This window comes from Mustela putorius, unplaced genomic scaffold (genome assembly GCF_011764305.1).
Source record: "Mustela putorius furo isolate JIRA1106 unplaced genomic scaffold, ASM1176430v1.1 tig00000421_pilon_pilon_pilon, whole genome shotgun sequence".
Classification (NCBI taxonomy): Eukaryota; Metazoa; Chordata; class Mammalia; order Carnivora; family Mustelidae; genus Mustela; species Mustela putorius.
In genome coordinates, this window is record NW_025421375.1 from 1,080,884 (window position 1) to 1,152,972 (window position 72,089).

The 72,089-nt window shown below is 36.9% G+C and overlaps 1 protein-coding gene across 1 annotated transcript; it reads left to right on the forward strand.

Moving 5' to 3' along the window:
• The first annotated feature begins 8,368 nt into the window (after positions 1–8,368).
• LURAP1L (leucine rich adaptor protein 1 like) lies at positions 8,369–58,282 on the forward strand. The gene is made up of 2 exons (XM_004765757.3): positions 8,369–9,394; positions 57,534–58,282. Exons 1-2 carry the CDS (start codon positions 9,098–9,100, stop codon positions 57,906–57,908), a joined length of 672 nt encoding a protein of 223 aa, XP_004765814.1. The 5' UTR covers positions 8,369–9,097; the 3' UTR covers positions 57,909–58,282.
• The last annotated feature ends 13,807 nt before the right edge of the window (positions 58,283–72,089 follow it).

The window sequence follows — 72,089 nt, forward strand, 5'->3', positions numbered from 1 at the left end:
TCCCGGGAAGCGGCGGAGCAACCGCGCACAAAATCAGGACTTTTAAAAGTCTGTTCCGCTGAGGGACATCGCTCCAGAGGCTAAACCGGGGCGAAGCCCACGCGGGGTCAGCGTGGCCTCAGGTCCCGCAGGGTCACAGAAGGATCGGGGGTGTCTGAGTGTCGCAGAGCTTGCGGGTATTGGAACGGGAAAGCCGGCTACAGAGACAGAGCTGACAGTAAGCTCGCAGCTCCGTGTTACCTTGAACCGGTCGCAGGTTCGGTGAGCTCGGAGCGCGGCCGGAGGTCAGGCAGATGGGAGTAACTGGGCGCTGTTCTCTGAGGGCGCACTGAGGAGTGGGGCCCTGGGCTCTCGGCTCCTCCGGGCCGGAGACCAGGAGGCCGCCATTTGTATTCCCGTCCTCTGGAACTCTACGGAAAGCGCTCAGGGAACAAAAGCCCCTGAAAGCAAACCCGAGCGGATTACTCACCCCGGCCCCGGGTAAGGGCGGTGTAATTCCGCCTGGGGCAAAGACACTTGAGAATCACTACAACAGGCCCCTCCCCCAGAAGATCAACAAGAAATCCAGCCTAGACCAAGTTCACCTACCAAGGAGTGCGGTTTCAATACCAAGGAGAGCAGCAGAATTCCAGAGGAGGAGAAAGCCAAGCACGGAACTCATGGCTTTTTTCCTGTGATTTTTTTTAGTCTTGCAGTTAATTTAATTTTTTCTTTTTCATTTTTTTTTTTTTCTCGCCTTCGGGTAAAATTTTTTTTTTAACTGTTACCTTTTTCTTTTTTAACGATTTTTTACTAGTTTATCTAATATATATATATTTTTTTTTTACATTTTTCTTAGGTGTTTTCTTTTTTTAAAAATTTTTTTTTTTTTTTTTTTTTTTTTTTTTTTTTTTTCTTTTTTTTTTCTTTTTTTTTTTTTTTTTTCTTTCTTTCTTTTGAACCTCTTTTTATCCCCTTTCTCCCCACTCACGATTTTTGGATCTCTTCTAATTTGGTTAAAGCATATTTTCCTGGGGTTGTTGCCACCCTTTTAGTATTTTACTTGCCCCTTCATTTACTCTTATCTGGACAAAATGACAAGACGTAAAAATTCAACACAAAAAAAAGAACAAGAGGCAGTACCGAAGGCTAGGGACCTAATCAATACAGACATCGGTAATATGTCAGATCTAGAGTTCAGAATGACAATTCTCAAGGTTCTAGCCGGGCTCGAAAAAGGCATGGAAGATATTAGAGAAACCCTCTCGAGAGATATAAAAGCCCTTTCTGGAGAAATAAAAGAACTAAAATCTAACCAAGGTGAAATCAAAAAAGCTATTAATGAGGTGCAATCAAAAATGGAGGCTCTAACTGCTAGGATAAATGAGGCAGAAGAAAGAATTAGTGATATAGAAGACCAAATGACAGAGAATAAAGAAGCTGAGCAAAAGAGGGACAAACAGCTACTGGACCACGAGGGGAGAATTTGAGAGATAAGTGACACCATAAGACGAAACAACATTAGAATAATTGGGATTCCAGAAGAAGAAGAAAGTGAGAGGGGAGCAGAAGGTATACTGGAGAGAATTATTGGGGAGAATTTCCCCAATATGGCAAAGGGAACGAGCATCAAAATTCAGGAGGTTCAGAGAACGCCCCTCAAAATCAATAAGAATAGGCCCACACCCCGTCACCTAATAGTAAAATTTACAAGTCTCAATGACAAAGAGAAAATCCTGAAAGCAGCCCGGGAAAAGAAGTCTGTAACATACAATGGTAAAAATATTAGATTGGCAGCTGACTTATCCACAGAGACCTGGCAGGCCAGAAAGAGCTGGCATGATATTTTCAGAGCACTAAACGAGAAAAACATGCAGCCAAGAATACTATATCCAGCTAGGCTATCATTGAAAATAGAAGGAGAGATTAAAAGCTTCCAGGACAAACAACAACTGAAAGAATTTGCAAATACCAAACCAGCTCTACAGGAAATATTGAAAGGGGTCCTCTAAGCAAAGAGAGAGCCTACAAGTGGTAGATCAGAAAGGAACAGAGACCATATACAGTAACAGTCACCTTACAGGCAATACAATGGCACTAAATTCATATCTCTCAATACTTACCCTGAATGTGAATGGGCTAAATGCCCCTGTCAAAAGACACAGGGTATCAGAATGGATAAAAAAACAAAAACCCATCTATATGTTGCCTCCAAGAAACACATTTTAAGCCCGAAGACACCTCCAGATTTAAAGTGAGGGGGTGGAAAAGAATTTACCATGCTAATGGACATCAGAAGAAAGCAGGAGTGGCAATCCTTATATCAGATCAATTAGATTTTAAGCCAAAGACTATAATAAGAGATGAGGAAGGACACTATATCATACTCAAAGGGTCTGTCCAACAAGAAGATTTAACAATTTTAAATATCTATGCCCCCAATGTGGGAGCAGCCAACTATATAAACCAATTAATAACAAAATCAAAGAAACACATCAACAATAATACAATAATAGTAGGGGACTTTAACACTCCCCTCACTGAAATGGATAGGTCATCCAAGCAAAAGATCAGCAAGGAAATAAAGGCCTTAAACGACACACTGGACCAGATGGACATCACAGATATATTCAGAACATTTCATCCCAAAGCAACAGAATACACATTCTTCTCTAGTGCACATGGAACATTCTCCAGAATAGATCACATCCTCGGTCCTAAATCAGGACTCAACCGGTATCAAAAGATTGGGATCATTCCCTGCATATTTTCAGACCACAATGCTCTAAAGCTAGAACTCAACCACAAAAGGAAGTTTGGAAAGAACCCAAATACATGGAGACTAAACAGTATCCTTCTAAAGAATGAATGGGTCAACCGGGAAATTAAAGAAGAATTGCAAAAAATCATGGAAACAAATGATAATGAAAATACAACGGTTCAAAATCTGTGGGACACAACAAAGGCAGTCCTGAGAGGAAAAGATATAGCGGTACAAGCCTTTCTCAAGAAACAAGAAAGGTCTCAGGTACACAACCTAACCCTACACCTAAAGGAGCTGGAGAAAGAACAAGAAAGAAACCCTAAGCCCAGCAGGAGAAGAGAAATCATAAAGATCAGAGCAGAAATCAATGAAATAGAAACCAAAAAAACAATAGAACAAATCAACGAAACTAGGAGCTGGTTCTTTGAAAGAATTAATAAAATTGATAAACCCCTGGCTCGACTTATCAAAAAGAAAAGAGAAAGGACCCAAATAAATAAAATCATGAATGAAAGAGGAGAGATCACAACTAACACCAAAGAAATACAAACTATTATAAGAACATACTATGAGCAACTCTACGCCAATAAATTTGACAATCTGGAAGAAATGGATGCATTCCTAGAAACATATAAACTACCACAACTGAACCAGGAAGAAATAGAAAGCCTGAACAGACCCATAACCAGTAAGGAGATTGAAACAGTCATTAAAAATCTCCAAACAAACAAAAGCCCAGGGCCAGACGGCTTCCCGGGGGAATTCTACCAAACATTTAAAGAAGAACTAATTCCTATTCTCCTGAAACTGTTCCAAAAAATAGAAATGGAAGGAAAACTTCCAAACTCATTTTATGAAGCCAGCATCACCTTGATCCCAAAACCAGACAAGGATCCCACCAAAAAAGAGAGCTATAGACCGATATCCTTGATGAACACAGATGCGAAAATACTCAACAAAATACTAGCCAATAGGATTCAACAGTACATTAAAAAGATTATTCACCACGACCAAGTGGGATTTATTCCAGGGCTGCAAGGTTGGTTCAACATCCGCAAATCAGTCAATGTGATACAACACATCAATAAAAGAAAGAACAAGAACCATATGATACTCTCAATAGATGCTGAAAAAGCATTTGACAAAGTACAACATCCCTTCCTGATCAAAACTCTTCAAAGTGTAGGGATAGAGGGCACATACCTCAATATCATCAAAGCCATCTATGAAAAACCCACCGCAAATATCATTCTCAATGGAGAAAAACTGAAAGCTTTTCCGCTAAGGTCAGGAACACGGCAGGGATGTCCATTATCGCCACTGCTATTCAACATCGTACTAGAGGTCCTAGCCTCAGCAATCAGACAACAAAAGGAAATTAAAGGCATCCAAATCGGCAAAGAAGAAGTCAAATTATCACTCTTCGCAGATGATATGATACTATATGTGGAAAACCCAAAAGACTCCACTCCAAAACTGCTAGAACTTATACAGGAATTCAGTAAAGTGTCAGGATATAAAATCAATGCACAGAAATCAGTTGCATTTCTCTACACCAACAGCAAGACAGAAGAAAGAGATATTAAGGAGTCAATCCCATTTACAATTGCATCCAAAACCATAAGATACCTAGGAATAAACCTAACCAAAGAGACACAGAATCTATACTCAGAAAACTATAAAGTACTCATGAAAGAAATTGAGGAAGACACAAAGAAATGGAAAAATGTTCCATGCTCCTGGATTGGAAGAATAAATATTGTGAAAATGTCTATGCTACCTAAAGCAATCTACACATTTAATGCAATTCCTATCAAAGTACCATCCATCTTTTTCAAAGAAATGGAACAAATAATGCTAAAATTTATATGGAACCAGAAAAGACCTCGAATAGCCAAAGGGATATTGAAAAAGAAAGCCAACGTTGGTGGCATCACAATTCCGGACTTCAAGCTCTATTACAAAGCTGTCATCATCAAGACAGCATGGTACTGGCACAAAAACAGACACATAGATCAATGGAACAGAATAGAGAGCCCAGAAATAGACCCTCAAATCTATGGTCAACTAATCTTCGACAAAGCAGGAAAGAATGTCCAATGGAAAAAAGACAGCCTTTTCAATAAATGGTGCTGGGAAAATTGGACAGCCACATGCAGAAAAATGAAATTGGACCATTTCCTTACACCACACACAAAAATAGACTCAAAATGGATGAAGGACCTCAATGTACGAAAGGAATCCATCAAAAATCCTTGAGGAGAACACGGGCAGCAACCTCTTCGACCTCTGCCGCAGCAACATCTTCCTAGGAACAACGCAAAAGGCAAGGGAAGCAAGGGAAAAAAAAAATGAACTACTGGGATTTCATCAAGATCAAAAGCTTTTGCACAGCAAAGGAAACAGTTAACAAAATCAAAAGACAACTGACAGAATGGGAGAAGATATTTGCAAACGACATATCAGATAAAGGACTAGTGTCCAGAATCTATAAAGAACTTAGCAAACTCAACACCCAAAGAACAAATAATCCAATCAAGAAATGGGCAGAGGACATGAACAGACATTTCTGCAAAGAAGACATCCAGATGGCCAACAGACACATGAAAAAGTGCTCCATATCACTCGGCATCAGGGAAATACAAATCAAAACCACAATGAGATATCACCTCACACCAGTCAGAATGGCTAAAATCAACAAGTCAGGAAATGACAGATGCTGGCGAGGATGCGGAGAAAGGGGAACCCTCCTACACTGTTGGTGGGAATGCAAGCTGGTGCAGCCACTCTGGAAAACAGCATGGAGGTTCCTCAAAATGTTGAAAATAGAACTGCCCTATGACCCAGCAATTGCACTATTGGGTATTTACCCTAAAGATACAAATGTAGTGATCCAAAGGGGCACATGCACCCGAATGTTTATAGCAGCAATGTCCACAATAGCCAAACTATGGAAAGAACCTAGATGTCCATCAACAGATGAATGGATCAAGAAGATGTGGTATATATACACAATGGAATACTATGCAGCCATCAAAAGAAATGAAATCTTGCCATTTGCAACAACATGGATGGAACTAGAGCGTATCATGCTTAGCGAAATAAGTCAAGCAGAGAAAGACAACTATCATATGATCTCCCTGATATGAGGAAGTGGTGATGCAACATGGAGGCTTAAGTGGGTAGAAGAAGAATAAATGAAACAAGATGGGATTGGGAGGGAGACAAACCATAAGTGACTCTTAATCTCACAAAACAAACTGAGGGTTGCCGGGGGGAGGGGGTTTGGGAGAAGGGGTTGGGATTATGGACATTGGGGAGGGCATGTGATTTGGTGAGTGCTGTGAAGTGTGTAAACCTGGTGATTCACATACCTGTACCCCTGGGGATAAAAATATATGTTTATAAAAAATTAAAAAATTAAAAAAAAAAAAAAAAGAAAAGAAAAAAAAATAATTAATTAATTTATTTATTTGAGGGAGAGGGAGAAATACCATGAGAAGGTGGGGGGTGGGGGTGGGGAGGTGGGCAGGCTCAATCCCAAGACCCTGAGCTCATGACCTGAGTCAAAGGCAGAAGCTTAACCTACAGAGCCACACAGGTGTCCTCAAATGTCTCTACTTTAAAATGACATAACCATTGAAGAATTTTGAAAGGCTCAGCATAACAGCTTTTCTTAAAATTTTTGCATTTGTTTTATATTGCACTGGCACAAAGTGTTAACTTCACATACAGGTCTTTTTCTTATTGAAACCAGATTTATTTTGTAAGCAAGAATCAAAAAACAGGGCGACTATGGAAAGAAATTTCATGTTTCTTAAACTATTTATGTTTCATAAATCATGAGAAAACTCTAGCATACCTTTGTGAGTTATCAGATTCTGGCCCTGTTCTTCATCCTTGAGGGTTTTTATCTATTTGTGAACTGGATCTTGCTGACTGTCATAGTTTGTCAGTCCTTACCAAAGTCTCAGTTCTTCTAGTTTCTCCAGTATCTGGCTCTAACTCTCCAAATTAATGTCTTCAATTTTCCTCCCACCCTCCTGTCTTGGAGCTACTGAGAACAAAAAGCTGACCACCCAGATCCTTAAGGGCATGCTAGGTTATCTTGAATCTAACAAAGCCATGTAAGCTGACTCTAATGCCTTCGGGCCGTATTTTTATCTTATGAGGAGTTTTCTCTGTAGACATTCAAAATGAAAAACAAAACAAAACAAAACAAAAAGCAAACAAAAAACTTCTATTTTTGATTCATCATCTTCTGTATCAAGTACTAATTTTACTGTCTGTGACTCACAGTAAAATAGGTATTCCCTTTTTGGACATTGATACTACCAATTTGACAATACACTCTTGTGTTTGTGAGCTCACCTTCTCAGCCAGCCCTGTGCTGAACTTCATAAGGGTTAAACACACACACACACACACACACACACACACACAACCTGCTCTTGACTGAAACGCAAGACTTTCATGATTTTATGCCACAGTGCAATTCTTATCCAATGAGTTTGTGGTTTTCCAAATTTAAGACAAAACATGTTTTATCAGTGAGTGGAGATTTAACATTATTCTCCTTTGATTCTATAAATGGTTCTTCCAACTTTAAAATGACCCACTTCATTTACAACTGTTTTCTTCATTGAGTTCTAAGAATGAGAAATAACACACAAATTTCTGGCATGTTGATAATGAAACTTTAACAATTTTCTCCCGGACATGAACTATTTCATTCTGAAGGCCTATGTTCCCTATTCTTGTAATTCCTAAATGAGGCTATACTACGAATAGGCTCTGAGATGCATCTGTCTATGTGCTGAGTATAAAAGCTGAGTGATGTATGGGAAAGGAGTCCAGGAAGATCAACAAAAATATTTATTTGTTCCTAAAATAGAGGAGCCCATATTTTCAAACATTCCAATGGAACCCCAAAATTAGAGTTCACTGAATTGAAAACAATATCCTCTACTTGAAGGTTATTAACCCAAACTCAGTGTTGAGTTAAATCTATAATCCATGTAGGGCCTAGTAACTTACTTGGTAGAAGTATCTCAGAAATAGATTTTACGCCTTAACTATCTTCTAAATAGTTAACAATATATTGATAAATCATCAAAGACAACTTTTTTACTAGCTGGCTCTGTTCAATATTTTTTTCCCATTATTGAAAGTAGCTTAGCAATTTTCCCCCTTTATAATCCACTCCTACCTCAGTCATATAAATTATTCTGGCCATATAATTCTTCACTTCTTGCAGTGAACTACTGAAACATTTGGTAAGAATTCATTCTGTAGATTCCTACTGAACTTCCTGTGAAATAGTTTCATTTTTCACTAGTGTAGAAGTAGGAAAAGCTTCTAAGGCTAGACTTCTGCTGTATAGGAAGATAGGCGGTGGGGTATGAGACTACCTTTAAAGTCAATCTTCTTCCAACTTTTGTTAACTGTTTTAAAGGTTGTGGCTATCACCGGGCAATTTCGCCAGCAAAACTGAAACTCCTAACACCAGTATTAGGTACCTCCAACTAAAACAGTTCCTGAAACAGCTGCTGGCAACAGGGTGGGGAAATTGCTGCTGCTCTTATTTCCTGTGAAATACGGTACAAGGGTTGGCCCTGGTTTGGTCCACCTGCCAGCGGAGTTTAAAGTTTCCAGGGCTCGGAGGAACACAATGACTTGGATCAAACTGCCTAAATGAAAAGAAGGGCATTTCTGCTACAACAAGGAAGCCGTTAAACTCCTGCTAAGCTAACCATCTCTTTTATGCGTCCATGCACACGACCGACCTCCTCTATCACTGACCAGGGATTATTTCTGACAATCCAGGATATTCCGAAAGCTTGGAGACATATGGCTGGAAAATGAAACGACCCTGGAGTGTGGCCACATCATTACTTTGTGTCGCGTGGTACCAGATGGGCAATCAGTGAATGATGCAGAGATGTGAACGGACAGTTTTATAATGTGAATTTTCCCCCCATAAAGCCAAAACAGACTTCATTTCCCCCTCTTTTGGCTTATAACACTTGGATTTTCTCCTCTCTGCAATATCAATTAACTCAGTTTGGCGGAGGGGTAGCCAAAAAGGAAGAGGATGAAGCGATCTCTAAAATCTTAGTAAGTGTCGGAGGAGCCATTGCCCCCAGGAAACTGCGGCTGCGACCCGCTTCGTCCTGCGCGGATTTCAGGGTTGAGAACACGCACAGCGGTTATGGAGCGGCCGGCGCACTCCATCCGCCGAGGATAGAGACCCAGGCGCCGGGAGGGGTCCGCTCATTTCGCCGCAGCCTTGGAGGCCGCTGCTGCCTCTCGTCGGCTGCGTTTCATTACCATTATCCTCGTTCTTGAAAAGTCATGGAAGACGGCCCGCTGCCAGACCTCAGAGACATAGAGCTGAAGCTGGGGCGCAAAGTACCCGAGAGCCTAGTGCGCTCGCTCCGTGGGGAGGAGCCGGTTCCCCTGGAAAGGGACGGGGACCCCTGCGGGGGGAGCGGCGGCGGCGGCTGCAGTAGTAGCAACAGCAGCTGCAGCTTCCCTCCCTCCTTGTCGTCCTCCTCTTCGTCCTCTCCAACCTCTGGCTCCCCCCGCCGTAGCCACTGCAGCGCCCTGGAGAGGCTGGAAACCAAGATGCACTTCCTCAGGCAAGAGATGGTGAGTGTGGTGCGCCAGCTGTGGGAATGAGGGCCCGGCCGAAAGGTGGGGCGATGGGCAGATGGGCCCGCAGAGAGAGGGCGGCTGAGGCTGCAGAGCTGAGTGCAGGGCGCGTGGGAAATGCGGAGTAGGGAAGCGCGCAGGGGGCGCGCGTCTGGAGGCTTGTTTACCCGGGACTTTGCTCGGTCAGGGTTTGCCAAGATAGCAGAGCCTGTTTTGCTCTGTGTACTTTCGATAGCGCCGACTCGGTGCTTCAGACTCTGACCATTTAGCTGCCAGTCCGCAGCCTTCCGGGCAGCCTGCCCACCGAGGGTTTGCAGTTACCAAGCCTGTCTGGGGCCTGCTGTGTGCCGTTCTCACTTTCGGTTCAAAAGGTGGCTCGGTCCTTTGCGCTTAAGCAGAAATACTTCCTGGTTTGCCCAGGGGTGGCGAGGCGGGGTCTCTGCCAAGGATCCTTCCTAGCTCACTCTTCCACCACTACCGCCCCCGCCCCTTGGTGCCGCAGCCGCAGCTGTTCCAAGGCCACTGTTAAGCTGATTCTCCACAGCTGGTTCTGAAAACAATGGCCCACTGGTCCTTAGGAATAGCTTGTTTCACTCTTGATCCCAGCGAGCAGGTGATCCCAGGGCCCAGAGATTTGCTAATGACCACTTCCTACCCTTCCCCCTCTCAGTCCTCAATCTGCAATTGTTTTCTGTGTCGCTGGTAAACATTACCTTAAGAGTGGGACAATGAGACTAATACAAGGTCTGAGACTCCTTCTTATTCCGGATGTACTTAAACGGAAAAACTTATTTACTGGCCATGAGTTCTGGGGCAAGTCACTTGGCCTCTGTGAACCTCAGTTTATTTGTACAATGAACTGGTGGGAGGAAATAATTCCTTCCTAAATCCTTTGAAGAAACTAACCACAAAGCAACAGCATTTTCCACTGGCCTGGAGTGGAGGAAAGTTGCAACAGTGGTCTCAGTCAACCCAGAGGACGGCAAGGATTTTCTACATGAAAGATTCTGCCTACTAGGGAAGAATTTCTTTTCTAAAAAGAAATAACGAGAGGTGTTTCCCTAGTTCCTCTGCATTTGGAACACTCAGGAGGTAGTAAATTCCACAGCATAAAGTAATCTTTTACACTTATATAAAAAGCCAGTCTTCAGAGATCACGCCCTGTGTTCAGAATTTTTAGTTATTATCTACATAAAGGTCCCAGAATATCACTCTAAGAAACATATCTCAAGATCTTTAAAGTTGGTCTACCTAAGGACTTTGGTTTTCTATTTCAAGGATCTATTTTCTTCCTACTTGGAATGTTCAGACGTTGAAAGCAAATTACACACACACATATACACATCTCTATTCGTGTAAGTCTGTATATGTGTACGCACATGTGCATTTGTATGTGTATTCATGCACCATGTATAATGCAAATTATTTTATTATTGTATTCATGTTTCACTGTCTAAATGCACACAGGTTATATATTATTCAAAAATGTACTTATTAAGCATTTACTACGGGTGCTGAAAATACAAAATTAAAAAGGCAAGGAGTTTGTTTAAGGCTCTCAAATCTCTTGCACTCATTTGCCTTTTATTATTGGTAGTACATGAAGCCAAGTGTGTTGAAGAACTCCATGGGGGAGGGGGGAATCTGGTTATTTTCAACTAAGGACACTTTCCAGACTTATCTGTTTTTCTTAATGAAAATATCATAGTCTCCCTCAGTCCATTCTTGCTGTTTGTGATTAAGGTATATTAATAAAGGTATATTAAGGTGTGTGATTAAGGTATATTAATAAATACATTTTTAAACAGCAAACAGAAACCCCAACAACAGCAGCAGCAAACTGCTAAATTGACTGTTTGTTATATCTTCTACGTGAAGCATCAGTAGCTACAGGAGAGTTTATGCCAGGACAGATGTTTTGTGTTACAACTTTGTGCTTCACTGAAGGTCTCCAGGAAGAAAGTAAGAACATTAGCCATGGGACTTTAGAGAAGAGATTGAGACAGGTATATTCCAACTCTTACCCAACTCTTTTGGGTGCTAAAACCCCCAGCTTCAGGGTAACTGGGAAGCAACAGATTTGTTTTTATGTAGACTTGGCAGTTTTCTTATAAACACTGAACAGAGGCAGTTCTGCAGTTCTTCCTGTCTCCTTCTTAGTTCCCCATGTAGAGAAGTTAGAGAACCAGAGTGGAATATGACTTCATTGTGATTTTTGTATTCTTTTCTGCCCTGTACTGTGGGCACTGAGTTAACCTCCTCTGTATTATGCATGACCCCACATTTCATGTTTATTACTCTTAGTTGTTCACAGATTATTCTTCTAGATTGTCTGGAATTCCCAAGCTTTGGGCCTGCCCTAGGAACTCCTTCCCAAGAAACACCTGAGCCAGGCACAAACCTTTCTAGAGACTTGCAGGAATTAAGCCTCCCTTCTTTTCCTGTGAGATGGATGTTGCATAGACCTGCTGGGAGACAGTCTTAACACTGACTTCTTTACATACACATGATTTCATCATTGTCTCTCATCTCCATTTATATATTCATGAAGAATTCCCTTCACTCTTATTTGTGATATTACAATCACTGCTCTTAGAAGATTACAATCGCTGCTCTTAGAGGTCTGAGAGATGCAGTTGTAAAAACAACTTGAAAGAGATTGAAGAGGGGGGAGAAACGGTTTCTGTTGCCAGACCCCCTAATTAACAGCATAAATAGCACCATAGTCAGTAAAGTTTGTGGGAGAGAAAATATTAGAAAAGAAAATTTGCAGGCATGCATTTGGTACAGGAGGTCAATTTAAGGTAATGATCAGAATGTTTGGAGGAGGAGGCAGATTTTCCCAATATGTAAGCAATTTTGTTTTGAATTTAGAGATAAGGAAATTTGATGATACGATAAACAAACACAGAGATATACATAGGAAGTTTATAATGAAATTGGAAAGAGATGTCAGGCCTCTTGTGCAAAGTCTGTCCAATATGTGTTCACTACTTTTCTGTTCAGAGTGTTTTAATAATTGTCATCATTCGAGTCTAAAGTCATACTGGGAAAGAGGAAATATTTTCATACACGTTTTGCAAACGAGATCATTGTGGCTTAGAAGGCCAAGCTCACACAGCTAATTAGTGAACAGAATCACAACTTGAACTCTTATCTAACTCCATGTACTGTACTTTCCCCCTCATTCCAGTCTGCATATAGATCTGTGATAGCTCAGAACCCCCTCGAGTACTAACGGATGAAGAAAAGAAGTCCTCAGGATGCATCCGAGGGGTTTGTTTTAGATAGAAGTTCATTCATTAATCAGAGATTTATTGCATGCCTGCTATGTGCCAGATCTATCTCCAGACCTTGGTAATATACTACAAAATGACTACTTTAAAAAGTCAGTCTTTTTATTCCATGTTCCTAATAGTTTTCATCCATGCAAAGTCTCCTTTTACAAATATTCTTAAGAATAGGACTTTCACCATTGCTTGTGAAATCCTACTCTAAGTTTTCTAAATATCTCATGATATCCAAAATATTTTTTCTAATAAATATAAATAATCTGTCAAAACCTGGTTTTTACTGTTTAGTAATAATTTCATATTGCAGTTTTACAAAATATTCAAAAAGTTTTACTGTTAGTACATCTGTGAAAATTCTTTTCATCAATTTTTCTTTGAAAGAAATTTCAAATTTGCCTAAGACAGAGGCAATCACTAAAGAATCAAAATCTGGAATTGAAGGGTCTAATGCACCCTCTCCAGTTTGCCTTCCCGGATAATCACTGTTGAAAATATCAAAGAGTAGTTTCACAGGAAGTATACACTACCTGTTGATGCCACATTCTGGTTCCAGTCAGTTATGTATAATGTCAGATTACTAATCTTTAGGTAATACAGTGCCATTATGAAAACTACTATGGAATACTATGTTCTGATTTCCATGTTTTGGCAATTGTTTGCACAGCAGCTGTGTAATATATCTAATAGAATAAACAATCTCAAGCTAGTTACTCATCCTTTCTTACTCACTTACTTATTAAAACATTCAAATACTCCACCCACTTCCTCAACTCTCGCTTTAAAAAAGTTTTCTAGCCAATTCCCAGGACAAGACACAAACACACATTCCCTCAGATGAATATGTATATAATACTAGCAGAATGTCACAGTATTTATGAGTGGTAGATTTATACTTGGTTTTTGGTTCTTTCTTTTACTGATATTTTCTATATTTTGCCCCCATATGAAATGGCTCGCTGACTTCGTAATAAAAATAAAAGTTATTTTAAGTTCTCTCAAAAAATAATTTCATTAAATTAACTTCAAAATTGCTTTGGATATACTTTAGAATAAGCTAGGAGATTTCTATCACTTGTTCTATAAATCAGTCATTTTTTTCATAATTAGATAGTTTCAATAATATTTTTACTGTTTTATCATTTAACGATTTTTTTTTAAAGTTAGACAAAAATCTAAGAAAAACCCTTAGGTATATAATTGAGAAACTGTAAAGTAGAAAGTACCTTCCTTGATAAGTTGACGAGATAGTGGAAAAGAGAAAATGGGAATATAATTTGGCCAAAGAAAGATTACAAACTAACATGTCAGCAGGTCCGCAATACCATAGCAGAGATCAGACATCCCAGTGGTGAGATAAACAGGTATAGCTGAGGAAATTTTTGACAGCGCCCTAGACAAGGACATAAAAGTGCTGATAATGATGGGCTTAATATTAGGGATAAAGACATCAAGGAGATGAGGAAACTGACTCCTAATAATGGTTTCTTTTGTTATTACACACACTTATGCTTATTAAATCTGACAAAAATCTTGTTGAAACAGGTTTCCTTACACCGTGGCTCAAGAATCGGCAGCAGTGCACACAAAGGTAGTAATGTCATTTTGCTAGGAACAGAGACACAGTTCAGAAAATTTATATCTAACTCGAAATCAGTGACCTTTCCAAAACCTGATGAACTCCCGCCCTGTACCTAGGAATGTATGTTGAATTATTGGTACATACTTGAAGAACACTTCCTCACCAAAAAGAATTCCCTCCCATTCCAGTCAAGTTGCACAACCATGCTGCCTGACCTTGAGAGACCACGAATCTTATGAGATTTTTTTAAGACTGATTATGTTCATTTCCATGATAGCACAAAAGACCATATGTTTAACCTTCTATTTTGTAGTGAATAACCTTACATTTAAACGGATTTGTCACATGTTAAGACTTTAAGGGGTTTTTGTTTGTTTTTTAATACTAATTCTGAATGGCTAGAGTCTCTGGGGTCCCTGAAAACGTGTTACTTTTTTGTTGTTGTTTTTCTTGGAAGGATATTCCTTTTGTTCTTCTTTAAAGGTTATTCCTCAGCTATACCTGTTTATCTCACCACTGGGATGTCTGATCTCTGCTATGGTATTGTGGACCTGCAGGCTTCTGGTCTGGTGGAGCCTTCATGGGTTTGAAGCTACACGGAGAGGTCCCAGTCAAGTCTAGAGTGAGTCAAGATACAATCCATCAGGGCCCAGCAGGTTGCCAAGTCCCTGTACCCCTTCCCTATGGAGACTCTTAGCCCACCTTCCCTGACGGGAGACCTGCCTGGCTTTTAGTGTCCCTCTTTCTTCACTCCCCACTATCTGGCATTGAGGACATTATATAACCACTGTAGGACTCAGCTTTCTTGTCAATATAGGGATAAAAGCAACTCTATTAAGGCATTGTAGAAGTTTAGTGAAATTATATAAGAAAATCAACCATTACGTGGGCATTCAGAAATAGTAAGGACAATGGCAAAAGGGGTATTATGTCAATGACATGGCTGTTCTGTGGCTCCTACACAATTAGCCACAGATGGGCAGTGTGGTTTTGGGACTGATTCAAACTTAAGCATTTCCTCTACTTGGTTATCATGGCACCTCCCATGTCATTACCTGTTCCACAGAAACCATGTTTCTATATAAAAGTAAAAAAAAGAAAAAAAAATCATGGGCTTTGCCTAGCTTCATTACAACTGGAAATCTTGATTTTGAGTTTAGATTTTGCATTTATGAAGCAGATACTATGGGCTGAGCATTCTGCAGTGTATAGGAGCCTAGATTAAAGATCCGTGGAACCAAATTTTTGGTTGAGCCTAAAATGTCTGCAAACTGAGACTAGTATTTAGCTTCTTACAATGAAAGCTTTTTATGGGAAAAATGCTATGTTAGTTAAACACTTATGTGCATTATCCCACTAAAACCTTATAATACTCTCAACTAAATATAATTGTAATATCTCCTTTATAGATAAAGCATTGTAGACTATCATTAATGCTCAAACTACCTACACAATAAGGGGGATGAGCAAGGTTGAAGTCAAATCTGAACTCTAGATCATGATTGTATGATTACTTCTTATGCTTTAGAATATCTTGATGCACATACTGACACCCAAGATTAAATGTATTTATCCGCTCTTCCAGATTTTCAAAATGTTAAACATGTTAAATTGTATGTTTATTTACTATTTTGGGGAGCAAGGAGCCTGCTTCCTCCTCTCTCTCTGCCTGCTTGTGATCTCTGTCTGTCAAATCAATAAATAAAATCTTTTTTTTTAAAGATTTTATTTATTGATTTGACAGACAGAGATCACAAGCAGGCAGAGAGGCAGGCAGAGAGAGAGGAGGAAGCAGGCTCCCTGCTGAGCAGAGAGCCGGATGCGGGACTCGATCCCAGGACCCTGAGATCATGACCTGAGCCGAAGGCAGCGGCTTAACCCACTGAGCCACCCAGGCGCCCATCAATAAATAAAATCTTAAAAAAAAAAAAGATATGGATGAACATATCCAAAAGTCACTTGGTCCCCAGCAACTGTACCCTTTGTTTTTTGCCACTGTCTTCAAGATCTTCGTAAATATTTCTTCCCACTCCACAAAAGCTGCTGGTGAAGGATTCTCTGCCCAGACCAGCTCAAGGCTGAGAACACCGTAATGAAGCTCAATAGTGTTCATGATCCCGAGTTATACAGGCTTGCAACTAGTAGCATTTTGTTCCCTGAGAAATTCTGTTCTGGATAAGCTTGGATCTTAGATAACTCATAGAACTAGGACACTGGGAATCTGACACCATCTTGTATCCATTTGAACAACACCTTCAAGTTGCTGTTCTTCTAACAGGAGCTCTATTATTCTGTTTTTCAGTAGTGATATCAGTTGTACAGGACTAGGCTGGGATTTCCCTGATTATGTGGTTGAAACACAAATTGAGCCCAATATAAATTGTATTCATAGAATTCACAAAAAAGGTTAAATTTTCAAACATATGTTTCAAATATCTCAGTCTAAGCATTAAAAATAAAATCTGAATTACTCATTTTTAAAGCACTTAAACATTGAGCTAGATTTTTATATATAGCTACTATTTTCTTCATTTTACAGATAAGAAAACTATGACTTATAGGGGTTAGATAATTTGACTAATTCGCTATAAGTGCTTTCCCAAACATTCATTCAACTTCCCTGAGCCTGGCTGTATATGTTGGATCCAATTCACCCCCAAACTATCCTATATGGACATACCACGGAGCATGCCCAGTTATTATGAATAAACATTTTTACAGTAATTTCATCACACGTACCAATGGATCTTTTGGTATTCTTTTAAAAACACTATTTTCTTTATTAAATATATGATTTCTTACTGTAAAACTTCCAGAAATGTAGACCTATTATACAAAGAAAAACAGAAGTCCCCCTTCATCTACCCCTGACATCACACCTGCTCCATATTACTTCATACCTCAAAGAAATCATTTGCTGACAGTTTGGTGTAAATCCTGTTAGGTCTTTTGCTGAATCTTTGCAGCATCTTTGCTGGCCTATATATGGTACATACACATTTATGTAAATTTGGCACGTTTGGATTTTAATTTCCTTATTTTACATAATAGTATTTTATTTGTTACCTGACAATTGCTGAATGTCTACAGTATGCCAGTTAGTATTCTGAATAGTTTTCATGTATTATTTCTTTCTCCCTCTTCACCAACACAGGATGTAGGCACTACAAGATGTTGGGTCATATAAACAGACTCCTGATATACCTTGAGAAATGTTTACCTCGTCAATTTTTATCTTATTCTGTCACATCTACTGTATGCAGCCTAATCAGTTACGAATTAAAAAGAAAAGGTGATTATTTCACTTTTCATAATAAGAGACTGTCCAACTTTAAATGGTTCTTTTAGAAAGTAAATTCTGTTTGTAGAAATCGGACTTAATCAGACCATTCTTCAATTCGAGAAATTACTGAGTGTTCAAATTGGAATGTACTCATTCTCAGCCACATGCCACTTTAACATAATCTTCTAATTGAAGGGTTTTTTCCTGATAAGAATATAAATAAAATTCTAAAAGTTAGACCAAAAGGCTAACATGGTACAACGTGGGGAAGGCAAAATGGCATCTCACAGATTTAGTGTGCCGTCAGTCTTCATGGCTCAAAAACATCGTAGATTTTCTTTTTCAGATTTTGGAATGCTCGTGACAACAAAACAGCTTCTATTCCTCGAGATTAGGCATAATCAGAGCATGTGAGCTTTCTTTTTTTTTTTTTTTTAAGATTTTATTTATTTATTTGACAGAGAGATCACAAGCAGGCAGAGAGGCAGGCAGAGAGAGAGAGAGGGAAGCAGGCTCCCTGCTGGGCAGAGAGGCCGATGCGGGGCTCGATCCCAGGACGCTGAGATCATGACCTGAACCGAAGGCAGCGGCTTAACCCAATGAGCCACCCAGGCGCCCCATGAGCTTTCAATTAAATATTCAATATCTTTCAAGTCAACTCTTGTAAGAAAGTGATGTATAAAACTAAACCTGTAATATATCTCTGAGTAATAAACCCTCTGTCTGCGAACCATGCAGTAGGAAGCTAGAAGATTGGGGAAACAAGGAATCAGGGCAGGACTGAGATGAGAATTTGAGTGTGTCCTGGCTCTGCTGGACCCAGCACTTTGGGACGGCGCCCTCTTTTAACTGCGTTGGTTGGGTCAACCAGCATGGCCATTGCATCAGCCTATATTCTGATACATTTTATTATTCAAGATGTTAATCCTTTCAATCAGGAGATAGTTATATTGGACTGTTTTTAGGGGTGAGTTCTCAACCTGATCTCTGATGTCTTATGATTGATTTCAGATTTTCAAAGGATAATCATTTCCTTCATTTTGGAGTTCTAGGTGACATAGCACATTCCCAGGCATGTCCTGACCCCTCTACTATCAGCATAGCATTGCTTTCTTAGAAAAATTTTTAATTAAAATTTTTTTCCTAGATAATATGGCTTGTCATGTGTGAACTAAAAAATTATTAGCATTATCTACTTGTAATTAAAATTATGGATGTTCTTTTTTTCCCTTTGTATTTTAAATTAGGGCACCTGAAGTGGACTAGAATTAAGTCTTTGACTTTCCATGTATTTGATGAGAAGAATAAAATTATTGTTGTATTAATACTCACCATTAGCAAATTCATAAAAATGTTTTAATGCCAACATCCCGAAGAGTGAGCTATGTCTGTTACAACACTGATTTCTGGCATGGGCTGTTATTCGAACACGTTCCCTGATTTTTTTCTGTTGTAAAACTTGACTACATCATTGTTGTTTTAGTGTCAACAAAACAAAGCTTGAGATCAAAGTTGAGAAGGAAATTTCTTTCCTCATGGTGATGAAGTACAACTTTCAAGCTGCTAAATTCAGAGATCTACCTCTCTTTTGCCAATTTTCACTTCCTAAAGATAACTACTATGAATAATATTTTATATATCCCCCCAAATTTCTGAACATATGTGAGCATACCTATAGTTTCTTTTATGCCTTTAGCTATAATTATAGACATAAATTTGGAAAGGTATATGTATGTGTAATTTTAAAATTGAGACTTAGGAGCTCATGTTGCTGCTAGTTTTCTAGATATAGCATTGATATATAAACATGCATATATACATATATGTATATATACATATTATATGTGATATATATTTATACAATATATATGATATGCACACTGTTTCAAAGCATAATTTACAGTGCTGTTACTTTAGACAGATTGCTGGCAAAGACAGAAGTCAGAGTCACTCTACTTATATAAAAAGATGGCTGTAGGTGAGGTAGAGACAAAGTCAGTAATCTCTAGAAATAGAAGAGAGCATCACAGAATCCTAGGATGGAAAGGAACTTCAGAGATCATTTAGACCAATACCACATGTCTTCCTAGCTAGTTGATCATGCATTCTTCACTTAAATTTCCTCAGTAGTGCATCCTTCACTGGATCCCAAGACAGACCATTCTGTTTTCAGGCACATCTATTCATTTATATTTGTTAACTGGCAATTCTGGTTGTTCATCAGAAGGCACACTCTATAGTCATTCACCATGGGGAGAGGTGCTCCAGCATGTGTGCCTACAAGCCATGGGTTTATAATTTAAAAGATGAAAGCTCCATCAGGTATGAAGTACAGCAGAAGGCAGGTGGATTTCTCATAGGTCTGTATGTATGTAGCTAAAATAAATGACTTCCTTGCCTTCCTCGCAAAATGAAAAAAGAACAGCAACGCAGAGCATTGGTGAGGTTGGAGAGAAAGGGATGTTGAAGGAAACTTGAGAGAGGTAAACTTGATGGCACCTTAAAAGAAGACGAAGAAAAAAGGTTCTTCTTGGCATAGCAGTTCTGTTGCCAGTAATACTTCGGTTAAATAGAGACATCTACCCCAAGGAAACAATAATGAATTTGTATAAAAATATAATTTAAGTTTATATATTTGGCATTATGTATGACTGAAAAAACTGGAATAATCTGAATGACAAATAATGGTAGGTTGTTTATATGCAAATGATAGAACTTTATGTAGCTTTAAAATTATATTGCAAAAATATTTATGAAAGAGAGAAAATGTTTATGGATAAATTCACATACAGAACAAAAGGCTGAAATAAAAGGCCCTACAGTGTTAACAGTGGTATCATATAATGGTACAGCATGATTGGCTTTTTCTCTTTCTCTGTCAAGATCTTTGATTTTATCCAGTTTCTCTGCACAAAGTATATATTGTATGTTGATAAGAAAAATTATAGGTAGATAGAACTTTTTAAAAACTAAAAGTCAGTGAGTATGGGCTTTGGAATAAGGTAAAGCTGAATTCAAGGAATCACAGATCTTCCTTTTACGAGCTATGTGTCTTTAAGCACATAATGAATTTAATATATGTAAACTAGTTGGGATTCTGCCTGCTAAATAGTAGGGACTTATTAAACATTGATTTTTTTGTGTCCTTCCATTTGATTAATGACTTAGTTCTTTGATGCTTTTAGGAAACGATGAGACTAGAATTTTTCCTGCTACTCATTTTTTTTCTTCCTTTTATTCTATTTCATAGAAGGGACATGGCAATAGTAAAATACCTTATCTTGCATATCTGAGTTGCTAAATTTGGCATTAGTCATCTCCACACAGAAATAACACACAGAATGATCAGTGCCCATGTAAGAACGGGCCACTTCAAATTCTGGAACATCATCTCTGCAGAGTAAGGTGAATTAGTAACCAGCTGACTCCTCAGGATTTGGCTCATAGTGGCTGATGTTAATTATGGGCAACTCCACGTTAAGAAGGTAATGGATTCTGGTACACTGAAAAGAAATTAAAAAAATAAAAAATTGAATTAAAAAAAAAAAGAAGGTAATGGAATTGACAGCCCCTTTCAGTTATATTTGCAAAGAATTCCGCAGTCTCTTCATAAGAGCTTACAGGAATTTTATGCTTCTTGCCAGAAACAGGTGGGTAGAATATATTAGCACTCAGATAGATGTTCACATAGGTTTTGAGAGAGCAAATTAGTCTTGCCCAGAATGCAGAAAAGGATGAGGAAAAATTGATTACAGCAAAGACCCTTTTAAGATTTCACAGGAACCACAAGCAAGAACCTGAAACCATACTCTAGTCTTCTACCATTTAAAAATCTGATGATAAAATTGTGAGGAAATAATACACAGGGAGCTATCAAGTAGAACATAATTAATCACTTAGATCAGTGATTTTAGGTACACTATAAAACTTAATGATTTAATGGTAGACTAAACATTGTGCATTGACAAAAATTTTTCTGTAACAAAAAAGCACTATTATTTAAAATAAAGCTATAAAAAATACTTGTAAGTCTCTGGGACTAAAGATTTCCAAGGGTGAAAGTCTTGACAAAATTCTATATATATGACTGTCACTTTCCTAACCAAGTATAACTTGTTAATAAAGTATAACTTTGGTTATAACCAAGTATAACTTGGTTAATACTATTGTTCACTGTCATTTCCCCCCCCCACAATAATCACCATGTGAACAGAGGCTCTGACTAATCAATGCTTGTATTTCCCTAATGCCCAGCCAATTATTTAGAAACTCCGTTTGTTAAATGTGTGAATTAAAGTACACTTTAGGCCTGCTTCTAATTTTTGTGTTTGGAATGCACTAGCAACATTTCATTTTTGGACTGGAACATAGAACCTCAGTCCCTCCACTGCACCCCACCCGCCAAACCCAGCCACATGGAATGTAGGTTCTTAGTTTAAAAAAAAAAAAAAAAAAGCTAAAATACTTTTCTCCGGTATGTTACTGTGACTCCTGACCAAAAAAAAAAAAAAAAACTTTCTGTCTGCTTAGAGGTGGGACAGCAAAATTTCTTGGTTGCAGGACCCATTCTGTCTTTAGGTATCAGTCTCAGGAAACATTGTTCCCAGAAGTGCCAGCAGAACATAAAAATAAAAAGAGAAAAAGAGTTGTTTTTCTTCTCTGATAAGTTAACAAAAAACATACATATTTTAGGTTTTGTCATCCTCTTTTCCTGCTCTGGAATGAGATTTTGAAGTTTCAGAGTGGAAAGGAAGAACTTAAAAGAAAAAAAAAATATTGTAACATTGTAGTATAGTATTGTATGCATACTGTATTGATATATTTCACAGGAACCATATTGGTTCTATACCATATTGAAAATAATTTATTTATAATTGAAAATAATAATCACTGAATTTGGCAGCCTAATTTAGTACATGGATAGCATTAACCACAAGGGCATTAACTTTCTATTTTGCCACAGCCCTTCATATAGACTTGAAAACTTATGAGTACAATGTGACTGGTATCTGAGCTGTTTAAGATAGTTATCCCAATTGGTACTGTCCATATGGATAAAATGGATGAACAGGATGAAGAAGACTAGGTTTTTTAAGTATCCTTACAAGATTCTAGAATTATAAGGAATTTCAAGGAACCAACCCATTTTTCTGTTTTTAATTTGGTACTAGAATTGGGATGCCTGAGTGGCTTAGTGGGTTAAGGCCTCTGCCTTCAGCTCAGGTCATGATCCCAGGGTCCTGGGATCAATCCCCATATTGGGCTCTCTGCTTAGCGGAGAGCCTGCTTCCCCCTCTCTCTCTGCCTGTCTCTCTGCCTATTTGTGATCTCTCTCTTTGTGTCAAATAAATAAATAAAATCTTTAAAATGGCCGCCAAATATTCTGGCATTGCTACTAAATAAGCAACTGGATGAGTTTCCTTCTGGATTGTTGTGTTCATACAAGAACTTTTTTTTTTTTTTTAAGATTTTATTTATTTGACAGATCACAAGTAGGCAAAGAGGCAGGCAGAAAGAGAGAGATAGGAGGAAGCAGGCTCCCCGCTGAGCAGAGAGCCTAATGCAGGGTCTATCCCAGGACCCTGAGATCATGACGTGAGCTGAAGGCAGAGGACTTAACCCACTGAGCCACCCAGGTGCCCCCATACAAGAACTTTTAAAATACTCTCCCCTTGGGGCACCTAGGTGGCTCAGTGGGTTAAGCATCTGCCTTTCCCTCAGGTCATGATCTTCTGTTCTGGGATAGAGCCTGGTGTGGCTGGCTTCCTGCTCAGTGGGGTGTCAGCTCCCTTTTCCTTTGCCTCTCCTTTCCACCCCTGCTCATGCTGTCTCTCACTCACTTTCTATCTTAAATAAATAAAACATTTCAAAATTAAAAAAAAAAATACTCTCCCCAAGGGTATTTGTTTTACCACCTTCCAAGAAGCTACACCACATGGACTTTTGTTGCTTTTAAGCTTGGTCTTTCTTATTTATATCATTCGTAGGAGGAGCTCCAAATATGTGGCAAGCGGTTTTAAAAAACTTTTTATTTTAAAATAATTGTAGACTTCGCATAAAAGCTACAAAAATCACTATATACCCCTCACCCAGATTCTCCCACGTGTTAATATTTTACATGTCTTTTCATTTACTCTCTTTCTCCCCTCTCCTTCCCCTCCCTTCCCTGCTGTCTCTCCACACACATATTCTTAAACATTCTTAATTTAAAAGTTGCAGAAATGATATTACTTTACTTCTAAATACTTCAGTGACCATTTCTCAAAATCAAGAACAGTTGTGGGGCGTAAGTGGAATCCTTCCTTCCTCCTACATACAGTGCAGTCATAATAACTTACATCACTGCTGAGTTCAGACATGTCCTAAGAATATTTTTCAACAGTGCTGTAAGTGGCCACTCCATATCAGTCGGGAACCTGCCTGAGGCTAGCACTCCGTTAGATAACAGGAGTGGCTTTACCTGAAGCGTAGTAGGAGCAATTAGAAGAGCATGCCCTCAATTTCTCACTTCCCCATTGGCTTAACGCTAGAAATTCTCTTCTCACAAAATCGTCTTTCAGCCAGAGCTCTGGAGCCATATGAAAATATGAAATAAGTGGAAGATTTGGGACTGTAGGTGGCATTCAGTAAATATATTTTAAATGTTGGAGACAGTTTCAATACTATTGCCTTCTATTTAAACTACAAGAAAGATTTGAGAGCCAATTTTGTTTCTTTGTTTTGTTGTTGTTGTTGTTAAGTAAGGAAAAAGATAAGGACACAGGAGAAAATAATATTTGGGCATTTTTGTCTAAGATATTTCTCTTGTGAGTCATTATCTTGTACTGTACAACATCGTTTACAAAGTATTTGCATATATGCTATCCTTGGTCCTGGGGTTATGAGGGTACAGTAATAACACATGAATAAGCATTTGCTATATATGTTTTAATAGTGCTTATAGTAATATTTGCTGGAATATAGGACTTGCCCAATAAATATGACTATTAATAATAGGCTCCTGCCTGATTTATTATAGTTACTCAGTCAAAGAAGTAATGAATCAAGCTATACTATTACTATGTAAATTTAGTTTAAAAAACTCAGACAAACTCCTTTTGGGGATTATATTTAATAGTAAAACCCATATGTTGAATCAACAGTGTCGCTGTGTTGAGAATTTGCCAGGAACTATGTCCCAGAAAACCCTGATGAAACAAAATAGAATTTTAACTTTCCTATTCTACTTCTTCACTTTGAGTTTATTTACTTCATTTTTAAAATTCATTTTTGTATTTTCTTTGTAATGTAATTCTTGTTTCAATTATTCCTTATTTGGAAATTTAAAAATTAGTTTGGGAATGCCAGAGTAAATATGGGAGAAAAAAGTCAGGATAAGTAAGAGATTTATGGTCTTCTCTGTAAGGTGCTTTTGTCAGAGAGGGAAAATGAACTAGTATATGACAAGGATTATTTTGATATACACTAGACTCATGATGATGAATCCAGATTACATGTTATTAAGGAACAAAGTTAAAGACTTAGAAATGGATCCTGAAATTCTCCCCACTCTGTCTGGTTCTCCTTCCTCTTATCACCATCCACCAGTAGCCTAGGAAATTGTATAAGTTACCACTATGGGTACCAACAAGCATCCGGGTAGAAGGTTAGTCTAGTACCATGGGAAAATAAAATCTGGATTCTCTACACAGTATGCCTAATACAACATAAAACTATTTTCTTAGAAGTCCATCTTGGTATAATTTCTTTGGATTATTAATCAGTTTGATTTTTATCAGCATGAGTATTTGCTGCCTATGATCTTGATCCATACTTTGGAGGAGTTTTAGACCTGCTAAACATACAGACTCAAGACTAGACAGTTTTTGAACTTGTTTGGTTACTCAATGGCAGTACTTTTTAATTGCCCTCCTTTTCCAAACACGTCATAATTAACATAAGTGGGATTTAGAGATTAATTTTATAGAAGCAACTGACTACTTCCATTCTGTTGAAATTGAAATCTGAAATGGATTCACATATGATAGGATCAGGAATTTTAAGATCTTAATGATTGTCATATGTTTTACTGATACAGACTATAACTTTAAAAGACAATTTAAAAGACAACAGTTTTGTCCAAAAAATTAAAAAAAAAAAAGACAAAATTTTGAAAAAGCTTCCTCAAAAGTGTTCCTTCCAATCATGATACAAAGCAATCTTTTTAGTGAACCATATCTTTACTAGGCACCAAACTTGGAAAATCAGCATGCTTTGAAGGGCAGTAACAGCACAAGGAGCTGCCCGAACACTTCTGACTTAACGAAAAAATAAAATGGGTTGAGAATATGGCCATTAGTCATCAGTTAATAAATAACAAGGCTGTACTCATAAGTGGATACTATTTTCTATGTTGGAGCCTTTAAAATAATCATAGCATAACTATCTTACCTCATTGGCATTAGTAAGCAAGTGGGTTGAAACGATTATTATTGGAGTCTGTATGCTGTTTTATTCAAAACCCTAACCATTAATTAGATCTCCTAGGAGCATTGTCAAGTGCTTACAGTGCTGAGTTGGAAATGGAGATACAGAGACTGGATGATTTACAGTAGACCAAGACAAGGCCTGATTTCCCACTTTCCAAACTGGTTGTCCAAGGTACCATGGAGCGGCCCCTATTAAAAGGGGAAATGCATTTCCAGTTCAACTTTAATTCCAAACTTTAAAAGTCCAGGCATCATTACTGAGAATGCTCAGCAATTTCATAACATTAAGTGTTAGGTTATTTTTGTTTGCTGTCAGTCTTGAGACAATATGATTCTATTTGGATTTCACCCCAAATTCTTTAAGGAGAAAAATACTTTTTTTTAAACATCACTGAGTTGATTTTGTGTAACAGGATCAGAATACTTGAAAAATGTATCCTCTATATGGAAATAACCCAATGTTAGCAAAATTCAGTGCTGTTACAATGTTCTAACTCTTTTGAGGAGAAATAAGTTAAGTACCCACTAAGAGTGTCACATTGATTCACACACTTGAAAATGAGTCTAATAAGGATCTATTTGTCATCTCTTGACCTTACACATGAAATTAAATTTTCCCCTGTCAAAAATTTGTTTGCCTGAATTAAATACTGATGATGAATAAATATAAAATCCTCACTTTTAGAGACAGATGGAAACTCTATAGCCACACACTATTTGACTGTACATGTTCACCCTGTACAGTGCTCCTCTGAGGCACCGTCCTTCATTTTTCCTGTGAAGGAAAGATATATTTCTTTCAAAGGAATCAAGTCAATGCAAAACATAATTTTAAGAATCATCTATATCCCATTCCTGTATAAACTCCCAAAGAAATACAAATGAAGCTGAAGACATGGATTTCAGGTTATTGACAAACCCATCAGGTAAGTAAGGCATGAGGTTACTACTAAAACAATAACATTTAATCCCCATGGTATTGAAAAATGTGGTTTAATCCTGAAGTCCATAACCTTAATAAAAGGTAATTTTTATAAGAAACAAATTATATCATAACCATTTAATGCTGTGCCTAGGAACTGTTCTTCTACATCTTGATGTACAAACCCAGTCCCATTTCAGATGTGTCTTGCATGACTGACTCTCAACATTTATTCATGCTGTTCCTTTTGCCTATATCTTTCTTCCTTTCCCACCCTTATGCCTCACATCTCATCCAGTTAGCTCTAGTTTGATATCCTTCAAGCCACCCATTGATAATATAGTATTTTGTTTTCATTTTTTATTGTTTACTCTTTTATATCCCTCACTAGACTGTTTGATCTCTCCTAAGTAGAATCATGTCAACATATATCCTCTCTAGAATTTAGCAGATTGTAAGAGCTCAGTATTGGAGGAATAAATTAATAAAGCTATTTAGGAAATGACCTTCAGAGAAGTGATTAGAGTGGGGAACCAGTAGGTAGAGATAATGGCTTCAGCAATTTGGGGGATACTGTAAGCATTTACTGCCTAGGAAACCATAATGAAAATGATTGAAGTAGATAGAGGGTTATGTTGGAGTTAATGAAAATAAGACTGAAGAGGTAAAATAATCCCAATTAATGAGAATACTAAGCTGAGAAATTTGAATATGGTTTGATAGGCATTAAGGACCAATTGTAGTTATTATTTTAGGGAAGTTATGTAATGAAAGCTGTTATATTTTTGTACGCTTAACATTTTTCTTACAATTGTTTCTTGAGAACTAAACCAGTTGCCATGTGTTTTATATTATGGGATCCTTAAAGTACGTTGTATATTTGAGACACTTATAAACAGGAAAGCTCACTGAAAGCTCACTGATTGCTGAAGAATGAAAGTTTGCAATAGAATGAATTTTATAAAAGTATTTTTGGAACAAGAAACAAGAGATTACACTTATGCAAGATATAAATATTTCAACAATGTTTGTTTCTTCCTATCAGATATAATTCCATAATTCCATAGATATCGTTGATTATAAAATATGCCCTCAATAATTTAATTTGCCTTCATTAGTATGGTGACATTTTCCAAATAAAAAAAAATTAAACATTTTAATCATCCAAATGACATTTATCCATGATTGGTTATTTATATAAATTTTGTTTACGACTATTTGAATTATTTTATAATTAATGGTTTTTCTTTTATTTTTTCAAAAGATTTTATTTATTTATTTGACAGAGAGAGAGATCACAAGTAAGTAGAGAGGCAGGCAGAGAATGGCGGGGGCGGGGGAGCCTTCTGGCCGAGCAGAAAGCCCAGTGCAGGGCTCTATCCCAGAACCCTGAGATCATGACCAACCCACTGAGCCACCCAGGTGGCCCTGGTCTTTCTGATTAAAATGTAATATATTCTCCTAAGTGGTATTTTAGAAAGTACACAAAATATAAGGAGGAGGGGCAAAAACCATGATTTTATCACTCTGAGGCTATTATTATAACTTATTTAATCTTATTTTATTCAAGTATTTTTCTTGTGTAATTTTTCCTTTCCATTGTTGAAGTTATAACATATACTTTATTTGATATCTTTTCATAGTATAACTTTGCTTGACCTTGTGTCATAAATCTTTTCCTATATGTTTTTCCTAAACCTAATTTGCACTGCATAAAAACATTCTCCTTTATGTGCATTTCCTTAATATTGGATACCTTGTTTCTTATATTTTTGTTGTGATGTTATAATTTGTAAGGTTATTTCTTTAATAATTCTTAGGTTAGGGGAATAAGTGTCTTTCCTTTTGTGACATGATTTTCCTACTCTTGATCTCTTTTTCTTTTGTCACACTGAATATTTGAGTAGTTTTTTTTGTTGTTTGTTTGTTTTAAGAGGTGCAAGAATGCTGGGTTTTTGAGCTCTTGATATGGAAAAGGAAACAGGTAAATGTGGGCTTCAGAGCTAGAGACATCTAGATCTGAATATCAGCTCCATCAACTTTCTGATTGTGTGACACTGGGAAATTAGATCCTCTCTGGGTTGCAATTTGATAATAATATTTGCCATTTAGAGTTTTTATGAAGACTAACTGAGAAAATACATATAAAATACTTATTGTAGTATCTGAAACTAGTGCTTTATTTAAGGCTGGTTCTTATCATTTATGTTATCATTATTGTTGGTATTTGCTGTCACTATGGAAGTTAACAAGCTAATGGGTGTAAATTTCTATTTGGGATTACAAAAACAATAAGAAAATATTCAAAATAACAAATGCATTATCAACAATAAAAACCTACACTATCTTGAAATACATTGCTTCTGGGACTTTTCCTATTTCTGCCCTCAACCAGAAGGTTTACTTAAGGGTACTATGCTTATTTCTCAGAATTCAACATACTACCCACACCTGGTCTTTATGCTACTTCCTGAGCAATGAATTCTGGTAATGGCAAAACTAGCCTGAAAATATGCTATTGCTACTACTGAAGAGTGGCAATGGGAATCACACTCTGATTAATTTATAAAAGCAGCACATAGAGAGTGTTAGGAGGGACCCATGCCAAGTTTCAGCTGATTGCAAAAATAACGTTTCTGAATGAGGGGATAGACAGTGGGGAAAGAAAACAGCTCTTTTTTTTTTTTTCACGACTTTTAGAGGAGCCTAGATACAACATAGATTATATCTTTAAGCTGCATCCATGAGGATTTTAATTAGTAGAAAATAATCTCAAATTCTAATGATGGTTTGAGTGAAAGTTTAAGCTTTTATTGTGATAACATCTTTTTCTCTGTATGACAATTTAGGATGAGGTTTTGAGTGTTATATTAATTTAAGAAAATTCCTTAAGGATTTTATTTGAATGAGAACTATATATATATTTTTAATAGATTTCAAATCTAATCCAAACGTAGCCTTATTTAGAAAATTCACACTCAAAGGAAAATATGACTTGGCATCATCTTTGCTACATATATGGCAAACAATCATATCCATTAAAATCCATCTACTACTTCATATAACCTGAATGAATATACTTTTTTTTTCCTTTTTATCATTGGAGTTCATGAATTGTATTTATTAAACCAACTCCAAAAGGATAAAGGAATATTAAAGTTTTATCCTAAGCATCATTCTTATTTCTGACTTGTAATGAAAAGCATGCATGCTTATAAAATTGTAAATTATTCACACATGAAATTTTTGGTGTAATGTTAGGATAAAGTTTCATGTGAGCAAAAATAGTAAAAAAAAAAATCTGGTATGATTATGAAACTGAGTGTTGGGACATATCCTGATGAATTCATCATGTACCATCTGCTCCAATAATTCTTGCCACTACCAGCCGTATTTTGCCAGTGGGTATTGTAGGTTCCTTCTATATTTGCTTGACTCTTTCTATTATGGATTTTTCTACATGGTTATTATAGACAGTACTATGGCATAAACTTATTAGCAAATTGCAAGTCCTGTATTTTATAATGGGACACTTAAAAAACACAGGAAAATTAGGACCTAATAAAGTCCAAATTGTTTTAATTATTTCCTTCCCCATCCTTCTTACCTTCAGTGATAAGGATTGAGAAAAGTGAACCATCCTATTCCCAGTAGCTCTTTTTAAATGTTGTGACCCATCTGTTGCCATATGCCAGGCATCTGCTTTTATCACCCTCATTTGTGGTCCTTCAGTGCTAGAAGTGATGAATTAACTTTGAATTTATGCTAATTTTTACTACAAGAGAACAGCTTATTTGCAAACCGTTTAATCTGGCAGCAGTGATTTTCAGTTATAAGTGAATACAAGAAGATAAAAATAGGAATCAGCAACGTATCTTTATTCCCACTACCTTTTTTGAATAGGTGTGTAACTTTTAGGTAATTGTAATACATCTAGAGCTCCATTTCTGTAATAAAAATGTGAGGAGCAATCCTTGATTATAAAATTTGTATTGAATTTACATTCAAGAAAATATGACATCAAATATAACAGGTTAGAATTGTTCATGGATGCTTATTCAAGTCAGTGCCTGTTTAAACCAAGTTATTGAATTCTTTCTTAAAGATGATTTATTTTTATCTAGTCCTAAACTATCATCAGAAAGTGGTTATGTAATTTTAAAGGCTGATGCAATATAAATTCACTGATCAGATTATAATGTAATATTTCTCAACTCTGGTTTTGTGGAAATATTAGTGAATTGGAACCAAACAATCAAGGTGTCAGTTCTCTTTCTTCCACTAAGTAGTGATAAATTTGGGACAAGTCATCAAGCCTTAGTTTGCATGTCTCTGTCTCATAGAATTATTAACTGTAGTATCTTTTAGCACTAACAAACTGAGATTCTTATGCCTGTCTTTAGGGCATATATATATATTTTTTTAACTGAATGGTATTAATCATATATGAATTCATCAATTTAGTTTGTCATATATACATTTAATTCTGAATGCAATATATGGAATATCAATGATAGCAGATATTTACCTTAAAATAGCATTATCTTTAAGAGATGAAAATAAATGGGTCAGCTGGTGGCTCAGTTAACCATCCAACTCTTGATTTTGACTCTTCAGGTCACCATCTCAGGGTCATGAGATTGAGCCACACCCAGGGTGGAGCCTGCTTTCTATTCTCTCTCTCCTTTTCCCTCTGTCCCTCCTTAGCACCTCCCCAACACTCACCACTCATGCTCACTCTCTCAGAATAAAAAGAAAGGAAAGAAAAGAAAGAGAAAATAAAAATGACTTAACTAATGTGTATTGTGCAGGTTTTCTAAGCAGAATCCAACATATAAATAATCTTTTTGAACAAGGAACAACCTGACTAGAAACCAATTCAGTCTGTTTCATTGTCCTGCTTAATTACAGCAAGTTTCAGAATCCTCTAATGTGGTGGGCATTTTTTAAAATTTAGGTTATTTATTTATTTTTACCTTGTATTTTTTTTGTTGTGTTGTTGAGAAATAATTGACATATATCACTGTATAAGGCATACAGCACAATTGTTTAATTCACATAATATGAAATGATTTAGCACAATAGGTTCAGCCAATAACCATCTTCTCATATAGATACAATAATAGAGAAAAGGAAGGAGGAAGGAAAAAAGGAAAAACATTTTCTTCTTGTGATAAGAACTCTTGGGATTTATTCTAACAACTTTCTATATATTATACAGCAGTGTTCACTGTAGTCATCAGCTTATACATTATATCCCTAGTATTTATTTATCTTATGACTGGAGGTTTATACCACTTTTGGGCCACCTTCCTCCAGCTCCCCCTCCTACCACCCTCCAACTCTGATAACCATAACTCTGATCTCTTTTTCTGTGAGTTTGGGGATTTTTGTTTGTTTGTTTAAGATTCCACAAAGAAGGGGTGTCTGAGTGGCTCAGTGGGTTGGAGCCTCTGCCTTCGGCTCAGGTCATGATCTCAGGGTCCTGGGATGGAGCCCTGCATCAGGCTCTCTGCTCAGCGGGGAGCCTGCTTCCTCCTCTCTCTGTCTGCCTCCTTGCCTACTTGTGATCTCTGTCTGTCAAATAAATAAATAAAATCTTAAAAAAAAAAAAGATTCCACAAAGAAGTAAGACAACCATATTTATTTTTCTTTTCTCTGTCTGATTTATTTCCCTTAGCATAATGCCCTTAAGGTCCATCCACGTTGTTACAAATGGCAGGATTTCCCTGGTGTTTTGTTTGTTTGTTTGTTTATGGCTGAATGATATTCCACTGTATATATATATCCACTCATCCATTAGTGGACACTTAGGTTGTTTCCAAGTCTTGGCGATTGTAATTAATACTGCTGAGAACATGGAGATCAAATATCTTTTGAGTTAGTGTATTAATTATTTTTGGATATATTTCCAAAGAGGAATTGCTGGATCATATGGTAGTTCTATTTTCAATTTTTCAAGGATCCTCCCTACTATTTTCCATAGTGGCTCTACCGATTTGCATTCTCCCAGTAGGGAACACAGGTTTCCTTTTCTCCCCATCCACACCAGCATTTGTTTTCTCTTACCTTTTTGATAATCCCTATTCCAGATGGCCAGATGTGAAGTGATAGCTCACTGTAGTTTTAATTTGCTTTTCATAATGACTAGTGATGTTTATCACTTACTCATGAGCTTGTTTCACTTTTTTGGGGAGGTAAGAGAGAAATGTCTCTTCAGATCTTTTGTCCATTTTTTTTTTTAAATTGGGTCATTTTATTTTATTTGCTAATGAGTTATATGAGTTCTTTATATGTTTTGGATATTAACCCCTTATCAGGTAATATGGTTTGCAAATATTTTTTCCCATTCCATAGATTGTCTTTGTTGATGTCTTTTGCTGTGCAGAAGGTTTGTAGTTTCATTTAGTCTCACTTTCTGTTTTTTATTTTGTTGCTTGTGCCAGAAGTGTCATAGCCAATAATTCATTAACAAGACCTCTGTCAAGGAGGTTTTTTTCTTTCTTTTCTTCTAGGAGTCTCATGTTTTCGGGTCTTATGTTTAAGACTTTAATCCATTTCAAGTTAATTTCTATGGGTGGTATAAGATATAGGCAGATCCAATTTCTTTTTTTTTTTAATATGTGAATATCCAATATACCAACCCCATTTATTGAGAAGATTGTCTTTTCTCCATGAGTATTCTTGGCTCCCTTGTCAAATATTAATTGACTCTACATGCTTGGGTTTATTTCTGGGCCCTCAATTCTGTTCCACTGATCTATTTGTCTGTTTTTATGCCGGTACTATACTGTTTGGTTACTATAGTTTTATAATATAGCTTAAAAATCAGGAAGCGTGATACCTTCTGCTTTGATCTCCTTTCTCAGGATTTCCTTGGTTTTGGGGGGTCTTTTGTGGTTCTATATAAATTTTAGGAATGTTTTTTATATTTCTGTAAAAACTGCCATTGAAATCTTGATAAAGATTGCATTAAATCTAAAAAAAAAAAAGATTGCATTAAGTCTATAGATGGCTTTTGGTGATATTGGTATTTTAACAAAATTAATTCTTTTGTTCCATAAATACAGGGTGTCTTTCCATTTACTTGTTTTCTTTGATTTCTTTCACCAATGTCTTTTAGTTTCCAGTACAGTGATCATTTATCTCCTTAGTTAAGTTTATTCCTAAGTATTGTTTTTAATACTGTTGTAAGTGGGATCTATTTTTTTATTTCTTTTTCAGAATTTTGTCATTAGTATATTGAATTGCTACTGATATCATATGTTAATTTTGTATCCCCCAACTTTCTGAATTCATTGATTATATCTAATCGTTTTTTAGTTGAGGCCTTAGGATTTTCTATATATAAAATCATGGATATTTTAACATTAGTAAGTCTTGCAATTCATAAGCACAGACTGGCTTTTCACTTATATGTTTTTCTTCAATTTCTTCCAACATTTTATAGTTTTCAGTGTACAAGTCTTTTACCTCTCTGGTTAAGTTTATTCTTAAGTATTTTATTCTCTTTGACACCACTATAAATGGCGTTTTCTTATTTCCTTTCAGATTGTTCATTGTTACTGTATAAAAATGCAACTGAATTTTGCATGTTGATCGTATATCTTTTGACTTTGCTGAATTTATTGATTAGTTCTTACAGGGTTTTATTTTTGTAGAATTTTTAAGGTTTTCTACATGTAAGATTATATCATCTATGAGTAGACATATTTTACTTCTTCCTTTCCAATTTAGTTGCCTTTTATTTGCTCTGTTTAGAACCTTCAGAACTGCACTGAAATGGTGATACAGAATGCAACCTCCCATTGTTCTTAAACACAAAGGGAAATTTTTCAGCTTTTTACTGTCATGAGGTGTGCTTTTCATTTATGGCCTTTATTACATTGAGGTAATTTTCACCTCTTCCTAGTTTGTTGAATGTTTTTATCATGAACGAGTGCTGAATTTTGTCCAGTGCCTTTTCTGCATCAATTAAGATCATCATGTGTTTTTGGCCTTCAGTCTGTAATGTGGTATATTTAATTGGTTTTCCTATGTCAAACTATCCTTGCACTCTGGGAATAATTCCTACTTGGTCCTTTTAAAGGTGTTTTTGAATCTGTTTGATAGTATTAGTTAAGGATTTTTGCATCAGTAATCAGAATTTGTAGTTTATAATTTTATTTCCCTGTCACATCTTTAATTTCAGTGTCAGGGTAATGATGCCTCATGAAATGACTTTGGAAGTATTCCCTCCTCTTCGATTTTTTGGAAAAGTTGAAAAGGATTGTGTTAATCCTTCTTTAAATGTTTGGGATAATTCTTCAGTGAAGCCATTTAATCCTGGACTATCTTGTTTTGGGGAGGTTTCTGATTGCTGGTTCAATTTTTTTACTAACTAGTCCTAGCTATAGGGGAAGAAAACATTCTCGTCAACACTCTTAGGATCCCCAGCTGTATCTGAAAATTATATGAACAAAACATATTAACAGGAATAAAGCATGCATATTTATTTAGCATAAGCTTTGCATGACATCGGAGCCTACATAAAGAAATAGGAAGAACTGAAGAAATGGCTAAACCCGAGTCTTTTTATGTTAGGTTTGATGAAGAGTAGACAGTCATGGAGGAATATGACAGGTCAAAGGGTATGACCTAAGTGTAATAAACTGGGGAAACTTAACAAGTCCTGTTTGTTCAGATTCTTCTCAGCATTCCCTTGTCTTTGGAGGTAAGAATGCTTTCCTGGAGACAGGGAGGGCACCTCTCACGTGAAAGTTTATGACCTGTTTCAGGAGAAGAATGAAGGAAAGCGAGCAGAGTGACCTTCCTGCTTCTGCTGTTTTCTCACACTAACTTCTTCAGCTTAAAATATTCAATATATCAAGGTGCTGTGGTGGGGGGCAACCTATCCTAAATGCCATCACAGGTCTATTTACATTTTTTTATTTCTTTATGATCTAGTCTTGGTGGGTTTTGTGTTTCTAGAAATTTACCCCTTCCATGTAGATTATCCAATTTGTTGGCATATAATTATTCACAGTAGTCTCATAATCCTTTTTTTATTTTTGTGGCATCAGTTATAACGTCTCTTCTTTAATTTCTGATTTTTCATATTTAAGGTTTTTTTTTCTTAGTCTAGCCAAGAGTTTGTCACTGTTTTTTTAAATCTTTTCAGGAAACCAACTATTAGTTTCATTGATTTTGTTTTGTATTCTCTATTTCATACATTTCTCTTCTAATCTTTTTTGAAATGCCCTCTTGCTGCAACATTGATTTCTCTTTCTTTTTCTAGTTCCTTGAGGTATAAAATTAGGTTGTTGATTTGAGAAATTTTTCCTTTTCTGATGGAGGTGTTTTTATTGCTATCAAATTCAGGGGTAAACTGAACTTTATTGATCACCATTGAGCTAGGCTTTATGCTACATGTGTATCTCATATAGTTCTTCCAACCATACTGCCCTCCTAATTAAGTGTATAATAAACATTATTTTATGGATTCAAAAATTGATGTAGAGGAAGTTATATGTCCAACTGCTCAGAATATAGGAGCTAATTAAGGGAAGAATTATATTTTATCCCTGTCTTTAAAGATCAAACTCATGTTCTTTATAGGGTATTACTCTGTCTGGGAGACAATTTCCCTACAGTGTGTCATTTGGAACTTCATAAGGATATAGAAAAGAAATTCCCAAAGATGCCCAAAGGGGGAAAAAAGTATATAAAATAAAACAAAATCTACTGTTCTTTAGTTGATTTTAGAGAAAGCATGTAGGTGAAATCTTTCTATTAAGTAGTATAAAAAATGTGTGAGCAACAATCTGTTAAAATCATCTGAATGGCTGATTCTTTGTAAATTAATGGAAAAGTGTCTCTCTTCTCAAGCTAAAACAAACAGGTACCACTAATTTTTATTTAGACTAGGCATAAAATTAATTGGGAAACTTAAGGGGTGAAAGGAAATGAAAATATTTAGGGCTTTTACATAATAAGAATCACATTCTTATTCTTGGTTAAAAAAATATATAGAATAAATGAAACAAGATGGGAGGGAGACAAACCATAAGTGACTCTTAATCTCACAAAACAAACTGAGGTTTCCTGGGGGGAGGGGGGTTGGAAGAAGGGGGTAGGGTTATGGACATTGGGGAGGGTATGTGCTATGGTGAGTGCTGTGAAGTGTGTAAACCTGGCTATTCACATACCTGTACCCTGGGGGTTAAAAATATATTATATGTTTATAAAAAATAAAAAAAATTAAAAAAATATATATATATTTTTTCTCCCCAGTTGTTGCATAAACTGAGATGTGATGTCCTAATTATAATAATCACACAGTAGTACCACATAGTATATTTCATCCAAGAATATCTTTGATCCAAGAACATCTAATCTCGCCACAGTCTATAACTAATTGAGTTTAACTACATCTCTCGGAAGTAGCATCAGGATATTATTTTAAAGGTGGTTATGTATATTAATGATGGCTAAAGCTGTTAAAGAAACTTGCTCCCGGTGAAGTGAATTAGGAGTTATTGGAAGTATTTCTTAGACATCTGTATTCTTGTTCCTTAGAATGGAGCAGTAGTCAATTTTTTTTTTCTAAAAGGAAGCATGAGAGTCTCAAATCATCTTATCATTTTATGAAATTTTTACTGCATTAACTTCTTTAAACTGATACAAAGATATAATTTAAAAAGGAAATCCTGCTTTAAGAATGTTTTTAAGCAGCACCTGGATGGCTCAGTGGGTTAAACCTCAGCCATAGGGCGCCTGGATGGCTCAGTCTTTAAGCATCTGCCTTTGGCCCAAGTCATGATCCTAGGGTCCCGGGATCGAGTCCCACATTGGGCTCCTTACTTGGCAAGAGGTCTGCTTCTCCCTTTCCTACTCCCTCTACTTCTGTTCCCTCTCTCACTGTCTCTCTCCATGTCAAATAAATAAATAAAATCTTTTAAAAAATGTTTTTAAATAGACTCATTTAAAAGAAAGTGTGTTTAGTAATTAAGTTAGTAATATTTAATATTATTGCACTGGAAAGGCATGTAACAAATTTCTTTTGTATCCAATTTAAAAAAAGCAGAATAAACACACACTTCGGAAAAACTTAAGTATGTCCCCAGATAAGGAGAACAAGTCAAAACTCAAGAGGAAAAACTCATTTGTCACGAGAATTTTAAAAAACAGTAAGACTGAGTTTATGGGTAGAAATGAAAGATCAAAAGAATTTGGAGTCAAGATCTCTGGACATTTCTGTGTCATGTGCTTAAAAAGCAAGCATATCCTTGAAAAGCACTTCACCCCAGCTTTCCTTCTGACTAAAAAAAAATTGCAAAGCCACCTTGCTTCACATATACAGATGAACTCTGAATTCTCAGCCTGATTCCCCCTAAAACTGAATCTATCCTTTTGATTCAGGAGAATGAAATAGTACTTGAGCCAAATTAATCCATTCCAGAAAGAGCTGAACATAAATTTTGACTGATGTCAAGAACCTGTAGTCCTTATCTAATTTCACTGTAGAGCCAAATTATTTTTTCTTTAATATTTTTTGCAGTTGGTAAAAATTAGTAAAATTTTACCCACACAAAAGATCAGGCCCAAAACACTGATGAAACCCCTTCAAGCTCTTTGGAGGGTGGCTCAGTGTCAGTACCCACATCTCAGCAGTGAGGTGTCAGTCTCATCAAGAACTTCTGTTCAAGACTATGGAATGCACCGGCACAGCATTTCCCAGACTTATCCTGGCTCGCCATACTAGCCAGGATATGCCTTCCAATTACCTCTCCACCTTCACTTCCCACCACATTCTAGACCCTAAGCCTTCTCATAAGTTTGCCACTTCCTGAGCATGAAATGAATTTTTACATCTCTAGATCTTTCCTTATTTTTTTCCCCTCACAGGTTCAGACTATAACGTCCATCTTGGTATAGCCCACACATACCCATCTCTCTATATCCAAACTATCTTTTTTTTATTATTATTACTTAACTGGCATGTCTTCCCCAAAGCAAATTAATCCATGCTTATTCTCTGCTATATTATTATATGCATATGTCCCTGTTACTTTCCCTTTCATAAATTTTCTCATTAAACATGTTTGTCGATTTGCCATGTACTAGAAGCCAGTTAGAAATTAAAATTTATGGGCAGGACAGACCCTCTGCACTGGATTTCATGCTTACCCCTTCTTTGTTTCCTATCTTTGTATTCCGTCACCACAGATGTGTTTGTTTCTCCCATATCTTGAAAAATTCTCTATCTTGAAAAATCCACTTGTTGATATGTAAATTCTTTCTACCAATGCAGCCACTTCCCAGACTCAAACTCTGAGATCATTCTAATAGAATGCTGTTGGGCACATGGAGGAGACTTCACCTCTCCATGAAAACTGTACACTTATCATACACTGTATTGGAGGGGCACATAGGTAGGTCAGTCTGCTAATTGTTTGACTTGATTTCAGTTCAGGTATTGATCTCAGTTGGCAAATCGACAAACATGTTTAATGAGAAAATTTATGAAAGGGAAAGTAACAGGGACATATGCATATAATAATATAGCAGAGAATAAGCATGGATTAATTTGCTTTGGGGAAGACATGCCAGTTAAGTAATAATAATAAAAAAAAGATAGTTTGGATATAGAGAGATGGGTATGTGTGGGCTATACCAAGATGGACGTTATAGTCTGAACCTGTGAGGGGAAAAAAATAAGGAAAGATCTAGAGATGTAAAAATTCATTTCATGCTCAGGAAGTGGCAAGCTCCATGTTGAGCACCATGCTGGGCATGGAACCTACTTTAAAAAGAAGAAAATGTGCTAAATTGGAGAATCAGGACATTTTAGGGTTGGAAGGAATTTTAAAATATCTCCAATATTCTCATCTAATGGGAAAATGGAGACATGGGAAGATTAGTTGACTTGTTACAAATCACAGATTCTTAAGGAACAAAGACTTAAACAGAAGTTTTAGTCAACCTTGCCATTCTTACTAACACATGCCATCAATGGGTAGTTGAGTCAGAGGGCATCATAGTTGTGAATAAAAAACAAATCAGCCATCATCTCTCTTTTAAATTTTTTTTGTATATTATTTTTGCTGAAAATGGTTCAGTGTAGATATAACTAGGACAATTTACATCATATTCAAAGGAGAACAACATCTTATATATCCAGATGAAATCATCCACATTAATTAGAGTAAAATTCTAGGAGAAAACTATATTGGAAAAATGAAAATGACATTTTAGACAACATTACATCCATGACTGTAACTAATTTCATTTAAAATAAATGAAACAATTTTTCAGAGTGGTATCATGCAAAGGGAAAGCTTCAATCCTGAAATTTCTGAAAGACTGAAGTTAGAAATACATAAATTTAATTACTGGTAATCTGTTGTACCTGAGATATCATTAAATTGTAGAAAATAAAATGTAAATAGCTCAGTAAGATTATGAGCACTAGATCATCACAATATTTGGTGCATACTGAATCAAAGGTAATCAGAGAGATAAATCCATAGGAAATAAAGACCAAATCCATTCCTTCCTCATAGAATTCACCTTGGTTCACACAGAAAAGACAAAAGATTATTTAGTCTAATTTGAAGTATTAACTTCAGGGTATGAGTGTTCTCTTATGCAATAAGGGTAACTTTTTCCCTAATAAATAGGATATAAGTGATTTAATAAAAGTAAAAAGGAGTTCAAAACCTAGGGATGGAAGTTGAACAGAAACCTTCCTCCTTAAAAAGGAACTTTTTAAGTTCCTTCACATTTATTTGCATTATTTATACTGTTTTGGGCCCATTTATGCCAGTTCTAACAAGATTTCTCTCTGTGGCTCTGTTATTTGATTCTTTCTAAGTACATTTTTCAGTAAAAAAATAAGACATGACTCACACAAATATAAAGCAAGCATATGGCTAAAATTTATTTAACTCTTAATGGGAACCATAAAGATGGAAAAGGTAGATAAAGAAAGAAACAGAGGAGCAGAAGGCAAATAGTCCATTAAGAAAGATATGTTGAGTTAAATTCACCAGGAATTGTCTTCATGTTTTTTAATACCTGTAATACTGGAAGCTTGACCACCTACTGCCTGAATTTAGCTTATCTGTTTTTATGAAACTCTGACTGGAACCCAGGCACACCCACTCACTTACTATGGCTGTGGTCCAGCAGGCTTCAACTAAAGCAATTGCCCAGGGGCCCCTAGAAAGACCCCCAAGAATAGCTTGAATATAAAAGACATCTCAAATTTTTCCCTTTGAATTTAGATTCCTCTTTTGGGAAGGCAAAATTAAAAGGGTTAAGTTTTATTAGATTAAGTTATTTGATTGAACACTGTCACATGTGCCTAGAAACAATAAATGGTTATAGTTTAGAATAAGAATACAGTACAATTCTAAATTATTCCCTTGTATTTCATATCAAGGGTGTGCCCAAGTCAATACAAAGCACAGAAAATGTTTCAGGTTAGATAAGGAATCTCTACTATCTGAGCAGATTTCATAGAAGAATAACATCTTACTATTTCTTGGTAGGAGCAAAATGAATTCTTTCATATTAATTTTTCATTCCAACAGAGGGAAAAAAACTCAAAATTAGTTTTAGCTTTGCATTAATATGTTTAGAAGTAATTTATTCACAAGTTCTTTTAAAAATTTATCTTCTAATAAATTCATTCAAAACTCAGCAAAGTTTACCAACATTTTTACACTTTTTACTGCTTTTCAGAATTATTCTTAGTAGAAGATATAATTCAGGGCAAATAAAGATATTATTTATTTATTTATTTTGTATTTACATCAGTTTTCTATATCAAGGTAAGTTCTATTCTTCACTATCTCCTCTCACATTCTGGAACAAACAATTTTGACAACAAAAATATTCCCCTCTTTGATAAACAAAAACACATTTTAGTTATAGTCCTTTGCCATGATTATTCCTAGAGAAGTCTCAACCAACCATATAAGCCATAATTTTACATCAAATTTACTAATCCTTTAGAGAAAAACTGGGGAGTGATCACTCCCTGCCATATAAAAGCATTTTAGCAGACCAGCAAAGCTTACACAACTATGTTATAAAATCTCCACAGCAAAAAACATAACCTTTCACACCTTTGTAAGATCGTGAAATTAATATTCATTAAAATGACCCAGAAATATAGCCACTTTAATATTGTTAAAATAAAAAACAGATACTCATAAGAATCGGTGACCCAGCTTTCATTTTGTCTTCCTTATATATTATACAGATATTAAGATTTTTATTAACTTATTTTAATACTAGTCTAAGTTCTAAAGTTAGTAAATATCTTGCAAATTATGTTCAAGCTGACATAGAAGGAAAAAATTACAGTTGAATTAAAAATATTAAGAATTCTAGGAGTGCCTGGGTGACTTGTCAGTTAAAGGTCTGACCCTTGATGATCAAGGGTTGTTGAGGTTGAGCGCGCATCAGGCTTCATGGTGCGCCTGGAGCCTGCTTGAGATTCTCCTTCTCTCTTTTCCTCTGCCCCTTCCCTCCCTCGTTACATCCATTCCCCCTCTCTCTCTCAAAAAAAAAAAAAAAAAAAAATTAAAAATTCTAATCCCATATAGAAAATACACAATATTTTCTTAATCTTAAACAATGTATGGAAGAATCATTAGCTTATCTCATCAATAAACTAGCACCACAGATTTAGGAAGTTAATATTAACCTAGTCTCTTTCACTAGAAAATAATACAAATCTCAAAAAATAAAATTAAATTATAGTTGACCCTTGAACAATACAGGTTGGGACTGTGGAGGCCCATTTAATATGCATATCTTTTATAGTACCAGTTTTCCTAATAACATTTTCTTTTCTCTAGTTGACATTGTAAGAATACAGTATATAATACATGTATAAAATGTGTGTTATGTTATCAATAAGGCTTCTGCTCAGTAGTAGGCAATGCACAGTTAAGTTTTTGGGGAATCAAAATGTATACATGAATTTTTGACTGTGCAGGAGTCAGCACCCCCAAATCCCCACATTGTTCAGGGGTCAACGATATATGTTTGTTCTCTATACTGACAAAGCAAGGAAAAGAAATTTAGCTATTTATAACCTAAAATTACCAACGCAGTTACTGTCTAAAGATTCACTTGGGTTCTGCTGTAAACATGCTTCTGAGTTAGCATTATCTATGAGAAATGTTTTTGTTTGTTTGTTTCCCTTAAAAAGGTCAGTACATTCAGTGTATCAGAGTTCAGTTTCTTTATTTCCCTGAAATTCTTGGAATACTAAATTTTTGCAAGTATTTATTAGCCTCTATATTTAGAAAAATCTCTGTTATCTTAAGAGACTTTAAAATTATCAATATACTCTAGAAGTGGGAAAATATATTATTTTCCTATCAATGAGCAATAAAATGTTTTTTTTCTGTTAAATGCACAGCCTTCCACAGAATTTGAAGCTTCAGTTCTACCACCTCAGGCACAGAGCACATTTTAGAAAACATAGAACCCACATTCTCAAAGGGTTATTTTTCTATTCAGTGGGAATGGAATATCCTCTACATAGATTTGAGCACACCAGACAAAAAATATAGACCAACTAACCGTACTCCATGTTGTCTCTCATCCAACAGAGAATAGATTCACATCATCCTAATATAGACATCACCTAATGATCCCATCATGAAATCAAATTGCCCATTAGTGCTATCCCAAATGGGGAATAATTTACAGATTATGTGACTTTGACTGACCTACGTGGCTCAGTATCCACCAGACCCTGGAACTGGCTGTTCGCACACATTTTACACATGAGGATTCAGTATCCACTTGTGGAAATGGATATGACTTAAACAGTGAGTTAAAGAAAACACTTAACTATTGGCTAAAGATCTGAAGCAATAGCAACAACAAAGCACACAAACCAGAATAGAAAGTACAAAATCAGAAGAAAAGAGAGTCTGGAGTCAATTAGGCAACTTCATTTAACTAGTTCTAACAGGTAAGCCACTCAGCCTCCAAATCTATCAAAGTATATTTTCAAGGAATTTTAAACATGGTTCTCATATGAACATAGAGGGAACACATGTTGGAGATTTAGTTAGCTCATTTAATGAAAGAACCAGCAAGATGATATCAACTGGCTCAGAAGAATTATGGGAATGTTTAATCTATTTTCTCAAAAAAGACATATGAAATTATTTTGTTGAGTTATAGACAAATTGTTTAATGACTAGTAAGACAATAAAACCATAACCTTTGAATTTTTTTCAATTGGAGAGAAGTTATTTTCATGTCTTCCAGATACAAATCTACAAGTCAGCTAATAACTTCATGAATCTGAGCCAAAGTAGTAGTAAATTGCAGGTCACACAAGGTATATCCCCACAGATAATTAAATAATGTTTTGGCTATGATTCAGCATATCTTTGAAGACCCCTTCAAACTGTTTATATATCTTCAAGTTTACTTACTCTTTGGCTATGTACAGTCTAATGATAAATTCATCAAAGGCTTTCTTGACTTATATTGCAGTGTTTTTGATTTGAAGCATTTCCCTTTGATTCTTTCTTCAAGTTTTCATTTCTCTGTTTATATTACCTGTCTGTTCTTGCATGATGTCCAGTTTTTTCTGTAAACCCCTTATTATATTAATTGTAGTTATTTTAAATTCCCAGTCTAATAATTCTAAAGCCTGTATCATATCTGAGTCTGGTTCTGATACTCTCTTTGTCTCTTCAGACTTTGTTTTTGCTTTGTAGCATGCCTTGTAGTTCTTTGTTGAAAGGTGACTATGGTGTAAAGGAACCAGAATAGGTAGGTTTTTAGTGCAAGGTGTTACATTTATCTGACTAGGAGTTAGACTGTTTATTGTTTGCTGTAGCAGTAGGTGTCAGAGACTAAAGTTTCCTCTAGTTATTTGTTTATGTCCATTCTGTTTTCTTTGGGTTTTCCTAGAGACTCCCGAAGGAGAGTCTGAAGTCTGTGATACTTTTAGCTGAAATCCTCTGTTAGTACCCAGGAGCCCTGTTGTCATGGTGATAAGTTGTGGGGAAGAAGAAGCCTTCTGTGGTCCATGATTAGGTCTCAATTAATGAGCTTGAGTTGGATGTTTCCCTTCCCCCACAAGCTTAGGCTCTGCAAAAATCCTAGTACATTAGGCTCTGGTAAAATAGTTTGCCTTGAGGACAGGCCTTGTTAAGAAGAACAGAGGGCTATGGGCATATTTCAGAATGGTATCTTGTCCCCTCTCCCTGCCAGAAGCCTAGAGGACAGTGAGAACCTGGTGGGGTTCCTGAAGCTGATACTCATAAACATGTAGGGGTCTCCCTGAAACTGGACCTCTTGGAGTTTTTAACTCTCAATCTACTCTACACTGAACCTCCAACAATTCATCAGTTAGAGTTTAAACTGTTATCAGCTGGTATCAGCTCCACCTGGGGCCCTCTGATTCCGGACTTATGATCTTAGTAAGCCATAAGTCTCTGCATCTACCTGTTAATCTCCCAGTGGCAGCAGTTTGCCCCATGACCTCAGTTGTCTGCAGAATCTAAGAAGAGTTGTGGTTTTCAGTTTGTTCAGCTTTTTTTCTTATTGTGAAGGTAGGAGTGGTAATTTCCAAGCACTTTACAGGCCAGACTGGAACCATAATGAGAATAATCAGCCTCATCACCTATTTGTTGTAACAATGCCATTAAATTTATTAGACAAGTTAATGTGTAAGGCCATGGCACATACAAAGCATTCAATAAATGGCAGATGTGTCTAATTCTTAAAACTAATGAAACAAAATAAATGAGACAAAATAAATCACTGGACAAAACAGTCCATGTATTACCAGCAAGTGTTGAAATGTAGCAGGTGTTTCTCACTGGCCACTCTTCAGGATGTGAGATCACTGCTCTAACTAGTGTCATCTGGAAAGCCCCACCCAAACTTTCCCAGATGAAAATAGTCAGTGTTTGGGCATCATATACAAAACAAAATGATCTTCAGCATCACGAAGTGAAATATTTCCAACATTACCAAATTACCAACATTAGGTAAAAATGAATGATTGTATCAAAATGCCAGTGCCTCACTTATGTTTCCTACACAAAAGGACCTTTCTACAGAGGATTTTTTTTTTAATCATTTTTTTAAAAGATCTTTATTTATTTGAGAGAGAGAGAAAGAAAAAGATTGAGCATCAGTTGGGGAGAAGGGCAGAAGGAGAGGGAAAAGCAGAGTCTCTGCTGAGTAGGGAGCCTGATGCAGACTCCGCCCCAGGACTCTGAGATCTTGACCTGAACTGAAGGCAGACATTTAACCAATTGAGACATCCATGTGCCCCCAGAAGATTCTTTCTAAAGAAAATGGGATAACTGGCTCATAGGAGACTCTGAATAAAAGCGATTTTAATCCCTACCCTAATTTCCACCCTGCTCTCCCCTGGGGAGGCCAAATTAAAGGGAATTCTTCAATTTAAATGGAGAATTATGAAAAGCAAGATGACAATGTGGTAGAATCCTCAGTATTGAAAATTCAGCGATGTCAGCTTCATTAATCTGTTACTGTATTCTAAACTCTTAAAATTATATCTGAAAGCTATTACTTAAGTTTAGTTGATTATTTTATCATTGTATACCCTCCTTTTTATGACCCTCAAGTTATAGGGAATATGTTTATATGTGACCTCCACTGAAAGCATCATGTCTCAGATACCAGAGGTGTGGAATGTTGTTTCTCTTTCTAAATAAGGGGAAAAAAAGGTTGTCCTGTGGGGGATGTAGATGGCCCTCTCTTGAAGACCTTAACTTCCTTGAGCATTTTCTGTCTCTATCACTAAATATTTAATTACTCTGTTTTCTTACTTTTTTTTTCCCCCCAAACTGTAAAACAGTGAGTCAGTAGAGTAGCATTCCATGGAGATGGTGGTCCAGCATCCGTTACCCAAAATCATCCACAATTAGACAGATCTGTAGGCCCTTTTTCCATCAAGTGTCCATATACCAGCACTGGTGTATTAGTTGTTCATGCTGAATAACAAATACCCTGAAACTTAACAATGTAAACAACAGACATTTTACGACACAGCTTCTGTGAGTCAGAATCCTGGGCGCAGATTAACTGAGTGTCTCTGGCTCAGGCTCTCCTCACAAGTCTGCAACCAGCTTGTCGGCAGGGGATGCGGTCATCTCAAAGCTCAATTCAGGAACGATCTGCTTCCAGCCTCACTCATAGAGCTAGTAAGCAGTTGGCAGGCCTTGGCCTTGCTAGCTTGTGTCCAGTGATACGAGTTCCTTATCATGGAGATCTCACAATAGGACAGTTCACAGCCCGACAGGTGGTTCTCCTCAGAGCCAGTGGGAGCGTATACCCAGAACGGAAACCGGACCTTTTTGTAATCTTTTCTCAGAAGAGACATCCCATCATGCTTGTTCTATTCTGTTCCTTAGAAACAAGTTAATGGGCCCAGTGAACGCTCAAAGTCAGGGAACCACACAGGGATGTAGACACCAGGAGGGGACTTCTGGAAGGCTTCCAGGTTCCCCAGGCATACTCTGGAGACATGCTGGAAGTGCAGAATCCTGGAACAAGTGGACAGAACCTGAATTTTAACGAGACTCTGAGGTGACCGGTGTGCCGGTGAAGGAGGAGAAGCCCTGCACTCTGGAGCAAGGCCCGTGCTCTTTCTTCTGCCACAGGGGTGGCTTCCTTGTGGAAAGTTACTTACCCACTGATGCTCCTTCCCAAGGTGGGATCAGTTTTCCTCACAACTCAGTTCTCCCCTTTCCAGGAAGAGGAAAAAGTGAAAGTACTGAAATACCACAGTGCTGTAGACCGATTGGAAAGAGAGTAGGGAGCCTGAGGAAGAAATGGGGCATACGGACTGTGAGGAACAGATTGAATACCAGCACCAAGAAGCCCCTGATAGAGAAGATTAAATATCTGGGTGAGAGTGGATGTTTGAAACTAAGTTTAAAAAAAAAAAAGTTTACAGCCCTATTTCCCCAAATCCCTTAATCATGTTGCTGAGTAACTGCATTAAAAATGCTGTTTATAATGGTGGCTGTTTCTACTTGATTCAGCTTGGTTCTATGTGGTTCTCTTTATCAAGATAGAGAAGTATGCAGCATATGTTAGAAATATATCTGTTAAAAATTATAATATAAAAATGCAAATGCTTAAGTGAGTTTTAGATACATCACAATCCTCTTTCCAAGTATATTTCATGTCTCAATAATACTTAAATAATAATCTATATTCTGGGTGCCTGTCTGGCACAGTTGATTAAGCCTCTGAGTCTTGTTTTTGGCTCAGGTCGTGATCTCAGGGTCCCGAGATCAAGCCCTGCATGAAAGTTTGCACTCCGTATGGAATTTGCTTGAGTTTCTCTCTCCTCCTTCTATCCCTCCTTGCCATGCTCTCTCTTGGTCTCTCAAATAATTAGATCTTTAAAAAATAATAATAATAATCTACATTCAATTTGAAATCTTTCCATGGGAAACACTTTTTTATAATTTTGGTATAAATAGTTAAATTTCCTTCAAGTTATATTTAGTGGAAAGGACAAAATTACACTGAGTTTTTAATCCTGTATAGAAAAATAAAAGCCCTTGGGGAGAAATTAAACTCTCTAATCTACTTATCATTAAATTCAGCAGGTTAGGTAAAGCCCTTACTCTTTCAGTACCTTCAAGTCAGTGGCAAAAAAAATCTGATTTTTAAAAGATGAGAGAAGAGTAGGTTTTTCATATCAGCAGGTATATGAATAGGTATATGAAAACATGCTCAATATCACTAATCATCAGAGAAATGCAAATGAAAACCATAATGAAATATTACCTCACACCTTGTAGTATAGCTGTTATCAAAAAGAAAATAAATGAGTGCTGGAAAAGGGAACCCTGTGCACTCTTGGTGGGAATGCAAACTGGTGCAGCCACTATGGAAAACAATATGCAGTTTCCTTAAAAATTAAAAATAAGCTACCATACAATCCAGCAATCTCACTTCTGGGTATATATATCTGAAGGAGACAAAATCACTAAGTCTTAAAGATATCTGCACTTTTTATGTTCACTGCAGCATTATTTACATGAGCCGAGGCATGGAAACAATCTAACTGTCCATCCCTAGATGAATGGGGAGGGAAGATGTGGTGTATATATACACAACGGAATATTGGTCAGTCATAAAAAGAAGGAAATTCTGCCATTTGGGACAACATGGATGATCCTTGAGGACATTACACTAAGTGAAATAGAGAAAGACAAGTACCGTATGATCTCATTTGTATGTGGAATCTAAAAAAACCAGAAGTCTCAGATGCAGAGAACAGTTTTGTGGTTGCCAGAGGGAGAGGGTGTGGGATAGGTGCAAAGGGTGAAAGTGGCCAAAAGATACAAACTTCCATTTACAAGATAAATACGTTCTGGGGATGTCATGCACAGCATGGTGGCTGAAGCTAACAATTAACAATACTGTATTGTATATTTGAAAATGGTTAAGAGAATAGATCTTAAAAGTTCTCATCTCGGGGCACCTGGCTGGCCCAGTCAGTAAGGTAGATGACTCTTGATCTCGGGTTTGTGAGTTCGAGCCCCATGTCAGGTGTAAAGATTATTTAACAATAAAACCTTTTTAAAAAGTTCTCATCACAAGAAAAACAAACAAACTTGTAACTATGCAAGGTGATGAATGATAACTGAACTTATTGTGGTAGTTATTTCACAATATGTACATATCAGTCATCATGTTGTATACCAAAAGCAAACACAATCTTGTATGTCAATCATATCTCAAAAAGCCTTAAATTATGCATAGTAACCTAAAAATTAAGAAGTTATATGAAAAAAAAGGTTATAAATGCTCAAAACTCATCACTTTTTAACTATTTTACTATTAATAATTTTCTTGAGGTTATTTAAAATATGTACTTTACCCCTAAGCTGACAATATTACATAATGCTGTGCAACTGAGCATTTCTCCTCAAACTCAGATTTGGCATCACATTGGCAGCTTGAGATTAGCTATGGTAGGAGTATTGACAGCACAGAAACTGGGAAACACCATAAATCAGAACTTAATTTTTATCTGGTTGACTGTCTTAAGACAGTGATGGAGAAAATGTCGATATTGCAGATTAAATTTAAAAGTGTGTCATGGGGCATCTGGCTGGCTCAGTTGGTTAAGAGTCTGACTCGGGATTTCAGCTCAGGTCATGATCTCAGGTGGTGGCATCAAGCCCCTGAGCTTTCTCTCTTTCTACCTCTGTCCCTTCCCCCAGTGCAGGTGGGCTTTCTCTCTCTCTCTGAAATAAATAAATAAATGTTAAAAAAAAAAAGTCAGCAAAAATGAACAAAGGGAGTTCTTTTAGAATCAATGAATTATATAAAATGTATAATAAAAGGTAACATACGTTTTAGTGTGATTTGTAAAGTGTGTGCTATCCATCTATTCTATCAGCACGATTCCTCCTGAATGTATGTGTGTGGTTGCGTGTGTAGTTTTCCCAGGGAACCGGTTGTTAAACATTTAGCAGCACGCCACCGTGCGCATCTTCCTTCCTTCCCAGTGTAAGCCCAGCCACTGCAATCATGGAGGAGCACATCATATCTTCATCTTCATCTCCCATATAAAATCCCACCTTAAGTTCTAAATTGGAAAAACACAGATGCAGAGAGAACATTCACTATAATCCAGTGGAAATACTTCTTGTTGAGTCTTTGTTCATTCCTGTGAGCTGCTCTGCTACAAATGTCTGAAGTCCATTTTTGTTTCTTTGTTGTTTTTTTTTTTTTTTTTCAGTCTTCCCAAATGAATTTCTACTCAGGTCATTTATAGTCTCTTTCATGAGCCAGTGACACTTTGCATATACATGTTGGGAGCACTAGGGGAAACAGCTTTCATCATATTAGAGTGTGGACGAGAAATTGACATCACAGGCGTCTGAGTACTGGTTGGACTAGCACCTGATAGGATGGGACTGAAAATCTCCCGGGTCGTATTTTGGCGATCAGAGGACTGATCAGCAGAAACTGCGCAGAACTCAGGAGGAGGCCTGATGGCAGTAGTTTATGTCTAAGATTCAGGGGAGTCACCTGTGCCCCTTTCAAATAAACCAGATGCAGCTTTCTAATTTATCAAAACATCAGCTAACTGTGCTGATGACAGTGTTTTTGTGTATGGAGCTTGGTCTTGGGGGAAATTACTCTTCTATATATAAGGTTTTGGAAAAAGAGAACCGTTTTAGTTATTGTTCAGTTCCACATATAAACAACACAAATGGAGGGAGACAAAGCTGACTGATAGAAAAATGGGATCCTCTGTTGCCCAGTTAGAAAGAAATTTTGTTGTAAATTTTTAGCTGCCTGAGGAAACAGAGACAAGCTCTGGCAGAACAGCCCTTGTCAAGGGCCACAGGCTGCTCTCCAGAAGCATTTGAAACCAAGAGCAGTGGGCGGACATGTTGTACAATGTCTTCTTGAGCTGCAAAGAGACAATAATTTCCTTAGAGATCCTCTGAGAATAAAGTTAGACAAATGCTTTATAAATACAGCTCTTAATAAGATTGCTGGAAATTTTAAGGATAGGTAGGCAGAAAACCTTCTGTGATCATCAGATTGAGAATGTGGTGAATTTGGAGAGGAAGATTTGGACTCAATTCGGTTATGCAGAGGGAGCACACAAAGAAACTGGGATAAACAACTAGAAAAATAATATTCCAAGCACAATTATAGCAGCCTTTTAATAAGATATAAAAATATGTTAATTTATCTGTAAATTTAGAGATAAATATGTTTTTTAAAAAAGGCCTTCTGTCAATTACAAATCTGAAGAATTTGTTGCTCTGAATTAGAAACTAGGATTAGAGTCTCACATTAAAAGGCAAACCTAGGGGGCGCCTGGGTGGCTCAGTGGGTTGGGGCGTCTGCCTTCGGCTCGGGTCATGATCCCGGAGTCCTGGGATCGAGCCCCGCGTGGGGCTCTCTGCTCAGCAGGGAGCCTGTTTCCCTGTCTCTCTCTCTCTCTCTCTCTGCCTGCCTCTCTGCCTACTTGTGATGTCTGTCTGTCAAATAAATAAATAAAATCTTAAAAAAAAAAAAAAAAAGCAAACCTAGGGGCGGCCTGGGTGGCTCAGTCATTTAAGCATGACTTAGGTCATGATCCCAGGATGGTGGGATCAAGTACAGCATTGGGCTCCTTACTCAGCAAGGAGCCTACTTCTCCCTCTGCTCATGTTCTCTCTCTCTCTTTCTGAAAAATAAGTAAAATCTTTAAAAAATAAATAAAAGGAAAATCTAATCTGGTGTCCTTTCTTCATGTACATGATTATGAATTTATAAAGTAGTCTTTCTCCCTTCTAATTCATATTACAGCTTGCTGGACATTTGGAATTTAGGTCATGGCTATTGTAGATTTTATATTAGAAGTATATAATAACTAGGAGATGGCCTGCTTGTATCTGACTAGTTGATTCTCTTAAAAGGATAAAAATGGTGGAGGAGAGGTTTATGAGAGACAGGAGTACATGGTGCTATCCAAGCTTCCTATATGCCAAGATAGAGTGAACACTGCTCCTATTTGGAAGATACGTTCCACAGCTCACATACATGTTTCCGTTAATAAGTAGGCATATGAAAGATGGTACATATATTTATCCTGGAGCAGAACACAAATAAGATTTTTTTTAACTCAAATAGCAAGAGCCAAAATTAAATATTACCATTACCACACAATTTCTGATAAGGAGATTAAAATCCACAAAGAGCTCAAAGTGCTAGCTTTGGCCATGAGTTTTCTAGCTAAAGATTTTGCTGGACCTGTTGAGTAGCAAAATTATTGTTCTGTCTCCTCCATAGCCCACATGGTTTCTTCAAAGCAGAGACAATTTAGTAATCAAATGCTTTGATTGAATGACAAAAGAACCAGAGACTATGTCAAAATGGAGGAAAATCCTGAGCCAATCTGATCTGCAGATTCTTTATTTTCTTAAATAAATCCTCGACATGAAAAGCAGACAGAAGAGATAGGTGGTTCCTCAGTCATCTTAACTCTTCAATACCGGCAGAAATGAGCCTCCATGGAGACCTGGGGAGACCTTTGGATCACTGGAGCTGAGAATAAAACCTTGTCATTTGTCTTCTTGGATACAGAGGCTGAGATCCCATGTGCCAAGGCATTTTGCCCAGATGTCACAGGCAGAGAGTGACAGTGGCAGACTAGAACCCTATACCGCATTCCTGGGATAGCACCACAAAAGAAGTTGACTTGTTCAGCAACTCCCTGATTCATTGAAAATTTGACCACCTTTTCTCCTTCTTGGATTCCATTATGCTAATTTGTAATTTTTATCTTCTTTCAACATTAAAATGATAGCCAGGAAGAAAACACAGATCTGGGAAATATTATTAAGAATATTTGTTCTTTCAGGATCCCTTGTTTTAATTTCTGCCATATACCCAGTCCACTACTTGTCTAAAAATGATAGGAAATTTCAGCATTCACCTAGTCTGGAAACCTGTTACTAATCCTAAAGCATGAGAGACCTCAGTTAAGTATTAAAATGAAACACATCACAATACTGCAAGGGCCAGAGTGGGGGCAGGGGTGGTGAAGGAAAAGAGGAAAGAACATTCACATCTCCTTGGATCAATGGTGCAAACATTTTCTTCCTTCCTTCCTCTCTTGCTCGTTTGTTCTTTCTTTCTTTTCTTTCTCCTTTCTTTTCTTTCCTTCTTTCCTCCTTTGTTCTCTTTAATTTTCCTCTCTTTTTTCTTCCATTCCCTGCTCTTTCCTTTTTCTTTTTTTGTCAATGTCCTGTTTGTTCCCTTTGTTTAACTCATTTCATCAAGTGTTTACAGATCCCTGTGTCTCTGCCAAGACCAACACCAGGTATCACTTCGGAACAAACAAAATAATATTCACACCTGGAAGTCCATTCCTTTCAGAGATACTATCTCAATAATCTGTACATTTAAGCTAGCAATAGGGTGTTTGAATCCTGTACATGAATCAGAATGGAGTTGCATGCTGGGAACACTTCAGTGCTGAAATGCTTTTTTCAGAGCCGCCTTTCTCCTTCCACTCAAGCCAGATATCACTGACCCATAGCAAAACCCAAGGGAGGGGTATCCTTGACAGATGGTACAATCTGAAACAATCATTCAGCCCTTGAAGAACTACGAATTGAGCACCTACTATGTGCCAAGGACACTTGCAGGTCTTGTGCGCAGTGCAGTGAACAGAATAGACCAAATCCCCTGCATTCTGTGTTGCTTACATGCTCATGAGGAACACAAAAAAAAATACATAAACAATAAGCAGGATTTCGACTAGCCATAAGTACTGTGAAGAAAACAAACAAAGAAAACCCCAGAAATGTAGTATTAAACTAGGCATGGACACTGGATTCCATATCAATCAGGAAGGGGTTCTCCAAGAAGTGGACCTTAAACTTGGACAATGAAATGGACCTTACAAGACCTTAAGCGAAAGAACCAGTTTCCCGCTGAAGGGTAGGTGACTGTTTCCTTAATAGACGGCCCCACTTCATTAACAATGACATGAATAACAGTGAGGAAAGGTGGGGCAGCTACCAGAAACAGAAGCAACATTGTGATTTCCTTCTGTGGTGGATTGCTCAGACTTTCAAGGTTCATTTGCAACAGCATATCCACACCTTAGTTCCAGGAGAGAGTGGTGTGAGGCGGGGCCAGGGGATGGACAGGCAACCGTGTGAACTGGCTGGCCCAGCGCTCCCACAGTGGGCCGATGTTTACTCTCTCCCCAGGAGGACAGAGTTAGAAGTTAAGTCTGTAATCATTATCAGCCAGATCAACGTGTTCTAACAGACTCGTTTTCGTCATTCTCCCCACCAGCAGTGGTTCAATGGCCTGTGAATGTTTGCCTTCAGAAGAAAAAGATTTTTTCTAAATAAATCATTTCATGGTCAAAGGCAGCTTTTGTTACTTCATAGTCTGTTCCTCTGATTTGCATTGCTCAATAAGATTGAAAAAATTGTGTTTGATGCAGCCACTGTGTAACTCAGGCGAAAACTGCTGGAAAAAATTTGTCCCGGTTATGTTTTAACCCCAGAGTGACACAGTCATTGGGAATGTGCATTATAACTGCCGTAAGAGCTGAACTCTCACAGATCTAAATTTATGCCAGTTTAAAAAAAAAAAAATGATGCTTGGGTCAGATCTTAAGATATGTAATAATTGTTAAGACATTTTTTGCATGGACCAGCAGAAGGGGCTGGAATCAGCAAGTAGTGCTTAACAAAAGAAGAGGACCTTAGGAATGGGGAGGATTGGAAGAGGAAGACAGGAAGTATTCCAAGTGAGGAGACTAACAGGGAACACACCCATATCTGGGCTGGGACCAGAATATTTCCATGCGACAGGGCGGGGATGTGGACAAATGCAGCTGTGGCTCATTTGGGGGAGCTGACGGGAAACGGTCCCATTCATATTGCACCATGCCGACAATGGGCACAGCACGTTTTATCAGCTGCAGATGCCTAACAGAAGAATTTTGTAAGACTTTGGCTCCTATTGATTTTCTAGGCTCCTCAGTAGACCTAGACGAGTTGTTGGTGTATAAATATTTGTTGTATTACATGTAACCTGAACAGTATGTTGATGGCTCATGGGGTGTGCAGGTAAGTTTGAACATAAAGACTGCCAGAAAGCCTCCTTTCTTAATACAATGTCACTGCGAGGTCCCTGATAGAACAGTGTCACCGAGGCACTGTGTAACAGAAAGAAAAACATCTCAAAATGTAATAAGTTAACATTTTTCTGTCCATAGACACGTCAGAGACAAATGATTTTCACAGTTACGTTGTATACAGTTTGTTTATGGTGCTTTTTTTAGAGAAGACAAGGAAGTCACTCAAGTCCCTTTATGTAATAGTCTAGCAAAATTGAGAGTTTTAAGATCATACCTTATGCTTTTTTAATGCGTATTTATACATGACCTGTAATGTTACATTTCTGAAGTCATTGGTGGAAGTTCCATCTTCTCCTAATGTTTGTCCATCACATTCACTCAACCCAAAGTTCACCTTCGGTTTTGGATTAACTCCTAACCAGGAAATATTTTTATAATATGAATGCATACATTTGAAGACAATAGGCTCCTTTCTTCCTTAAGGCTTGAGTCACTCATAACTTAATGTCTTTAAGAATTCTAGAAACCCACACATCTGAATTAGCCTTGGATCTTAAAGAAATAATTAGCAAGGCCCAGCTTCTTAGGTTAAAGACCCCAACTGAAAAAAAAAAAAGGAAATCTATTTTTTTTTAATTTTATTTATTTATTTGTCAGAGACAGAAGGAGAGAGAGCAAGCGAGCATAGGCAGACAGAGAGGCAGGCAGAAGCAGAGGGAGAAGCAGGCTCCCTGCCAAGCAAGGAACCTAATGTGGGACTCGATCCCAGGACCCTGGGATCATGACCTGAGCCGAAGGCAGCCGCTTAACCAACTGAGCCACCCAGGCGTCCCGAAAGGAAATCTATTTTAAATCATAATGAATGTGACCTCTGGTGGCCAAATATATCCCTGATGGCCAGTCCAGGTGCATTCTAGCACATCTCTTCACTCACAACAAGGGCATGGGCAATCATGAGAGTTCATGGAGCCTTACCTCTCTCCACCTTCCACAGAACCACCACACTCTTGATGTTAGCAAACGTTCCCGTTTAATGGTAGGATCTACAAAGAAATTCTGCTTTGTGCTGTGAAGACAGATTTCTTTGAAGTAGTATAGAACTGTCAGAAGGACTATACACCTAGAAGGCATCTGAGGGAGTTCTAGAACTTTCTCAGAGTTAATATACCAAATTTGATTGGGCCTTCCCCTGACATATCTGAGGCAAATAATCAGATCTAAGGAAGACATCTGAATGCTTCATCTTGTAAAGTAGAACAGAGTAGTGTGATAGCATCCTTTGGATTCAAGGACTTTTTTAAAGCAATGTAGTTCTTAAAAACAAAAGCATTATTTAGAACTAGATATATTTCCATATAGTCAGAGAGAGTGCAGACCTCTTCCATACTCTTCTGTGGATTTCCATTTCTTCACCTGTATAATAGGGATAGAAATAATACCCTTGGTCTAAGGATGCTACAGTGTAATGAAGGTTGGAATCTGCATAATGATTTCCAGCACATCATCATTCAGAAACTAGGAGCTGCTACAGTGATGGTGATGATGATAATTCCTTAATTACTACACATTTCTCTTCGCCCCACCTCATAGCATCTACATTCCTATACTCAAGTTAATATGGATAAACTATTAATCTGGCCAGAGAGAGAATATACTTGTTACCAGAGAACCTGACCTTCAGCATGATTCTTCCAGGCAGTGGAGTTAGGGTCAGGTGTGCAGTGGGAGTTTTAGTTTCACTGTCCCCTTTGGAGCAGGGAGTGAGTTCTTTGATTATGACTTTTGGCATTGGCCAGCAGTTTTCAAAAGATCCGGAGATCGAGTGAATTTATATTTGATTCTGTGCACGTAAAGTTATGCCCTGCAGAAGAGAGAACCCAAATGAATTTTGAGTCTCTCAAAAATGTAGAATAACTGACATGTCTTTGCTCTCTCTGCCTTACCCACAGGTTAACCTCAGAGCAACAGATGTCAGGCTCATGCGCCAGTTGCTTGTTATCAATGAGAGCATTGAGTCCATCAAGTGGATGATTGAAGAGAAAGCCACCATTACCAGTCGAGGCAGCAGTCTGAGTGGGAGCCTGTGCAGTTTATTGGAGAGTCAGAGCACCTCCTTACGTGGCAGCTACAATAGCCTCCATGATGGCAGCGATGGGCTGGATGGCATCTCCGTGGGGAGCTTTCTGGACACTTTGGCAGATGATGTCCCTGGCCATCAGACCCCATCAGACTTGGACCAATTCAGTGACAGCTCCATAATAGAGGACTCACAAGCCCTGCACAAACACCCCAAACTGGATTCTGAATACTACTGCTTTGGCTAATGACCCAGTTTTTTGCATGGGATTGGTGTGCAATTAACTTGTATTTATCCTTCTCCGCTGCTATATTTTTGGTGTGATTTTTTTTATATGACAACCTTTTTAAAAGAAGCTTATTTTGAAACTGCTTGATGATAATTCTGTTGCTTCTAATATTTCTCATCTGGACTGATTTATCTTTCTCTCTTGCATCTCTGTTTTTATTTATTACAATGATTTTTCTCCCTTCTACTACAGTGGCACAAATAAAGTAGGGGGAAAAAGAATAAGCAATAATTAAGTTTTTGCTTTTGTTTTCAGGGCAAGGGGTCAGGGATTACAAAAAAAAAAAGGTCTTTGATAAATTTTGCAATAAAACAAAGTCTGATAACAGCTAATTTTGTTGTTTGTATTCTTAAATGATGAAAAGTTTCATTTTCCAGAAGATACTGAGGTTCATTATTGAATAGTAGGTTGAACAAAATAGTTGCAACAAACTTAGGCATTATTTCTAGGCAAAAACTTCCTGGTATAAAGTCAACAGTACTGTTAGTCACACACCTCTACACAACAATTTTTTGGAAGCCACAACTGTATGCGATCCGCTCACTTCAACTTTGACGTCATACTTTAGATTGTACTTTTGTCATTAGTGATTCTAACTCAAATGATAGAGGCTTAGTTGTGTAATAATAAATTTCAAAGAATAATTGAGATTAGGTATATATAGGTGATTAGAGGTTAAGGTCTCCTAAATTGTATTTTGAGATTTTGTACATACAATATTTGTTACAAATATTTATTTATAGATGTTTACAATTCTGATATGACATATAAACACACAAATGCATATATACTGATGGATGGATGGATGAATGGATAGATGGATGGAGTGGAAAGTACAATCACTATTGATTTATGAAGTCTCATATGATATACTTTCATCCTGGGGTAGATAAATAATCTCCTAGTATTCTGAAATGATGTCTGACTATATAACTCATGTAGCAAATAAACATTTCATTTTGATGTGATATTATTAATCCTCCACAATTTCTTTTACCTTGATGATTCTTTTATGAGTGAATCTATTGAGATTTCAATCTGTTCTTTGTAAATGATATATGTTTCTGCACTAAACACTTTAAATATGAATCAAAAAGTCTTCCTGTTTATAACTGAAAAATGTCCACATTCAAAAAGTGGTTTCCCCAATATTTCCTTTGTTAAGATATACCTGTTACTCTTGTCAAATGTATTGTTTGTTTCCAGAACATATGTTATTCAATTTCCAATTAAAATCCACAGGGTCTATATTTTACACTAGTCTTTTTTCATGAATTGATGTTATAATCCTCATTACAACAATTTCATTATGTGAGGATTGTCTCCCTTCTGTGTTTGAGGAGACTGAGGCACATGGAATGTAGGTAGCTGTATCAAATCTCCCAGTAAGGCTCAGAACTGGGATTTGAACTTGGGTCTGTCTTATTCATAACAATTAACACTGAATATTCCCTTTGGTACATATTGAAATCATAATAAAGATTTAAAAAGCAAATGAAATCCCACTACAGAAAGACAAGCAAACAAACAAACAAACAACAAAATACTTTCCTCCCAATCAGTGAGGATCCACATTTCCCAATATTGAGCTGTCCAAGCCCTTTCCTGAATTCACATGTCCAGAGTTAGTTTTGTGCCTATAGATGAATTGGGTAAATGGCCACTTGTGAACTGTTACTAATATATTTTCCCCCTTCTGCTTATTTTTACTTTCAAGATAGTAAAGGCTAGTTGGTTGGCTATTTTGTTCCATTTTAACCTAGAATTAAGCCAAGCAATTTTTAGCACAGATCATTTACCACATTAAAATCTAAGAGTGTGCATTGTGACCAACCAGAGAAAACACCTCTAGAACCATGACTGATGAATTTCAAGAAGAGGATAATGAAATACATAACCATATGTCTACAGCACTGCAAGGGGAAACATCCTAAGTAAGAGGAAAGTGGGCAGACAGCAAGTGTATAAGAGGTATCAATGGCAAATTCTCACCCCATCAAAACCCTACTTTTTCCTAGAACAAGCCAGGTACATGAATGATGATTTCTGTCCTCAGATCACAGTTGTAGGTTGTAAATTCAATGTGGCAAATTTCTTTCATATTCTTCCTTTCCTAATCAACTTTCCGTGCTATTTGCCAATCCCTTGCCAACTATGACTGTCCCACCTATAAAAAGGAAATTAAAAAAGCGAGAGTATAATACAGGAGAAGCTTCCTCTGGAAGTTTTCATTTATGAATTGTATTTTAAGGAACCTATAATGAACATTGGCAGAATACTTCAGTTTTTTTTGGCCTTATGAGTTTCATATTTTATGGGCTTTACAGATATCCCTAGTTGTCTTTTTTTTTTGGTAAAATATGCCAAATATGAAGTCTATGATTTAGATGTTAGCATCATATATAAGTCAATAATGTTAAGAGGAGGAGAATGTGCAGTTGAACAACATTAATTACTAACAAATTTATTGGTCTCCAAAGAATGAATGCACTTTCAACTAAGTAATCTCCATTACTAATCTCTGCCCTGGAGCATTTGATATTTGATCTCCGCCAGCACCATGAGGAAATGGGGTAAAATTTTAAAGCAAAAGTGCCTTTCAAACTATTCTGACCACTCAGTTCTTCCTCTCCCAGAAAAATGGGAATTGTCCCAGTTATATAAATCTCTCCATTTTATGGACTCATTGGTCTTGTAATGGAAAGGAGGTAATTTGGAGTTAAGGAATTTAGAAAGTTTAAAGATAATACATTTTAAGAGTATTGCAAATAACGATATATTAGATGATCAACTTAGAAACCTTTTTAAAATTTTTTTTTTTATTATTATCATTTATTATTGTGAGACACAATCTAGTCAGTGGCGTAATCTCTACAACCAACATGGGAATCAAACTCATAACCGCCAAGATCAAAAGTCACATGCTCTACAAGCTGAGCCAGCCAGGCATCCTGACCAACTTAGAATTCTTAATTAAGCTTCAGAAAACTCCAGTAATTGTACTACAAGTCATCCCTAATCACATGACATAAAGTTTTAAGTACTTGTCAACATGTAGAAATACATTAGGGACTCTCTGCCATTGTGTGAATATAAAGGCACTTGAAGCTCCATGAATAACTTCAATCAGACATTTGTATCCCCAACTCTATCAAAACACAATCACTTTCATCATGTTAAAAAATGGCTCTTTTGAGACCCTTATTTTACTGACACCTCAGAAGCACCTGACACATTGGATTACTCCTTTCTTAAAAATTTGTCTTCATTTGGCTTCCAGGACATTACTCTGTCTTGGATCGTATCATTCTCTACTTGCCTGCTATTTAGCATGCTGTGTTGCTGGTATCTTCACATTCCTGATCTCCAAACACAAGAATACCCCTTTGCTCAATTCTGGTACAAACTCTTAACCTGAAATGGCTCCCCTGGGTATTTCATCCAGTTCTACAGCTTTAAATGGCATCTACATGCTGATTCCCCAAAGCATAGCTCTTGCCCCAGTTTCTTCCCTGAACTCCAGTCTCCCCGTATCTATCTGCCTCCATAACATTTTGCCTTAATGTCTGATGAACATCAATCTAAACATAAACAAAACTGAAATTTTGTCCCTTTTTGAAATTTCCGGTTCAGAAATGGTGCCTCCACTCATCAGATGCTCAGCCTCATTCAAGAAAGATAATTGCTTTCTTTCTCTCACACCATAGCCAAACTATCATACAAATCATACGAGCCCCATCTTTTTTTTTTTAAATTATGTTTAGTTAGCCAACATAACATCATTAGTTTTTGATGTAGTGTTCAACAACTCATTAGTTGGGTATAACACCCAGTGTTCATCACCACACTTGCCTTCTTTAATACCCATCACCCAGTTACCCCATCCTTCACCCCTCTCCCTTCTGTAACCCTCTGTTTGTTTTCAGGAGTCCAGAGTCTCTCATGGTTTGTCTCCCTCTCTAATTTCCCACCCTTTAGTTTTCTCTCCCTTCCCCTGTGGTCTTCCATGCTATTCCTTACATTCCACATATGAGTGAAACTGTATGATAATTGTCTTTCTCTGCTTGACTTATTTCACTTAGAATAATACACTCCAGCTCCATCCACTTCTATGCAAATGTTGGTATGCATCCTTTTGATGGGTAAGTAATATTCCATGGTATATATGAGCCACATCTTCTTTATCCATTCATCTGTTGGAGGACATCTCAGCTCCTTCCACAGGTTAGCTATTGTGGACATTGCTGCTATGAACATTGGAGTGCGATGTGCCCCTTATTTTCACTGCATCTGTATCTTTGACCCCATCTTAAAACCGTGTCCAGAATGAACTCAAATTTGTATCCCCACCACTGTTACCAAACTAATCTGGTCACCATCACTTCTCCCTGGTACTATTCCAGTAGACTTGTCTTATCTTCTTGCTTCCTCCATTAACCTTCCCACAGTTATGTATTCAACATAATAACCAGACTAGTCTTTTAAGATATAAGTCAGATACTTGCCAGTCTCTGTTCCAACCTTATAATGTACCTCCATCTCCTTCTGAGTATAATTCAAATCCTCACCATATACTGCAAAATCTTATGCATTCTGTCATCTACCTGTCTCACTTCATCTTGTACTGTTCTTTCCTTCTTTCATTGCAAGCCTCATTTGCCCCCTTACTATTTCTTAAAAATCTCAAAATCCAATCCCAAAATCCACTCAGAATTTTTGCACATATCATTTCATCATTCTAAAATATTCTTCTGCAAAATATTCATAAATCCTGGTTCCCCAGTTCTTTTTAGTCTTTAGTCAAATGGCACCCTGTCTGAGAGGACTTTTTACATAGCACACCTAGCACATTCTATCTCTATCTGGTTTTTTTTGTTTTTGTTTTTTTTTCTTCATAGCATCACCTAATACGTATTTTTGGTGTATACTTTCTGCTTTGCCACACTAGAATATAAGGTCTATAAAGACTAGAACTGTGCTTTTTTTCACTAACTTTTCTCTAAGCACCTAGAAGAGTGTCTGTCACATAGCAGATACCAAATATACGTCTTTTCTCAATCAACCTCAATTATTAAACATTTGCTCAGGGCCTTCTAGGTGCCAGGCAATGACTGCTAAGTTCTGATGATGGATAAAGAAGGAAGGTATGAACTCTTCTCTCAAGGAATTCATTTTTATAGTATCTTTCTCTGGTAGGAAAATTAATGCCTCGCCCTCCTAAAGATGTCCGTATCCTAATCCCTGGAACCTGTGAATGCCTCACATGGTAAAAGGGTCTTTACATATGTGATTAAGTTAAGCATCTTAAGATGGAAATATGAACCAGATTATCTGGGTGGACCCATTGTAATTATAAGGGTCCTTATAAGAGTGAGGCAAAAATTTCAGAAGGAAAGTTATGAATATGTTATACTTCTGGTTGTGAGAGAAGAAGAGCCATGAGAAAAGAAACCTTTCACTTCTAGAAGCTGAGAATGGCAAAAGAATAGACATCCCCTAGAGGCCTATTGACATCTCAGCCAAGTAAGATCTATTTTGAATGACTGCTCTTCAGAATTTTAAGATAATAAATTAGTGTTTTAAGCAACCACATTGAAGTAATTTATTATGGTAGCAATAGGAAATTAATAACACATCTTGGTAACTTGGGGGTGGAATGCTCCTATAGCAAATGCCAAAAAATGTGGAGGTGGATTTGGAATTGAGTAAAGGGTAGATACTGGAACATTCTGAGAAGCATGATAGAAAAAGCCTAGACCTCTCTGAACAGACTGTTAGTGAAAAAGATGGATTTTAATGAGTCTGCTCATAAGGACTCAAAAGGAAGTAAGGAACACAGTAGAGAAAACATATAGTGTTTCAGAGAATACTTAAATCATCATTAAGTTGACTAATGGTAGAAAGGATAGTAAATGCACAGCTGGTAAGGGCTCAAAAGGAAATGGGTAACATATTATTGGAAACTGGAAGAAAATTCTTGTTATATAGTGGCAGAAAGTTAAGTGAAACTGTGTCCTGCAGTTATATGGGACACAGAATTTGTAAGTGATGAACTTGGATTTTTCTGAGGAAATTCTCAAAGTGTCGAAAATGTGACTTTGTTTCTTCTTGCTTCTTAAAATAAAATGCAAGGGGAAAGAGATAAAGAAGGCGGAACAACTTAATCAAAAAGGAACTGGGACTTGATGAAATGGGAAATGTGCAGCTAACCAGATTGCAGATGATTGAAAACCGCAGGATTCACTGTCAAGAGCGTTCTGGAAAGACAGTCAAGAGTGTGACTGGACGACCACCTTTTAATGCCTCAGAAGGGACAAAAGGTTAGCATATTCGGTCACAAAGAGAGGTCTCCTTGAAAACATTAAGCCTGTGACTCATTGATCCCCTCAACCATTTCAGTGAAAGCCAAAAATAGAGATGAATTTATCTAAGGAAGGCCTAGGAAGGAGCCTCTTTTCTAACAGAGTGAATCCTTGTGACATACATAGGAGACTCATAAAGTTTATAGTGATTTTATGACAGCAAAAACACTGCCAATTTAGACTAAAAGGGATAAAGAGGTCAAAATGAAAAAAAGGCTGTGGGGCCTCCCAAATTCCAAAATTATTAGCCGCAAATATGTGCTATCCCCAAGATAAAAGAGAATGGGAGGAGGATTATTCCAAGGGTGGAGATTCAAGTTCAAAGAAATGAGTCCTAAGCGCAAAAGGCTAAACTGAAAGCTATAGAGGACTATTCCCACCTTGAAAACTAATGCTGGTGTCTCAACTGCATTTTGACATTTCTTGGGACTCTGACCCTTTTCCTTCCCTTTTCTCTCTTTGAACTGATATGTCTATTCCTGTTTGCTATGCCTATCCCACCATTGTATATTGAGAGCAGATTACCTGTTTCTTGTGTTTCACAGATTTCAACATGGAGAGGAACTGTGTCTCAGAATGAATTATACCCAGAGCCTCACCCTCACCTGATTTATTTAGATGAAGAAATGTGGGACTTTGTAGGTGATGATATTTAAATGAGATTTTGAACTTAAAGTTGATGTCTATTGAGTTGAGACATTTGGGAATGTTGGATGGGGTGAATACAGTTTGCATATAAGACGGATATACATTATGGGGAGGCAGAGTCAACTTTGATATGTAGTGCAATGCCCCCCCCAACTATAGTCAACCTCATCAAAGATACCTCCTGATCTTTAAAACCTGTGACTGACTATATTACCTTATGTTACCTCACTAATGCACCACTTCTACCTAACTCTTGCTTTGCTCTAATTACGTGTTTTTGTTATTTACCAAAGAAGAAAGTAGACACCTGTGCAAGAAGGAGTTCTGGGCTAAATTATAAGAAAGGTAGTACGTTAAGATTTGCTCACAATTTTCACAAATCATGTCTTAAGATAATTCATGTAGGACCAAACTCCTATGCCTTCTGACTTCATTGATAAATGTGATAATTGTTGTAGCTCTATCTGAGCTCCTAACAACTAAAGTGACACCACTAGCGGCCTCCACTCTGGGAGGAAGCCCTGAAAATCCTGTCTTCCTAGGAAGTACACACTTAGAAGGATGAGTTGAATCATATTATACAGATTGATCACTTGTATGCTCTATAACCTCCTCACCAGGACACTGGTTAAGTGGAAGATCAGCCATCTTTTAAAACTAGGTATTTCAATTTCCATAAGATCATAATTTTCATTTGCTTATTTCTTCAATGATTCTTACGGCTCATTCAGAGTTATCTATCATCTTGAAGTGTTTACCATTTGGCAGTCATTTGTTTGAGGATTCTTTGAGCTTTAGACACATTTTCTGTATTGTCAAAATGGATATTACAGAAGGACTTACGGGGCACCTGGGTGTTTCAGTCAGTTAAATGTATGACTCTTAATTTCAGCTCAGGTCATGATCTCCCGCCACCCCAGCTAGTGCACTCTCTCGCTCTCTCTAAAATAAGAAGAAAGAAAGGGAAAAAAAAGGACTTCTAGTTGTTAGTTTCAACAAAATGCATTTGTAACCAGTAACACTGCTTTCTTTGCTCCCTATTTTATTATTTTATTTTAATTTTTTATTTTTTATAAACATATATTTTTATCCCCAGGGGTACAGGTCTGTGAATCACCAGGTTTACACACTTCACAGCACTCACCAAAGCACATACCCTCCCGCTCCCTATTTTAAATAGCACCTGAACCACAGGCAAAATATCAAAAAATTTCTAAAATATTTTTAGTCATCTATTTTGAAGAGACATATTTCTTGCCCTATGGAGTTTATAATCTAAGGTGAAGATCATTATAAGGTGAAGTTCCTAAATAAGAAGCATGGTCTAATGTGGAAGAGGTATTACTCAATTATGGTAACATCACTGCATAAGTGCTGACAATACTGATTCCATCTCTGGCTCCCCCACCTTGTTTTTGCCCCATCAAGACCTCTCTTAGGGTTGCATGTTTCTGGGCTGCTTGGAGATTAATATTCATACTTCAGAAATGTCCACCACGGGATGTCTGCTAGAATGAAGGGAAGTTTGTTTGGGCCTCCCATGGATCTATCAGAGATAATATTTTATTTTTCCTTCCTGACCTGGAGGCAGTGAAGCCACAAGATCTAATTAAAGGTTAGCTGTCAGTTATGTGCATGCAAACCCTCTGAGGTGCATGTAAGCCCATTGATGTCACTACAATACCCTTCTGTGTGTCCCCTTGCTCTATAAAATCTGTGGACTAAGCTCTGGACTTTGAGGAGAATAACCATGCAGATGCAATGGATCATCTTCCACCTGACCCACATCTGCCTCCCCCACCAGCAAGTTACCCTGAATAAAACTCTGAAAATTTTATGGAGTCTCTTGCTTTGTTTTCTCGTTTCAATTTGCCTTCTCAGTTTGAGGGATACATTATTGTTCTCCTCACCTTCTAACAATCAGTAAACTATATCTTTGGAAAATACTAAAACCATAGCTTAAGGGGAGTTATTTTATTAATTATTTCATTATTAAGATATATACTTCAATAAAATTGTCTCTGCATAAATCCTATCACCATTAATTTGTGTTCTAATCAGGGACAATTTTCTTTCTTTCTTTCTTTTTAATTTAATTTAATTTTTTCAGTGTTCCAAGATTCATTCTTTATGCACCACACCCAGTGCTCAATGCAATACATACCCTCCTTAAGACCCACCACCAGGCTTACCTAATCCTCCACCTCCCCACCCCTCTGAAGCCTTCAGTTTGTTTCTCAGAGTCCACAGTCTCTCCTGTTTTGTCTCCCCCTCCAATTTCTTCCAACTCACTTCTCCTTTGTATATCCCAATGTCCTCCATGTCATTCTTTATGCTCCACAAGTAAGTGAAACCATATGATAATTGACTCTTTCTGCTTGACTTAGTTCATTCAGCATAATCTCTTCCAGTCCCAACCATGTTGATACAAAAGTTGGGTATTTATTCTTTCTGATGGAGGCATAATATTCCGTTGTCTATATGGACATATCTTCTTTATCCATTCATCTGTTGAGGGGCATCTTGGCTCCTTCCACAGCTTGGTGACTGTGGCCACCACCACCATGAACATTGGGGGGTACAGATGGCCCTTCTGTTCACTACATATGTATCTTTGGGGTAAATAACCAGTAGTGCAATTGTGGGGTCATACGGTAGGTCCCTTTTTAATTTCTTAAGGAATCTCCACACTGTTTCCCAAAGTGGCTGCACCAACTTGCATGCCTACCAAGAGTGTAAGAGGGTTCCCTTTCTCCACATCCTCTCCAACACATGTTGTTTCCTGTCTTGTTGATTTTGGCCATTCTAACTGGTGTAAGATGGTATCTCAATGTCGTTTTGAGTTGAATCTCCCTGATGGCTAATGATGATGAATAATTTTTTCATGTGTCTGTTAGCCATTTGTATGTCTTCTTTGGAGAAGTGTCTGTTCATGTCTTCTGCTCAATTCTTGTTTTGTGTGTGTTGAATTTGAGCAGTTCTTTATAGATCTTGTATATCAGCCATTTGTCTGTAGAGTCATTTGCAAATATCTTCTCCCATTCTGTGGGTTACTTCTTTGTTTTCTTGAATGTTTTCTTTGTTGTGCAAAAGATTTTGATCTTGATGAAGTCCCAAAAGTTCATTTTCACTTTTTTTTTCTTTGCCTTTGGAGACAATTTTCTGAGAGAACTATTTTAGATAATGCTAATAAATTGATGACTTAGAGTTTGTTAATAGATTCCTTGTTAAAATAGCATTTATTTGTTACCCATCCCAAAGGATGAATTTATTAATCACAACCAATACAAGGACAAAAGTGAATAAAAACACATATTTCCTTGATTAATACCAGGTTCTGAATAGCAGAAACTGCATTACATGGAATTGAGAATATTATTCTGCTAGAGAAGTCTGACGACCTCAGGTATAGTAGCAAACCCATGCTATTTATACTCTAATAAATTTCAAAGTAAATTACTCAAGTTTATTCAAATAGTAATGGCCAGATTTCAGATTCTAACTTAAGCTTTGCAGTATCCAAAATTTCTTATAGCATGCATATTATAGCACAAAAATGTTATACTAAACTCAAAGTGTTTTGTTCTTGGCCTGAGATGAACCAAGAGAAAATTTGTCAGCATGTAGTCATATTTATAACCGACATACTTTTGCAGTAGTCCAATGTCATGCTATCTAAGTCCAGTTTTGCAAAGCAAAAGAAAGTTTTCTCTGGGTAAGTGTGGAGAGACAATCAAGCTATGGTAGGAGAGAGAAAGCAGTAGAGAGAATTTGCTTTGCATAAGGTTTGAACTCCCTACACAGCAAGATATCGTTTCTATTTGGATATTACAGACCAGAACATCAATCTTACACTATTTCTATGTAATCACTGTTATCATTGTCTAAATGTTTAGGAGAACATTCCCTTTAAAAACAGACAATACTCTTCCAAATCTTCTCACCTGTCATTCTGGATTATTGTTGCATAGCCTACTTAACCCAGGGTCTAGTTGAATCGAGCCAAACCAGTGCTGGGCTCACATCACATCTACCTGTATTTATGAGTGCTAGTTAAATTCCAAGCATTGCCCAAAGTTGGCATTCTTTCAAGTCATTAACATCACGCACAGAGCCTGTTTGTCCAATGTGGGAGGAAGAATTGTCAGAGCCTGCATTATTTCATTCTTTACTAATGAGGGATCGTGTACCTATAAATGCTGCATTCTTGATGATTTTAGATTATCCTCAGAGTAATTTACTGAAATTATTTTTACATCAGCCAAGTCCACCTATAAATCAAATAGAGTTCTAGTTATCAACTCTGCATTTTTTCCCTTTCGTGCAAAGGAATATATGTGAAAAGTCATAATATCTCTTATTCCTTTAGTGTTGATGCTTTCCAGCTTCCTATCACTTTGCCTTCCCCTGAAAGCATTATCTCTGCATTTTTTACTGAAGAGTCTTTGCAAACTTACAAGCAATGACTCTCTTAAGCAATCAGAAAATTTTGTCCATCATAAAAAATGGGCTGTGCTGGACCCTAAAAGATCTAAATTTTTTAAATTCAGAGATTATATGGTATTAGGTTTTCAAGATCTGCTAAAGGACATGTAGAATAATCCATCATTCTGCAAATAAGAAAAATGATAAGTTCTTGGGCAACATGTACTATATGAGAGACAGGCAGTCAAGTTATCTTTCTAAGCTATGTTTCAGAAAAATATCTGATGCACACTTGCATCTTGAGTGAATAACTCAAGTTTTTTGATGCAAAACAAACAAAAATAATAAATTCCATCTAAAATACAAATAATGTAATATAAAAAAGATAAAGAAAGACGTTGAGAAGTGGAATGTGAAATGATTAACCTATAATTGAGGGGTGGTATAAAGTGTAAAGTCATCAGTCTCAGAATGTCTCAGTTCTGCCGATTAGTAGATACATAAACATGAAATCAGTAACTTAACTTCTTGCTGTCTCAGTTTTCTCATTTGTAAAATGGGTGTAATTGGAACCTGCCTTGTAGAATTGCTGAAGAATTAACAAATATTTGGAAAGTGCTTGAAATACTACCTAGTACAACAAAATGCTTAATAAATAATGTAACAACTATTACAATAAATAATTAAGTAAAGGATTCTGTTTTGTATCTAAGAAAGAAGAAATGAAGAATAGTGCATATGATTTAGGTATATGTACTGTTGAATGAAGAATCCAATAATTATTTGTAGCCATCTTCTCTATCTTCTATCTCCTCTAAAGAAGTTGCAGAAGTTAGTTACATTTGTAGCCACCCTTGTAGTTAGCCATAGCTAAGAAACAAAATTTGGACCAATAAACTGTAAGTAGAAATCTGACAAGGGTTTCTGGAAAACCTTTGGCTGACTCTGAACTGTTTACATAAACCATTCCTGAACTCAGAATATTTTGAGCTTCTCACATCCTTATTTCCTATGGCAGTTGTAAAATTCTTGCAAGAAAAGGCATTAAGAGTACAACTCGCATTTTAGGACTGTTAGGACACAGTGCCAGAAGTGAATTAAACAAACTAAACACAGTTGTTTTTCTTCTGTCCTCAGAGTCACCAAAATATAGCTAATAAATCTGGGGATTTTTTTTAAAGCAAAACAACTTTTTCCTTTATAGTACATACTTTAGAATAATAGTCAAATCTTTAGAATAGTACAAAGATGCTAAGTCCAGACCCTATCTTCTTAAATTTAATTCCTGGAAACCAGTGTATGTGCATACAGAATTCTTCAGACATCAAGAATTTCTAAAACATTGTTAGTTTGCTGTCTCAAATTTCACTTGTAGCTACATTTAAAATAATAGGGAAAATAGGTATATAATATGGTTCTTTCTTCTTTTAGGTCCCTTACAGATACAATACCAAATAAACAACGACTTACTTTGATAGATTTATTACAGACTGAAAAACAAAACCAATATAAAAAAGAGCTGAGTTAAATATTTGGCTATATCTGACCTACTTTTCCTACTAGGTTTCCTACTAGGTTTGTAAAATCAGTGAGAACATAACTGGTGACAAATAATGGCTAGTGATACAATTTATTGTCACAGATACCATTTAACACAGACATCATTCTAATTCAATAGAAGTTTACCAAATGATTTGTCAAAAATCTATCATGACTCTACCTTCTTCCAATTTTTTGCTACTTATGGAACTTTGGAACATTAAAATTTTTGTGGATTTTCACTGGCATGTTTCTAAGCTTAAATATTTGCTAACAGAACAAATTGTTTTTTGATGAATATATTTGCCTGAAGTTAGAGTGAAAGACCTCATCAAATTGATGACTCAGGGCTTCCTCTTGAGTTAATGAGAGTCACAATGCAAATACCCCCAAATTTCAAACAACTGGCAGGTCTATAAAAATGCCTGAAATCTCATGTAGTGCATTCTAAGAAGGCTGACAAATTAGGAGATATAAAACTTGAGTCTCTCAAATAACTTACTGAGTTAGACAAGTTGGGTCTGCTGAATACTATTTTGGAAAAATGAAAATATCACCATAAAAAAAGTCTTTATTTTTCTATTTGAGGTACTATGTTTGATGAGTAACATATATGAACTCCACAGATTTTGAAAGCCTTAAGAATTCAATTTCAAGGTCCTACTCAGGAATTTTGTAATTGAAAACAAACAATATGTACTTTTCTCTACAGGATTATATCTTAAGTGGGCGACAATGAAATCCAAATTATTAATTGCTGTTGTCATTTTGATTTGTTAACTGGGAATTACGGAGTTTGTTTTAAATTAAACAATTCACTTTTAAATAAATACTGTGATCTATTCTTTCTCTCAGTGATACAAATAATTCCACATTCTTGCAGAGGCTTGTGCTCCTAATTATAAAATCTACCCATATTTCATATTTCACAGAGCTTCATTTTGAACAAGTAACTATAAAACATTTTTTATTTAAAACTTCTTTTCATCATAGTTACTCTGTAATTCTGCAATACTCCCTTCAAGAGCCTTCTACTGCAGAATTACTTCCTTATTTTATTTTCAAACCAACAGCTTTATCTGCCAGATATTAGCTTCACAATGTAAGAGCATTCTTTCTCCTCAATGGGAGGAACAAAAAGACTAAAAATGTCATGAAGATCTAA

What these genes read in the sequence shown, in the direction of transcription:
- LURAP1L (XM_004765757.3), top strand. Translation starts at nt 9,098, where the DNA reads ATGGAAGACGGCCCGCTGCCAGACCTCAGAGACATAGAGCTGAAGCTG. An exon ending in ACTTCCTCAGGCAAGAGATG is followed by an intron (nt 9,395 to 57,533) that starts GTGAGTGTGGTG and finishes CCTTACCCACAG; the next exon opens with GTTAACCTCAGAGCAACAGA.